This window comes from Henckelia pumila, chromosome 1, assembly GCF_033568475.1.
Source record: "Henckelia pumila isolate YLH828 chromosome 1, ASM3356847v2, whole genome shotgun sequence".
Classification (NCBI taxonomy): Eukaryota; Viridiplantae; Streptophyta; class Magnoliopsida; order Lamiales; family Gesneriaceae; genus Henckelia; species Henckelia pumila.
The window spans coordinates 156,759,031-156,831,119 of NC_133120.1; the positions used below are offsets into that span (position 1 = coordinate 156,759,031).

Genomic DNA, 72,089 nt, shown 5'->3' on the forward strand with positions numbered 1-72,089 from the left:
CTAAGACGAGATTAGCAACCCGAGGTCTCCACAGTTGCAGCAATAGAATTTCAATCTCAATCGAGACGGTTTGTAAGCTCAACGTAGGTTAATATTTTAATAGGTCATGATCCTCTTCGTTAGCAAATTGTAAGCCTCGCTTTCTGATTGAAAGCCTCCTTATTGAGTAATGTATAACATATCTAAAAGTTTTTTTAAAATTTGAAATTTTCTTGTTCATGTTGAAACACTTGGGCTTTGGTGGTGGGGATTTAATAGGCCAAGTTTGTATGCGGTTGGGTCAATTGGGAAATATAATTTTGACTGACTCTAATATAAAAATGACTGAATTTATTGTGTATAGCTTCATAGACTTGTGCAATATTTAACTCACAATCACAATTTTCCCATTCCTACAAATGTGCGCATACATTGTATATGTGGGTCATGCATATGTGTAGGGCTAATCATTATTAAAATTCAATTTTATTAGAGTTCATTAATTATAAGTGCAATTTAAAATTTTTTTTTATAATAATCATGACGTACATGACAACTTATGATCTTTTAATTGATCAAATAGCACGAGTGATGTAGCCAAAAAGTATTTGGATCCGACGAGTTGTTTTCGCAACATCTGTAGTATCAACAATTCTTTGTATGTTCTCTCTAGAGATCTTCAATGGGTTGTTCCTACATCACAAAACAATAAAGTAATCGTTGGCATCAACTCGCCACGTCAACCCGTTGGTTCAACTAGGCAAATCGCAATTGAAATCAACGGCCACGATGATGTGCTCGTTTTGCAACGGTCGATCAGTTTTTTTTTAGAAAACAACCGAGAGGCAAGATGGGGCTTCCCCGTCTCCTTGCGATGGCAGTCATTTTTGGTAAAGCGGCGAGGGAAACAACTAGCTATTTTTGTCAACTACTGGTCGTTGCTCCTAATATTTCTGTCCCCAAGCCGACTGCATATCTGTGAGCCATCTCGGTTCTCTTTCTTCTTTTTTTTGATTTATTGTTTTTATACAACCGAGAGGTAAGATGGGGCATCCCGGTCTCCTTGCAATGGCAGTGGTTTGTCTTCGGTGAAGCGGCAACGTTGACGGTTAGCCCTTTTTTTCAACTGCCGACCGTCTTTCCTAATATTTCTGCCCCCAAGCCGACTGCATATCTATGAGTCAGCTTGGTTCTCATGCTTCTTCTTCTTTTTTGTTTTATTGTTTTTATACAACAGAGCGAAGTGATGAGGCGTCCCCGTCTCATTTTGATGGCAGTGGTTTGTCTTTGGTGAAGCGACGAGGGCGAGAGCCAGCTCTTTTTGTCAACTGGCTTCTGATGGTACTATTCATCAAACCTCTTATACGGATACTCCTGAACAAAATGGTGTAGCTGAAAGGAAACATAGGCATCTTGTTGAAACAGCTCAGTCATTTTTATTGTCTGCTAGTGTTCCTAGTGCCTTTTGGGGGGAAGCAATCCTTACCACTGCTCACGTGATTAATAGAATTCCAACCTCACACAATTTAGGCTTGTCACCTTTTGAAAAATTATATGGGCATGCTCCTGACTATTCATCTTTGCGTGTTTTTGGTTGTACTTGTTTCGTCCTACGTCACATGTCGAGCGTAATAAATTAGCCCCTCGGTCATGTGTAGACAATTAAATTTGTCAACCTTCAAATATGGCAAGTACGAAATAATTAAATATCAATAAATCAATTAGCTATTTTTGGGAAGATTAAATTCCTAAAAAATAAATAGTTAATTAATTGATATTTTAATATATTTTGTGATCAAATCAATATTTTTAAATCAAGATTGCATCTTGCACAAATTGGAAGAGAATACTAATATTTTTAGTATTTGAAATCAAATCTTGAATCAAATGGAAGAAAATACTAATATTTTTAGTTTTTAAAATCAAATCTTGTTATTAATGGAAGATAATCAACAAATAAATCAGGAGGAGCCAATCAAATTGTGACACCTCATCACATCGAAATGGTAAGAATCTGCATCCTTCAGCTATAAATAGGGTGCAGATGACCATGAAGAAAACACAACAAAGAATACTGAAGCAAAGAAGTAGAAGAATTCAAGATTCTTCTCTCAAGTCACATTCAAGAAGTTCAAGGAGCAATTCAAGGCGTTCTTCTTCAAAATCATCAAATTCGAGAAGATCAAGGCGTGATTCAAGGGATTAATTGCGTTCTTCTTCAAATATACTTAAATTCATTAAAATTCAAGAAGATCGTGTTCTTCATCAAATTCAAGAAGTTCGTGTTCTTCAACAAATAAATCAAATTCAAGAAGATTGTGCTCTTCATCAAATTCAAGAAGCTCGCATTCTTCATCAAATAAATCAAATTCAAGAAGATTGTGTTCTTCATCAAATTCAAGAGGTTCATGTTCTTCAACAAATAAATCAAATTCAAGAAGATCGTGTTCTTCATCAAATTCAAGAAGATCGTGTTCTTCATCAAATTCAAGATAACAAATTTCAAGGCGCGATTCAAGGAGTTCATCGCGTTCTTCCCAAATTTTGAAGTTTAATTCGATATCAAGGTGTTAACCCATCGAATTAATTTTATCAAGACATCAAATCAAATCTCAAGACATCAAATCTTCTTCTAGAAGATCAAATACTCAAGAAATTCAAATTCATCAAGAAATTGTCATTGAAGAGGAAAATCAAGGGATTATTTAGAGATTGCATCAACTAATCTTTATTTAATTTCTCAAATTAACTTTGTATCAATTTTTTATTTCTTAATTTTAAGAAATAAAGAATTTTGCGCTACAGTGTGCTCTGTGTGTCTTTTTGGGTTATGGTGTTGGTCAAAAAGGATATCGTTGCTATGATCCCGTTAGTCAAAAATTGTATATTTCTTGTCATGTTATGTTTCTTGAGCATATTTCATTCTTTTCTATTCCTGTTGGTTCGCATAATATGACAAAGTTAGATCTTCTCTGCATTGATCCCTTTGAAACTGATACTGAAGAAGCTTCACAAACAGTCCCTACTGGTAGCTCAACCGAATCTGGTACTGAGACACCTGCAACACCTCCTCCTGCTTCTGTCACTACCCAATCATCTCCTGAGGTTGCGGATGATCCTTCTAGCCGTCGTCAGTCTACTCGTGTTTGTAAGTCTTCTAAGCTACCAGATTTTGCTTAATCTTGCTATTCTCGTTCTTTTGCTTCATTTATTGCATCTATTTGTTGTCTATCTGAGCCTGTATCCTATAAAGAAGCTGTTCGTAACCCTGTTTGGCAGAATGCTATGGCCGAGGAACTGACTGCTCTGCATCAAACTCATACATGGGATTTGGTACCGCAGCCACTAGGAAAACACACAATTGGTTCTTGTTGGGTCTATAAGATCAAAACTAAATCTGATGGGTCTATTGAACGATACAAAGCTCGTCTTGTTGCTAAAGGATATTCTCAGGAGTATGGCATGGATTATGAGGAAACATTTGCCCCTGTTGCAAAAATGACGACTGTTCGTACCCTGATTGTTGTTGCTTCTATTTGTCGATGGAGAATATCTCAGATAGATGTCAAGAATGCATTTCTTAATGGTGATCTGCATGAACAAGTTTATATGACACCTCCTCCTGGTGTTCCTCACCAACCTGGTGAAGTTTGCAGGCTTCGTAAATCACTTTATGGTCTCAAACAAGCACCCCGTGCCTGGTTTGAGAAGTTCTCTATAGTTATCACTTCGCTTGGTTTTCTGCCTAGTAATCATGATTCAGCATTGTTTTTTAAATGTACTAGTGCAGATCGTATTCTCTTATCATTATATGTTGATGACATGATAATTACTGGTGATGATTCTGATGGAATTGCTTCCTTGAAGTCTGAGTTGGCTCGTTGTTTTGCTATGAAAGATTTGGGTATACTACGCTACTTTCTGGGCATTGAGGTTGCTTCTTCGCCAAAGGGTTATCTCTTATCTCAGTCAAATTATATATCTGATCTGTTTGAGCGTGCACGTCTCACTGGTAATAGAGTTGCTGATACTCATCTTGAGACTAATGCTCGGTATTCACCGTGTGATGGCCCACCTTTTCCGGATCCTAGTTTGTACCGAACTATTGTTGGGAGTTTGGTTTATCTCACCGTGACTCGTCCAGATATTGCGCATGTTGTTCATGTGGTTAGTCAGTTTGTCACTGCACCAACTACAGTTCATTGGGCTGCTGTTCTCCGTATTCTCAGGTATCTTCGGGGAACTCAATTTCAAAGTCTTTTATTTCCTTCTACTTCATCTTTGGAGCTGCGTGCATACTCTGATGCTGATTGGGCTGGTGATCCTACGAATCGCAAATCTACCACTGGCTTCTGCATTTTTCTTGGTGATTCCCTAATCTCTTGGAAGAGTAAGAAACAAGATGTTATATCTAGATCTTCCACAGCAGCTGAGTACCGTGCCATGGCCTCTACTACTTGTGAGATAGTTTGGTTGCGTTGGTTGCTTGCGGATATGGGTGTCTCTCTTGCTCGGCCTACTCCGTTATTTTGTGATAATCAGAGTGCTATTCAAATTGCACGTAATTCAGTCTTTCATGAGCGGACGAAACATATTGAAATTGATTGTCACATTACTCGTCACCATCTTCAGCTTGGCACCATCATGTTGTCGTTTGTTCCTTCTTCTCTACAGATTGCTGATATGTTTACCAAGGCACATTCCGCTTCGCGCTTCCGTTTCTTGTCTGACAAACTCTCAATACTTTTAGCTGTAGCATCGTGAGTTTGAGGGGGGATGTTAGATTATATTATTATTATTATTAGACTTTTCTATTTATTAGCTAATAAGGGTATAGTAGTCTTTTTATTGTTTGCTTGTATTTAATCTAACTATATAAACATCTTGTTGTGTAACTTTTATACACAATTTTTCATGATATAGAAAATCTAGTTTTCTCTCCTTTAATTTCTACAATTAAAACCTATCAACCAATGTCCATTAATTAAGGTACTTGATTTAAATAATTTAGTACAGTTTAAGATGCTAATTAATTGCACCGAGGTAAATATAGATCTTAAATTTTGGGGTATTCAGCGTTTTGTTCGGTTTGATATTCCAGTTTGATTTTTGAAATGTGTACTGAATTCGGTTTGATTTTAGTGAATTCCAGTTTGAGTTTTGAAATGTGTGCTGGATTCGAAACCGACCGAAAAATCGTTTAAATCGATATTTATGACCCCGATTAATTTTTTGGTTTAAACTATATACTGAACACCTATATTCCCACTTGACAATTTACCAACAAACAAACGATTCAAATACAACCCAATCTAGCTAACTAGTTGAGATTGTGTTGAAGAATTTCGTAAATTTAGAAAGGATTTAATGATGAACTTCAAGGCACGTTTTAAACGCTATCTTTTAAGAGATATTTTTAAGATCTCTCTCAGGATACAATGGAGATAATAATCTAATTCAAGACATTTGAATCTGATGATGCACCTCTATTTATAGAGAATGAAAAGACGTATCTGAACGAGTGTGACTCTTAGTCAAACAATGTATCTGTTCATGAACCAAAGCATCCACTCGCGAACAGTCGTGCATCCACTCGCCCTAACAAGCATCCCCGTAATTTTCGCAGCGGAAATCTTTATTCGTCATCGGCAACAAAATTTCGGAAAATATTCTGAAAAATATTCTAACAGATTGTTAGGGCGATATTTCGATATTGTCCGAACGAAGATCCAACTATTCGATTTTTTTTTGCAATCGAGATCTTTGCCCGTTCGCTTGCAAAAAAAAAAAAAAACAAGGACATTAGATCTAAAATATGGACAGGTCTCATGCACTAGCATGAATGAAAATTCGGTGGAATTGAATTACCGATTGATTCGGAAATTACGATTTTATTTCCAAATATTTCGATTAAATCGGTTTTGTTATATATTTTTTTTCTTTTAAAATAACGATTAACCGAGTTTATTTTAAATAAAATTAAATTTTTTAAGAGTAAATAATAATAATTTTTATACGCCTCAATTTTGTAAAACATGCATTATAATTACTAGTCAACGAAGCACACACAACGCGTGTGTAATATAATACATTAAATTTATTTGAAAATATTTTGTGTTGTTACGATATTTTAATTTTAATATTATGATTTAAATGATATTTATGCAATAATATGTAACAAAATGATGGATGAGAGATTGAGAAACATGAGAGGAAATGGAGAGAGCGGGAAAGTTTTTCACGTGAAATTATCATCATCTTTTTTGATTAAAAAAAATAGAAAAGAGAATATATTAGTTCATTAATGATCAAAATTAGTTTTTTTTTATGGGATTCATCTATTATTAAATAATAATAATATATAAATATATATTTTTTGAATGAAAATGCATTTTATATTTGTATTGGGTGCAAAATAGTTTCCGTCGGGGGAAAATCCCGGTTCAGTCCTAAATATTTGGATATATTTTCGGTTCAATCCTAAATGTTTGAATGTTCCCGGTTTAGTCCTAAATATTTTTCAAAAATTTCCGGTTCAGTCCTAAATGTTTTTATGTTCTCGGTTTGGTCTCAAATGTTTTAAAAAAATAATTGAACCGTACAATCTTATAGTTAAAAGCATTATCAATCACAAACAAATAAACAAAAGTTTTATCAAATAACTAGTATTACTTATTTCACACAATATTTGAAATTTTCATCAAATTTTTCAAGAGAAGAATACTTATGGTTAACAATTGAGAAAATATAATGAAGTATTTGACCACCGTTGAAGTAGTGATATGAAATTAAGTTTTATTTAATAATAAATTTTTTTCAAATATTATTTTTAAAATTATAAAAAGAGTCTTAAGATATATATCTTTTTCCAACTTTCAAATTTTTTCTTAAATGTGCAAGCATCATGAATGAAAATATAACAAAATTAATAGAAATGTGAAATAACATCATTAAATTTTAATTCCTCAAATTTCGTTTATTTTATTTAAGTTTTTATTTTGTAGCATCATGAATTTAATATTTTTATTTTGAACATTGTGTAAAATTGATTTAAATTTGGATAAAAACTCTAATAAATTTGTGTTTTATTTACAACTTGTTTAATGTTAAATATATAATAAATAATATAAAACTCAATTATAAATGATATAACACTACGCGATGTTAGTTTTAACACACGAGTAGATGAAATGATCAAACCGGGAACTTTTGAGAAATATTTGGCACGAAATAGGCAATGTAAAAATATTTAGAATTAAACCGAAAACTTTTGGGAAACATTTAGGACCAAACCGGGAACGTATAAACATTTAGGACTGAACCGGGAACTTTTGGAAAAGATTTAGGACCAAACCGGTAACATCCAAACATTTAGGACTGAACAAAAAATGTGTCCAAACATTTAGGATTGAACCGGGATTTTGCCCGTTTCCGTCGCATCCAACACTGAACAACCTGAGAAGTGAGAAGTGAGAAGTGAGAAGTGAGTTCATCTCAAAAAAATCGTCTGCTTTCAGGTAAAATCCGATTATCCATAACTATTTTCTCCCTTTGTTGGTCGCTAATCGCTATCTGTAGGTTTTTTATTTTCGGCATTTTGGTTTCCATTGATTAGGTTTGATCTTGAGTCCAAGTGTCTAGAGAGAATGACGAAAGATGAAGCTTCGGGAAGTTGTACGTTATTTTTTTTTGGGTCTTCTGATCCATGTTTTGTGCTTCCCTCTCAAATATATATGCGTTAATGTTGCAATAATTTATTTGCATAAGTTCAGCTTTTTTATGAATTTTGTTCATTTCTGTTTTTTTTTTTGGTGAAATTGAAAGTCTTGCCTGACTGATTACTTCTTGTTAATGTTCATTCTATTTTCAAATTCTCATTGTTATTATTTCCATTAAAATATGAAGGTGTTGCATTGGAAATGCTTTAACGAATTGTTTTTTCTTCTAAACAACAAAGCTTTCTTTGTTATATAATATAGATATAGCTGCTCTTGTAAAATATTGACTTGAAAAGTTGCATTGACATATGAGGAATCTGAAGATGATCCGTTCTGGCCCTGCAAGAGGACAAGGCTCGGTCCAAGGGCTTTTCAGATGAGGACAAGCCGGGAGATGACAAATGAGGATTTTGACGGACGAGGTTCAAAAACCTCAAGGTGATCAAAGAAGAGGTTAAGGATGTTAGCCCACATCAAACTATTACTCACATCAATCTGCAGTCCTTCAAATACCTCGGAGAAATGGATAAGAGGATGTCATATATGATCCAATCCCTCGCCCTTGGTCAGGAGAGGGAACTAAAGCTCAAGGCTGAGCTAAAGCTTTCGAGTCCGAAGAATGATAATTTGCGGGCAGAACATTTTGTTATCAATAACAAGAAGCATGTCTCTGTGTTACTGTTTCTCAACCTTTCCATTACTATATATGCATTGCTTGGTTTTCGAAGCTGGTTTCCATTCCAATTGAAGCTTTTTGAAATATTCTTTAAACTCGTTCGTGTGATGATAATGATGATTCCTTGCCTTATTTGGAAGAAAACTTAATTTGGTGATTATTCATGGTTTGATTCTCTATGTTTTTAATTGGGTTTTAAAAAAAAAATTGATTTAATTTGTTGTCATGTAGATTGTAGACCAATATTTTAACCATGTCAATAATATTATTAAATATTAATATTATCGAGGCTTACCCAAAGAATTATTAAAGAATTCAAATCCCAACGTGAGATATTGTATGCATGATTAGGTAACACAAACACATCAATAAAGTTATCCTTTGGAGACACACTACCGACACATTCCATTCAATATACAAGTATACAACCCTGTCATTCTCTGATCAAATTTCATATTTTATATATAGAAATATAGTTTGCATTTTGGTCCAATCAAATATTACATTGGGCAATTTTTCTTAAAGTTGGATTGAGCATGCAAAAATCACATTACATAACTTTGTTATGATATTTTTTTGGTATTAAAAGTTATTCTAAAAGAGCTAAAATTTTTAAATACAAATCATCTTTAATCTCCCCAAACTTGGCGGTTACTCTCAAGATCTTTGAATCCACTCGTACGGACAACTGTTTGCCAACAAATAAAGGAAAAGAAAGTTCAAAGAGTCGAGCATGTACGAAAAGTACACTTAATATCATTAAATATTCATTAATTAAAAGGTCAAAATTCATTAACTGAACCCTATCTCAATAAAACATTTGCAAATTTAAATCTTACATACTTATAGAGTTGATGTTAACATAAAAATAAGGTAAAATTGATTTTTGGATCTTATAAGTTTGTTTTTTTATAATTTTGATCCTCAATGTTATTAAATTTCGATTTTGGTTATCTATCTTTATTTTTCCTCTTTTTATAATTTTAATGTTTTTTTTCGACTTAACAAGGACACGAAAACAAAACAATATTGATGTGACACTCATGTTTATAAGTGTCACATCAATATTCATTCATAAAGTACTAAAAATTGACAAAAATAAAAAAATTACATAAATAAAATTAAATTTAAAGACAAGAATGACTAAAATCGTAAAATAACAAATTTGATTTTTCTGAGAGTAACATATGATACAAGGAAATGAAATTGCGAAAAATAAGTTAAAGCCAAATTCTATGTAACCATCAATCAACTACATACATAACATACGAAGTATAAAAACTTGTAATTTTCATAAATCAAAACAAAGCAAGATTTGACATCAATATCTCAAAACTAAACAAATAGTGACATGAAACACAGCTGGTTCCACTCCCACGTGCTCCATTAGCTGGTGAAAAGTTCCAAAATTGCATGCAAGTCCCACTCGCAGAAATAAATTCCTTAAATTCAGTATTAAATGGTTTTCGAATAAATGAAACTTTACTATATTGACGAATAATCAATTGGCAATTAAATGGTCAACAAAAGAAAAAGTCTCATAAATTTCCCAATTCCTTTATCCAATTCGAGGCTCTTCAATCTTCATGTTATATTTTTTTTTTGTTTTTTTCCCCCTAAAAGGCCATTTTTAAATATATTTTTTTTTCATATTTTCAAGAAAAGTTACCATGTGCTACTTGCTAGCTAGCTTGCAAGTTGAATCTTGAAACCAAGCAAAAAGGAAACAAAATTATTGCAAAATAAAGTCCCACTTTAATAATTTCATCCATTTATCATTGCTTTCAGCGTTATTCACTCTTTAGAAAAGCCAAGATCACACATTCATTCCATCTTCTTGAGATGTCCAAGCTCCAAATTTTTCTGATGATTTCATGATTTTTTTCTTGTTGGATTTTCCATCTTCCCACCTAACATATATATCTAGCATTGAGTTTGGTTTTCTTCGAAAATGGAACATCAATGGATGTTGCCAACCATAATTTTCCTGGTATCTTTCCCATTTTCAATGGCACAATTATCTTCAACTGAAACCAGAATCCTATTCCAAATTCAACAGTTTCTTGAACATCCACCAGCCCTTGAACAATGGAACAAATGGACAAACTTTTGTGCATTGCCACCAAATCCTTCTCTTACACTTGTCTGTTCAAGTAATCACATCACTGAACTGATCATCGTAGGATACAAAAGCTCTGCTTCCCGGAATCCGAAAATCTCAGCTTCGGATTTCAAAGTTTCTGAGCAGACTCTTTCTGATAAGTTCTCACTTGAATCATTCTTCACTGTCTTAACCAAGCTTTCGAGTTTGCAGAAGCTGTCATTGGTTTCTTTAGGATTATGGGGTCGTTTACCAGCAAAAATCAACCGGTTTCGATCCCTTGAAGTGCTGAATGTTAGCTCAAACTTCATATATGGTGACATCCCTCCATCAGTATCAACTTATCAGAGTTTAAAAAGTCTTGTATTGAGTAATAATTTGCTAAATGGGAGCGTTCCAGATCTAAGTGCTCTATCGGTGCTTGAAGAGCTGGATTTGAGTAGCAATTTTCTGGGGCCTAAGTTTCCATCTTTAGGCAACCATCTTGTATCTGTTCTCATTGGTAACAATTCTTTGAAATCTGAAATTCCACAAGATTTCAAAAAAATGAATAGGCTTCAAGTTCTTGATTTGTCATCCAATAACCTCATTGGACTAATCCCTTCATTCCTGTTTTCCATGCCATCAATTCAGTACATCAGTCTGGCTAAAAATCAGTTAAGTGGGGCACTTGCAGCAGATGTTTCATGCAATATCAATCTTAGTTATGTTGACATTTCAAGTAACCTTTTAACTGGGAGATTACCTTCTTGTCTAGCATCAAATGTCGGAAACAGGACATCCATTACTCTATGGAATTGTCTGTCAAACACAACCTCGGGGTATCAGAGACCTACTTCTTTCTGCCAAAAAGATGATGCATTAGCTGTTAATCCTTCAGCAACAATCCAGAAGGAGCAACCAACGATGAAACTTGGTGTTGTACTCGCTATCATCGGGGCCATTGTCGTGGTTTTAGGCTTCCTGGGATTCTTGATTTTGGCAATCCTGAAAAGGGCACAAAGAAAAAGAGGTAGTGAGTACAAATATGACGACGTTGTGATCCAGAAGACTTCTGTTCCCGGAAGTAAGTTCTCAATCCCTTTGTTGTCTTTAGCACTTACCCCTTTGTTCTCTTTAGCACCTAGAAATGATCAGAAAATACTCATGTCAAAATCGTCAATATTGAGACGACATATTGTTTATATTTTAACATCTCCTCGTGCATCAAAGAGAGATTCAAACATATGTCCAAAATCAAACATCCAAAGTTACATATATTTTCGTCACGTTTCATCAGGACATATACAGCCGACAGGTCAAATGGCATCGCCAGGACTGCCACCATATAATGTGTTCGCGCTAGAGGAAATTAAAGATGCAACCAACAATTTTGATAAGATTAATCTTGTGGGAGAAGGATCACATGATCAGGTGAAGAAGCTGGTTTCTCGTGTGTGTGTGTGTGTTTAATTAATGTAAGTGAATATGTGAGCTTGTGCCAGAATTCGACTCGTTTATTTATTTATTTTCAACAGATATACAAAGGTAGACTTACAGATGGATCGCCAATCTTAGTGAAGTGTATTAAGCTAAAACAGAAGCATTCACCACAAGCTCTGCAGCACCACATGGAAGTTGTATCCAAGCTGAGGCACAGGCATTTAGTCAGTGTTCTCGGGCACAGCATTGCCACGTACCAAGACCATCCGAACACAACCAGCACAGTCTATATCGTGCTTGAAAATATAGCCAACGGGTCGTTGAGGGATCACCTAACTGGTACACAACTTTTTAAAACCGGTAGTTTGAAATGCAGATTCTTGAAATACAGGGAACACTTAATTCACATTTGGCAGATTGGAGAAAAAGGGAAGTTCTGAAATGGCCACAGAGAATGGCAATCACTATGGGTATTGCCAGGGGGATTCAATACCTGCATACAGGAGGAGTTCAAGGGAATGACCTGAAAATCGAAAACATACTCTTAGATGGGAGTCTCACTCCTAAAATAAGCAGCTATAAATTAACACTTCCATCCAAGGTAATTAATTTATGTGGTTAAAATGGTCATTTCTCTGTAGATAACACATCTATATCTATAAACAAGTAAAAGTAAATAAACAATTCTTGCTGGCTCATTCAACGTATGAAACTGCAGGTTGGTGTAGAAAACTCACTTGATAGCCAGGACACCTTAAATCAGTTGAGCTTTCTAAACTTTTCTTAGTCTCAATTTCCTGAATATTTCCTGTGTTTTTCGACATGAATTGACTTGAAGGTTCAAACGATTGAACGTTAGTCCATACTTTTTGCTTCCATTCTTCAGAAAATAGTGCTAGTCGTTAATGATTTTACTGTCGCATCTTGCGACAATAGAAGAGTTGAAACAAAGCAAGCATAATTTCATAACCTCACGCGATGCTCCATATTTAGCAGTGAAGATCCAGAAAAGGAAGACATTTATCGACTTGGAATTATCCTAACTGAAGTTATCATTGGTAGGCCAATACAATCTCAGAGTGAATCCGATGACCTTAAGTATCAGGTAGTGCAACTACCCTACCCAACTAGCCTGAATTTTCAAATTTCCCACAAAAGATTATTGAACTTTGGCTTGTTTCATATACAGCTAGAGAGGAGCTTGGCAGAATCACCATCGAAACTACGAGACATGGTCGATCCCTCTATGCGTGGAACTTTTGCATACGAATCCTTGAAAACTGTAGCCCAGATCACCGTAAACTGCCTATGCAAAGATCCAACAGGGCGACCTACGGTCGAGGACGTGCTTTGGCATCTGCAGTATTCAGTTCAAGTTCAAGAAGGTTGGACAAACAGCGGAAACCTCAGTGGGAATATTAGTGGAAACCTTGACACAAAGTTGTAAAGCTCCATGCCAATAAAATTCTGTTGTCATAATAATTCTTTCATTTTTCCTGAGTACACAATGGATGGCGGCGCACAACAAAGTTCTTGATCTCTTAAGAGCAACGTAATTAATCGTGCAACAACATTCTTTGCCATTTCAATTCAAAATCATCCTTGTTAAAATATGTCAAGTATCAATCTGGACAAATATTGATTCTCCAAATCTTCACTGTAATTATTCTTGATTTGATTAGCATGTAATTAGGCCAATCTTTCCTTTCTTTGTCTACTGTAACGTTAGAGCTAGTTCTTTATATATATGTAAGAGGTCCTGTTCGAAACTATCAATGAGAAAACATTATTTTCATCATTCTTTGGCCTCTTTAGTTTTACAATCCTGGACTTCATATGCTGCTTCATTTGATGCTCTAGTATGCGACTTGTATTGAAAATTTTAAATTAAGATCTCTTGGGTGACCATAAAGGAAAAAGATGAAGGAATTCTAGTGAAAGAGAAGATACCACTTTGATATATTAAATACATAAAAGAAAAAGAGTAATTCCCCAAATTTTTAGTTTCTGGTCTCATTGTATTCATAAAGCAGAGAAACATTACTAAAGAACGGAGGGAGGGACAAAACAAATTTACACCAGTAGAAACAAAGATAAGAATGACGGAAAAGAGAAGAGGTCATCCTTTTGTTAACTAAGCAACCTCGGTCCTATCTGCTCCATTCATAGTCCACGGTAGAATTCGCGTTGTTTAGACGACTTGCATCTTCAGGCCTTGTTGAGTTTGCAAATGTATGCCAGCCTAAAAGGTATGGCAAAATGAACTGCGACAACACAAAATGAGCAGTCGTCGTTATAAAATTAGTATGCATTTGTTCAACAGAGATTTATAATGATAAACTAAATGAAAAAATTCAACACAAAATGCTCCCATGTGACAAACGATCAAAGCTGAAATGGTAACAGTTGATTGGATAAAGACCAAATTGATCCCAAAACTAAAAATAAAAGTCTACAGGAAATTCATATAGCTCCTATCAGATTGTCAATCAAAAGGACAATTATATAAATTCAGCAAAGACGAGATGTCAAGGGAATTGAATGGTGGACAAAGCTGCGACTTACATTGAATGATGACACTAGTACAGCAAACTCTGCCTTGGTGATGGGGATATAAATATTCTCGTCCACGTTTATAAGCTTGTTTTGAACACCTGAAATCATCAAGCAGTCTCATAATCAAAAGGCATAATATTAAGCGAATAATATATATTACTCCCAAAAAGTTTATGGCGTGATTTAAGAGATATTTCATTACTGAGATTGAAAAAGTGGCCAGAACCATCAGGCAGGGGCTCCACCTTCAACACTTTCCTCACTTTGCCTTCATCACTGCACAAGTTCATTCACAAATGGCATTAACGAAGATATAAATTAATTAGTCCTATAACAAGTCTTTAACAATGGCTTGCAAGGTGCAACAAGTGAAAGACTGATTAAGGCGGTGTTCGGGAAAGCTTCTAGAAAGTACTTCTCGGCTTTTCCAAATTTTGTGAAGGAAAAGCTGAGACGTGCTTCCTAGAAGCTCTTTCAAACACTACTTAAATTAAATTGCTAGATCATATTATTTCAGTAGTGTTATGTGGATGTGCAATCCATGAGCAACTCTTTGTTGCTGCTACGCATGAGGTGTTGACCAAAGTAAGAGAGTTAGTGAACAAAAAGTAACAAAAGCTTCTGAGTTTTCATTGACAAAAATCAGACAGCATGTATAGAAGGACGTATACTCTGACCTTCTTCCTTTATTCGGATCGTGAAAAAATTCACAAGAATCTCGAGTCCCAAGGCTGATAATGTTTCCTATTTCAGCCACGGACAATGAGAATAACTGGAAATAAGCAAAATCAAACACTATTAAAGAAATTCCAGGCCAAGGTCGATACATATTATTAATACATCCACCTTTCAAAAAAATCCATATGGTAAAAATTGTGGTTTTATTTAGTTTTTGTTTGTCTCAAAGCAATCAGAACAGATATTCCATGAGGAAAAGTTCCAAATACCACCTTTTGATGGTAATTATTCTCAAGAAATTCATGTGTTAGCAATTGGGTTCAAAGTGCACACTTAATCTGACACAGTTATGTGAAACTTGTTTGTTTGTTGAATAAAACTTGCAGTTAGGCATTCACATAATGAATGCATATAAATGCATAAACATTTCATGTTATAGATTATAATGGAATGAAGTTTTTCTTTTCTACCCTCTGGTTATTTCGCCCTCCTCTCTGTTTACTTCTGCAAGCTCTCAAGTTCAATCTCCCCTTAACGTACTTAGGTGCAAATTACTCACTCAATGAACAAAATCTCAACGCAAAGTTGGATCCTATAATACCCACGCGTGAGTTACCTCATATACAAAAGTCACATAACAAAGTAAAAGTACATTTACCTGCTTTCTACTCCAATCATATTGGCGCACGCCAGCTGCAGGAGCAAACTGGAGCAAAACAAAACCCTCCTTTGATAGTTTGAACGCTCCAGACTGAACCATAAACCAACTATTACGAACAAATCCATATAATCTGACGACAAAAGAAATGGCATAGAACCAGAAGTCGGAACTCAAAACCACTAGAAGGCTCAAGAAACATACGTCTAAAGGAGAGAACTCTGGAGGGCGTGGCTCCACCGCAAGAGCAGCTTTCCCTTTGTATATAGTGTACCCTACATAAACCCTTGGTGGCAATTGCCCTGCCACATACATTTCAACGTTAAAGATTCTATTTTATTTTCTATCAAACAACAACAAGTCAAGTTTCTCAGTTTCTGTTATATTACTAAAAAATGTGCATACACCTTATTCTTTGAACAATTTATGCACCCAGTTCATGTCACCTCTTCCTCATAAGGCAATAACTTAATGATAAACAAAAGGTGAACATGTTATATTTCTAATAATTTGTTTGGTAAAAAGAATGCTGCAAAACTAAGAAAATGTACGCACATGATCTTCCAAAGGTAACTCTTTGACGGATGATTACAAAAACCATACTTCTTTTAACTTCTCGAAACACAGAGGAACGAATCAAAGTAGACAAGCTTCGTATTGATTAAATAAAGCAAAACAACTAGTAACAACCAAAGAGAACATAAATCCAAACATAAAGAAATCCTTTCTGGGCACTCAAATAAAAAAGCCTCCTATATGAGACTGGGAAAATGGGAACAAACCTATGAAAAATAGTAAAACTTCACCAGAAGAAAGTAAAAATGTTCTATAACAGTAAACTAAAAATGTGTATACCAACGAATAAATGCAAAGAAAATACCAGCGAAAACAACTCAAATAAGCATAGCATTAGCATCTACACCCATTGTACACCAAAAAGGGAAGAAAACAAGAAACATAGCGCAAATTAATGTTCGCAGGTTCTCAGTCAGTTTTAGATTATGCAAAAAAAAAAAAAAAATTCTTAAAATAACAATGCTTGCTTGAAGTCTGAAATAGCCCAAAAAGATGGTGCCCCAGCAAAACCCACAAAGCAAAATCAAATCTTGAAACCATTGCCAACAGAATAACAAACGGTCAAACAAAAGTACTCCACATTTACCCGGCTGAGAGGGAGTAGGAGACTCGTGTGAAGAAAACCTCTGCTGCTGTTGCCGTTGTTCTTGGGGTGTCAGGTATTGAGATTTAACACTAAAAGATAAATTTTTAGAGCATTTCCCATGTGGGGCGGAGAGGAAAGCGTCATCCTTACTTCTGGTGACAAGAATAGAGGTGGGTATTGTGGAATTACAAGAAGAGAGTTTTGGGGGGTTTTGGATTGAGAGTCTTCCTCTTCCTCCTGGCGCAGTTATATTGAGGCTTAGCATTTTAGGCTTTTGTTCGAATCTCAAAACGTTATCTTGAGGAGGGTTTTGGAGAGGTTTCTGAGGAAGACGTATGGAACTTGACGGTACTGTGGGGGAGGAGACATCGAAATGGCACGTATGAGTTTGTTCAAGAGGAACCAGCTTCAATTTCACAAGTCGTTACCGTAGATTAATTTTACGAGACGAAGTAAAACAAAATTAATGAGAAAATATTTTTTTTTACTAGAAGAGGTGCGTTGTACGTAAGAAATTATTGATTAAAAATATGTATTTGCAATTTTGATAATATTTAAAAAAATCTGAATAACATCATTTTAATATTAATTAAGTTAATCTAAAAATGTATGGATTTTTTCGATTTTATATTATTTTATTTTATGATTAAAAACATGTATTTGCAATTTTGATAATATTTAAAAAAATCTGAATAACATCATTTTAATATTAATTAAGTTAATCTAAAAATGTATGGATTTTTTCGATTTTATATTATTTTATTTTATTTTCCTAAAATCATTCGATTAAACATTTTAAAACAATTTTTTTCCAAATTTTTTAACTTCCATGGGCCCCGTATTCATCAAAAGTTATACGAAGATCAAGCAAGCATACATATAGACATACATGTAGACTTTGATCAATAAAAATTCGAGCTTATAAAGAAAATGAATTCACCAAGATAACTTGAAACACAAGGGCAAAATACTACCATTAAATAATATATATCTTGAGATACGATTACACTTATTTATCTATATTATCATTTTATCTAATATGACATATATATATATATATATATATATATATATATATATATATATATATAATTCAAAATAAATGTTAATTAATTACTTGTTTGCCTTATTGTTTTTCAACATAAAAATTCTATGTTATTCACTTACACTATTCAAAAGAATATCGTTGCTTTAAAATAAATACATATCTAAATAACGCGGAAATGGAGAAATATGGATTAGAAATTTTCTAAATAATTTCGTTTAACCTTTAAGATATGTATTTTTTTCAAAGTCCACCACAAAAAATCAGCAATAAATTTTCTGCAACACTTAGTTCATATTAATTAATTGAATGGATTCCATCAATTTAGAAAATGTTAATGTTATGACATAAAATATTGAACTAAATTACATGATATCCAATTAACTGTAATTATTTCTTATTGAACTCTATCTAACATGCACGATAATATATTGTCTGCGTATATATTTGTTTAGTTACGGGTGATTGCAAAATCTAAAATTTTAGCCACGTAAAATTTCATTGCTTGCAGAATATCTTTAACTTGCTGACTTATGTGTATCTTTCTTCTATGTGTTACTTCTCAAGTTCAAGTTTTAGATCCAATCTTAGTTTTTTTTTTTTTAAGCGGAATCATTTTTTATAAGTTCAAGTTCTATCATTAATCTTGATCTACCATCGGCTCTCAATAATTAATTTTCATTCGAGTTCGATGCCTCAACAGTAATCCATTTCAAATCGTGTTTAACATATTTTTGGAATGTGATTCATGATCATGATTTTAATAAATTATAATGTCACTCAATATTCATGTCATTGAAAACATCGATTATGAAGACATATACGTAAGTCCATCATTAATGACCAATTTCTTCACCATGTATGATTATTTTTGCCTAGTTTCATTTCATCGAGTTTTAAGCTACAATTTTGATAAACTCTTTTTCCTTATTTTCCACTTAGATTAGACCTAAGCATGCTAACGTGTTTTCATTATATGAGAGACCTAAAAATTACTGTTCCAAAAGTTAGTCCCCATATTATCTTTGGTGACATGCATTCATTGTTCCTAAATCTTAAGTTGGTGTAATAGCTGTTTTATAGCGCCGTTTCAGGTTGTCAACCTCCATTTCTTAACCAAGGATTTCCTAAATATGTGTAATAATAATTCTACGAACATCCTTTAACAAAAAAATAAAAGCAAACCAATTATTCTTAGCTTGCTTCAATCCTCACCTAGGATTTTGTTGAATTTGCAGTTTTCATGGTATTCATTTGTTTGTCGATTTTGCTACTATGATGCTCTTCTTCTTTTGATTTCACTGCCACAACTCGACCCTAATTATACAGCTCAGAGATTTTGATTTGACTAAATAACGGATTGGATTCGAATATATTGATTGTTAAATCCGAAACACGTATACCCTGCAACTCCTATATACATATGTGTAATGCACATTTATGACGTATATAGGTTTATATACATCGGTGTAATGCACATTTAATATATGCTGGTGTAATGCCTTGCCAATTCAATTTTCTCCTGACATAAGGTATTAGTTAAAATTGATTTTCTAATCAAACTGAATTGAAATTCCAGTTTCATTTGGTTATATATGAAGAGTGAAATTTTTTAGGGCACACGGCACCACAAAAGGTAGAAAAAACCTATGAAAAAACCTGTGAACCATACGTTGACATCACAAAATAGCACAATAGAACTAAGTCCAACTGACCTAAGAATGGACCCATCTGCCATCCAAAAAAAAAAAAAGATATATAATAGATGTGCAAACAGTAACAACAGAATACAACGAAATTGACAAATATTGGCAAAAAACCAAACCACAAAAACAAAGAAAGATAGATGCACATACCACACTTGAAACCACAAAACAACATATATTAAGATGAGATAAGAGAAAGTAAAAAATCAAAACACCAAAACAATCAAGATTAATCATCATAACAGTAACTTAACACATGAAAAAAGACAATAAATACACGAACAAACAATAATAGCGACCAAGTAAAATGAAGTGACCCAATTCCTAAAAAAGATAAATAACTTGCATACCAAACCATTAACACCAATTGTCCTTGTACGACACATTATATTATAACGAACAGACCAATAAGAACACACGAAGAAGATAACCAAAAGAAAATACAGAAGGTTCGACCTCTGAAGGCCGTAGGAAATCATTTTTTCAGTCATGGCCGTAATATGAGAAGTCGTTGAATTAAGGATAGAGAATTACATGAATATATACATGCATCCAGGAGTATTATTTAATTTAATCTAATTTAAAATAATAGTTAATTAAATTAATTATGTATTGAACGGTCAGGGTGTCATTTAAAGCAGTCAATGCATTGAGGAGAATAATGACTATAAGAAATGCAAATGCGTGCATTCAACTATTTATCTACGGGTTTTTATTAAATTTAATGTAAAATAAAAATCTAATTTCAAAAATAATGTGTTTAAAATTATATATCATAAATACAGCAAAACTCTGTCAGAGACAGCGGACGCTGGAATATTATATTCTACCGTCCGCTATCTCACAATGCCACATAGGCAGCATCCACTGTCTCTGACAGTGGATGCTGCCTATGTGGCAATTTATTATTATTATAATTTTTATTTTATTTTATTTTTTAATTAATTATATAATTAATAAATATTTTTAAAAACTTATAATTTATTTATTATTAACTTATAATTTTGTTTCTCAAATTTTTTAAATTTTAATAAAATTTCGAATTTTTTGTCCTAAAAAATTATTAAAGAGACTGAAATAAAAAATTAAATTTATTAAATGATTTTTTATCAGTTATATTTATAAAAATATTTTTAACCTAAATAAAAATATTTTATAAAAATTCTACATTTACCATATTAATATTATTTTTTAAAATTTAAACACATAATAAAAGTCTCGTTTATATATAATTAAAATTCGAAAAAGATATTTTTATTTATGTTAACCAATATTTTTATAAATATAACTGATCAAAAAAATTTTATTTAATGACTATACTTTTTTATTTTCGTCTCTTTAATAAATTTTTAAATGGATATCAAAATCAAAATTTAAAATTAAAATTAATCAATTTTGAGAAACAAAATTCCACAATTAAAATAAATAAATTATAAGTTTATAAAAATATTTTTGTGGAATTTTTTTTATCTCAAAAGTGATTAATTTTAATTTTAAATTTCGATTTTGATGTTCATTTAAAAAATTATTAAAGAGACAAAAATAAAAAAATTAAAGTCAGTAAATGAAATTTTTTTATCAGTTATACTTATAAAAATATTGGTTAACATAAATAAAAATATATTTTTATTATTTTTATATTTATTATAAATTTTATTTTTTAATTACAAAGTTGTTATATCAGTTGTTGTTGACTTATTTTAATTTGTTTGGATTTATGATAGTATTTAAATTATATTAACAAACCTAGATGAATTCATTCGGAAAATATTTTATGTTTGAAAAAATTGTATATTTAAAACATATTGTCATCATTAATATTTATTTTGTAAAATTTTGATTTTTGTTAACAAATATTTATTTATTTATACTAAGTATACTTTAAATTTTTACAATTAAACTTTCAAATTTTAATTATATATAAACGAGACTTTTTATTGTGTGTTTAAATTTTAAAAAATAATATTAATATGGTAAGTGTAGAATTTTTATAAAATATTTTTATTTAGGTTAACAATATTTTTATAAATATAACTGATAAAAAATCATTTAATCAATTTACTTATTTATTTTCGTCTCCTTAATAATTTTTTAGATGGACAATAAAATCAAAATTTTAAATTAAAATTTAAAAATTTGATAAACAAAATTACAAGTTAATAATAAATAAATTATAAGTTTATAAAAATATTAATTAATTATATAATTAATTAAAAAATAAAATAAAAAAATTATAATAAATTGCCACATAGGCAGCGTCCTCTGTCAGAGATAGCGGACGCCATCTACCATTACTAATATAATATAATTACTATAATAATTAATAATTAATTAATGCACCATATGTATTCAAAGAATCATAGTCAAACTGATGCACCGGAAAGGACAAACAAAGCCTTGAAGAACAACAATTTTAGGAGCAGATTATGAGGACGTATTTGTAAAATCACAAATCAAACTGGTATATTTATAAGAAAAAAATATAGAATCGTTGATAAAATCACATAGATAGTTTGACAAAATTGAGGATTTTTAGACAAATCCAAAATGACACCATGACTTTAGCCTACACAAGAGCTCTTGTATTATATATATATATATATATATATATATATATAGTAATATATATATATATATATATAGTAATAAAAGATATCGAAAATTGATGTGTTGATGTGTCGTCGTAAAATGCTAATATGACATCGAAAATGATGACATGATATCAAAAACAGCTGACGCAATATCGAAAATTTTTACTTGTTCGATCATTTTGATTAAAATTAATATGCAAAAAAATAAAAATTAATATATCAAAACCAAACTTTTAAAAAGAAAAACTGCAATTTTGGTCTTTTATGTTTGTAATTTTGTGATTTCGGTCCTCTATGTTTTTGTATTTCAGTTTTAGTCCTGCATATTTCAATTTTTGCAATTTTGGTCTTTTTTATTCGAAAATGCTTGTGTGGTACTGTACACGTCAGCTCCACATCAGCATTGAATTAGTGCCACATCAGAAAAAGTACTAAAATTGCCAAAAAAAAAAAAAATAAAGATAGCGGACTAAAACTGAAATCTGAAAATATATAGAATCGAAATCACAAAATGACAAAGATACATGACCAAAAAAAAAAAAATTTTCCTTAAAAACGTACAAGTCAAAACCCAAAAATAGATAAGTTTGAGAGACAAAAGTTATTTTTCACATATATATATATATATATATATATATATATTATTTATTCATTAAAATCATCAGGTCATATCCAACTACAAATTTATTTTGGTGCAATTTCTGCACTAAATAATGTAATTTTTGCACCAAATACAACATACATTTTCTACTCATCTACTTCAAATTTTATACCAAAAAGAATATTCTCAGAATATTTTTTTATTTTACATGCATTATTTCTTATTTATTTAATATTTATTTATAAATTTAATAAAATAAATATGATTAATTTTTATAATAAATATAATATTATCAATACATGTAATTATAATAATATTTAAATTATTAATGTAATTATTATATGTTAATAAAATTATATTATACAAATTAAAACACACATATTATTAAATTGATAAATTATTAAACACAAAAAATAAAATAAAGAATTAGACATCTGATTATAATTAAATTGTGTGTTTGAATATTTAATGATTCAAATTAAATAAAGAAATAGACATTATTATATACTAAAATAAAATTACCTAGAAATTAATTATTATATATAATAACTAAAAACAAAATAAAAGAATTAAAAAAAAATTAAAAGGGGAAGTTTGCACCAAATTTGGTGCAAAACACCAAAATAGCGCACCCATTGGACATGAAATTCAAAACCCTGTCTTAGTACATTGAAATAGAAGAGATTTGGATCTCATTAGTACACATCGATCCATATTCTCAATATGGAAATTAATTTAGAACAATTGCCAATTGAGAATATTTATTTATTTATTTTACAAATTTAAATTTAAATTATCTCTTACCAGTTACCACACCCAGAGATAAGAAAAAAAGTAATGATAATAATTTTCTTTTTTATAATAAATTACTAGCTGATTCCAACTTAATCATACTTTGACTTTCAAGAATTACAAGCACATATTATAAATTATGACTTACTCATGACGGAATTAATATTGACTTTAATTTTCTGATTTAAGATATATAGCTTCAAAACAAAGAACATACAATATCTAGTTTTTTTTTTTTTTTTTTTTTAACCTGTGGCTGAATTAGTAAAGTAAAACATGTTTGTTTATTCACCAAGATCCTAAAGGGAAATGAAATGAAATAGTTTAGATTAACATGGCCTGCCTGGGATGCACTTGAGGGCACCAGCAAAACGAGTTAGCCTCCCTACAAATGAACCAGGCCTGAAATTGATGGTGTTTCTCTGTGTCAATGGATTTCTTGTGTACTTAATCGGTGGCCCTGATTCTGTAAAGAAGGCTCCGTTGGTGAACAGATCGCCCTCCGACCGCCATTGCCATTTCATCCATTCGCTCTTGGGAGCATAGTCTCTCTTGGTCACCTGCATTGCATGCATATATATATGTCTCATACATATATAAATGTTCCATGTATTTTTATTTATTAGTATTAGTACTAGTACGTACCTCTTTGACATAAAGGCCATCTGAGGCTCTGAATCGGTTTCCTTGGCTGAGAATGGTGGGATGCGCGCTACCGCCGATGGCGTACAGTTCCCAATGGGAGTAATCGTTGTTGACGACGTGGAAGAAACCCCACCGGCACCGCGGCATTCGCTGGATCAAACCCTGTCCGAACAGGTTGAATGCCACCGTCACTTGCATGATTGCATCTTTAGAATCACTATCATGTGCTCCCAAGAGCATCACCTGCATGCATGCACAAGCCCGATCGAGTCATGCATGTGTATATATATATATAGTTTTAATTACAATATTTTAAAAGAGGACAATATATATGCAACAAACAACTGTGACATGCTAACGTCCGATCCGACTTACATCGTTATGGTGGTTGAATTTGCAGTTGGAGATGGTTATAGCAGTGGAAGCCTCGATCACATCGATGAGACCATCCGTGCTTCTAGACAAAGAGACATGATCTATCCATATGTTGCTTGAACCGAAGACGGATATGGCATCTCCGTCGCTCCGAGTACGGAAACCCAAGTGGTTGACGGCGTCCCGGATCAGCCCACCGGAGGCCGGAATGATGTCGTGGATCCACACATTGTGGATGATCACATTTTGCACGAATTGGAGGGTTAAGCCTGCACCAAAGGCAATGTGCACTTGTGCTCCTCTCCCATCTATGGTCTTGTGGCTGGTGAAAATGAGCTCTTGCCTCAGCCTGATGACCATGTGATGAGCGAAGATGATCCATAGCGGCTCCGGTTGGATCACGGCGTGGCGCAGGGTTCCAGGCTTCGGTCGGTCCATGTTGTCGTCAGATGGATCCGTCACGACGTAGATTCGCCCCATTTTGCCTCCTGTGGTGCGGTAGCCGAACCCTCTGGCACAGTCCGCTAGCTTCTTCCGGTTCTTGGCCCAGTTTCGGTCACAACGCCAGCACTGATCGATGGGGTTCGTGGCCCGGCAGCCACGGCCTTCTCGGAGGTTTCGCCTCGTAACGTTTTCGCTTACCAACTCCCTGCATGCATGCATGCATTCAGTCTATGTACAGATACTAGCAATAGTTGCACATGCGTGAAATCAATTTGAAAAAACAAATTTTTATATGAATAAATTAAAACGACTTACTCGCCAACTAGTTGGTTGAAATCTTCTGTTACCTCCTCGGGGTTGGGATTGAATGCTTTCAAAGATGCCTCGAAGGATTCCTCGGCTCTCTTCTGCAAATACTCATCGTAGTTTGGGATTTTAGCGCTGGATCTTGGTATCGTTTCGAGAACTAACAAGAATCCTAGCAGCACGATTAGCATCGATGATTTGGTATTATTAGTTAGCGCCATTGAAGCGCTAACTATGATTTTATTTCGAATCTTATGATTATTATTCAACACAGAACCCGATCGATCGAATCACTGGAAAAACAAGTCTTTTTTTACCAGTGATTCGCTGTCTCTTTCGAAAAGATCAAATGCTGGGAAGAAATTGGTTTATATATAATGTAAAAAATGATGGGAAAGTTCTGAGGAGAAAAATAAGGATGAAACAGACACATACGGCACAAGGCTAGGAGTCGAAGTTGAGAAGCGTGAGGCTTGAAAAATGGAGAACCAATTACCAATTGATGGTGGTGATTAATAATAGTAAGTTAACTAACTTTTATTTTTCTATTTTTAGAAATATTGATTTTGATTTGTTTCAATGAATGATGAATTTCACTCCTAAGTGGTAAAGCAATTATATTGAAAATAATACTCGATAAAATTATAGGTTTGTCTACGGAAAATTAACATATATATATATATATATATATATATATATGCTAAAAAAATGTACGTGCGTTGTACGTAATAACAATTTTATTTGATTGAGATCGGAGTTATCAAATTTTGAATGTTTAGTTTTATTAAAATCAAGTGTTGTATTTTTTATGGGTGCCAGTTTAAACTTCAATAACTATAATTCAATATCTAATTAGTTACTGAGGTGGTCATATGACCTATTAAAATTTTTTTTTTGTTATATTTGTCGGTTTCTGATAGACCTTTTTTTAGTGATATTATATGTTTATTCAGCAAGTTTTATTTTTTTAAGCTAACAACTTTAAAGCAATAACATATGTTATATATTTATTGAAAAACGTAAAATATTTATATTGTTACAAACTGTAGATCATGAGATTTGTGTTTTACTAAAAGCTATAGTTGGTGGTAATTATGTAACGCAAATCTTTTAGATCGTATCGTAGTTCAAACAAATACATGTTTCAATTGTTCAACCCAAGAGGATAATTATTGCACTCAAACAATCACCTTATAAACAATTGTGTTTTTCAATCAATGTGAATCGAAACTATGGTCTTGACTCTGATATTAATTGTATGACCGAATACGTATCTTTTTACCAAAATTTATAGTACGTTGATGGTAACAATACGACTCAAATATCTTAAATATTACAAAATCTCAAGCATCATGTTTCGATTGCTCTTAGAGACTATTATTACATTCCAACTTAAATAATTTATGTTAAATGATAATTTTACTTATATTGATTTTTAAGGGAAAAACAATAATTTCTTTCAGAGAAATAATTTTTTGATTCATTAACTTGTCCAAATTTGAGTTTTAGTCCATCGAGTTGTCAAATTTGGTTATGGTGCTGTAGTGACCCTTACCGAGATCACCTACTAACCAAAACTTAGGCATGCAATTAACTTAATAAAACATTAATCAGAATTAAACTGCAGAAATCATAAACAATGTACAATTCCAAGCAAAAAAATCTGTAAATACCCAAATAGTTATTACAACCAAATCGAACAGTTGTATCAACCCAATACAAAAGAATAAACCCTAGGCGAAGCTCCAACTGGTCAACCACTGCCTAGCCCCTCTTGGATCCACCCGCCTCATCCAATCGCAAACCTGACCCATGGAATAGGATGTCCAAAAACACAGAGTACGAGACGTGAGCATAAAACGCTCAGCACTAGAGTATGAGTATACATGAATGCAAGTGAACCGCCTACTGACTAGAGGTCAAGAATCAGATAACAAAGACAGACCGGGCCCTGGTATGTAGCACGCTGTGCCGTCGCTTCAGGAGGTGGCTCACATACCAAAATATTAGTGGATACGCCGGACTCAAATCGATGGAAGTTCATCCACTAATAGGATATGGTAGAACCCTAGCTACTAACAGACATCTCAAAGGAGATAGTACAAGATGCAAATGTATGCAGCATATAATCATGGCATATAAATCATGCAGTCACATAATACATGCATACTCAGTCAGGATATCTCGAACAGTACTTTCGTACCTCAAATGCTAGGCAAAGCACTACCAGCTATAAGTCCGCGCCTATCTCCGCACTACATTGCGAAATGATACTAACATCATTAAAGTACTCTAAAAGCCTTAACTAAGCTATTGCATACTCCTAAATATTTTTAGGAAACAAAAGTTATACCTTCGTCCGTCGTTAGCCCTTTGCTGTCGATTGCCTCAAAACTAGGCCACAGCTCCGCTACGACGCCTGGATCGCTACGCCACTTCCGGATTCCCAATGGGACGCCAAGAATTCCCTAAATCTGAGCTAGAAGACTAAGGAATCGAGAGAGAAGAGGTGAATGGTGCGACTGAAAGTGAAACTCGGCCCTCCTATTTATAGACGGAGTTCGGGCCGTCTGAACCATGCTTCGGAGCGTCCGAACACGATCGGACCGTCCGATCTTGACTTCGGGTCGTCCGAACCCAATAATGCGTCATTGCTTACGTCAGCACAATGACGTCATCCATGACGTCTGTCGGCAGAACGATCGGAGCGTCCGAATTTGCCTTCAGATATTCCGATCCAGTTCGGAGCCTCCGATCCTCCACTTCGGATCGTCCGAACTCAAGTTTAGCAAATGCGATTAGTTCCTTAATCTCTTTAATTGGTTCCAGGTTACTACAGGTGCACTCACATTTAATTTTTAATTATTGTTTGTTCAATAGTGACCTGATATTTGATAATTCAACAATGTTTGATCTTATTTCAGCATTTTTACGCCATGTCAGTATTTTTTTTTATTATAAGTCTTTATTTTTCAATAGGCCTCTGACCCAATTAGACCTAAAATGACTGAATTAAAATTTAGCGTATCAAAAATAAACTTTGTAAACTTAGTGGACCAAATCATAATATTAAATAAGTTAGTGAACAAAAAAAAACTATTTTTCATTTATTTAAAAGCTTTTATTTAGATATGAAAGTTAATCTTCAATTGAAAAAGCAAATAAAAATCACGTATTATTTTCTCTCTGGTAAACCATGTTAATCATAAGACAATTGTTGTAGCTTAACTTGGTACAGTAATATTTTTCAGATAAGTGGTTTTTTGATTCATTAACTTATCTAAATTTGAGTTTTAGTCCATTGAGTTGTCAAATTTTGTTTTGGTGCACTAACATTTAATTTTTGACTATTATTAGTTCAATTACTGACGTGATATTTGACAATTCAACAATGTTCGATCTCAATTTTTGACTCGAATATGCTTTTATTCTTAATTTTCTTCAATAATAATCCAATTGAGTTGTTTTAAATTTGATATACATTCAAAGCAGATGTTGTTGTACATGCCATAAAAAGCATTTATATATGAGTGTGATATTTAATTTATAATTTTTAAGAATAGTATGTTAAATATATTATTTGCAATAAAAATTTAAGTAGACTAAAAAATGTGAAGAAAAATATTTTCTTAGAGGATGAACAATCATATTTTAAACAAGCTTAAAACCTTTTATAATAAATCATTCAAGTATTTAAGTAATTTAGATTAGATAAAAGAATAACTTGTCTAACTTAAAATCGATTTGAATTTAATGTGATTTTCTAAGTTTTGTCATGCAATATTTTACGATTTCATAAGTATTGACATTAATTAATTCTATTAGCCAAGTATTATATTGTAATACAAATATCCACATGAAATTTAGTCATAATCATACTCGATCTCTATGTCTCAGTTATTTAAAGGAATAATAAGTTTTTTGGTCCATTAACTTGTTCATGTTTTAATTTTGGTCCATTAACTTTTTCGATGTGGGTTTTGGTACACTAACTTTTCATTTTCAGTGATTTTTGGTCCAACTGCATAGGTGTCAACTCTTGAATGGTCCAAAATGATGACGTGAACCAATCAAAAGCTGACACGTATGCAGTTGGACCAAAAATCATTGAAAATGAAAGTTAGTGTACCAAAACCCACATCGAAAAAGTTAATGGACCAAAATCCAAAAGGGGTAAAGTTACTGGACCAAAAAAAATATTTTCCCTTATTTAAAATACAATCTCTATGTCTCACTTATTTAAAATACATTTATTTTTTATTTGTCTCAATTATATATAAAAAATATTGACTCCGAAGGGGACCCCATTCCACATGAGTCAGAGGCTCATTGGCTCGTGCGGAGGTTAAATCAAGGGATGTGCACGAGCGGTACGGACCTGAAGGAGGGAGCAACATGGCCAACCCCCATAGCATACCCCCACAATATTTCAGCATGAAATATGCTTCACACGAGGATCGAACCCGCAACGCTGAGGAATATCTTCTCACGTCACCTCAGGTCTTACCAACTCGCCTATACCCTTGTGGACATGTCTCAATTATATAGTCTAGTTATCATATTGAATATCATATGTCCTGCTCTTTTAACAATTTATCCCTATTAACTTAATATTATTAGCTACTTGTATAATTATTTTATTTTATTAGTATTAATTGATTCTATTACCAATTATTATACTGTAGTACAAATATAAACTTAAAACTTAATTATAATCATACTCTCTATGTTTCACTTATTTAAACTACATCTATTTTTTACGGGGAGTGTTATTTACACTCCAAAAAATGTTAATAACACTCCACCTTATCATATAATTTTTTATGGACAAGATTACCCTCTAATTAATTACTTTCCTATACAATAAAATTTATAGTTACCTTAGAAAACCCAAATCCAATCCTTATATTTTTTACAACTAAAATTTTAATATCTCAAAAAAATGGTAAAGTTTTTTTTCATATGAAAATAAATTATAAAACAACAAAAAAATATTTTATTATTCTTAAAAAGTTAATATTATTCATATTATATCTCAATATTTTGTACATTATACAAAATGTTATTAGATATTTTTTATATAATACATAAACCTAACGGGTTACAAAACTTTTATTTATCTAAAAGTTAAAGTGTTTGAGATAATATTTAAATTTAAATATATATATTTTAAAAAAATACATTTTTATTGGTAGCCATATATATATCTTTCATTAGATATTGTGATTAAATTAAAAGTTTGATTTTTAAAGTTAAAATAAAAATTAGCATAAATAATGAAAAAATAAAAATGAAATATTATCGATTTATTTTTAAAAAATTTGAAATACGTACAACATAATATGAACGTTATTTTGATCAATAATTTTTAAAATTTGTTTTTATTCTAAATTTAAAAATATTGACAAATATAACTATAATATTTTGAGTTGTTAAAGTTTAGAAAACTTATTTTAGGAATTTATGAGAGTATATTGAGGAATTTAATAAAATTATTAAAGGGTAATATAGTCAATTTGTAGTACAAAAATAATGAATGGAGTGTGTTTAACAAAAATTGGAGTGTAAATAACACTCCCTATTTTTTATATATATCTAAATTATATATTCTAATTTTCATATTAAATATCATATGTCATACTCGTTTAACAATTTATCCCTATTAAATTCATATTATAAACTACTTGTATAATTATTTTATTTTCTTAAATTTCAATTAATAACTTTTTTTAATTTAAGGCAAGAATTAAATATTAACAATTAATATACTTAATAAATAAATATACAAAAATTAATTACTCTTGAATAATCTATAAAATGAAAAAAAAAACCAAAAAATACATTGAAAATGAAAAAAAATATTTAATTAATAGTATGTAAGATAAGAAGGGCAAATTATAAAATTGACAATTGGAACTAATCTAGAAATGAGTATATTTTTTAACTTGCACAAGAAAATATTGATTTTGTTGATTATATTTGTAGTCTCTAAAATTTTTAAAAAATATTACACATAAGTATTAATTATGAAATGAAAATTGATAATAACTAAAGTGTCACTTTTATATATATATATATATATATATATATATATATATATATATTATAACAAATAAATTAAGACATATTTCAATTAATATAATAATTTTTTAGTTTAGGAAATGAATTAAATTTAACAATTAATTTACTTTGAATAAGTAAATAGACACAAAACTTTTTTTAATTTAAGATATGAATTAAATATTAACAATTAATATATTTTGAATAAATAAATGGAAAAAAATTAATTACTCTAGACTAATCTAGAAAATTAAAAGAAAAACCAAAAAATACATTGGAAATGACAAAAATATTTAATTAATAGTATGTAAAATAAAGAAGGACAAATTAGAAAAATCACAATTGGAACTCATATATCTATTAAACAATTAATTTCCTTTGAATAAGTAAATAGACTCAAAATTTAAGATAAATTTCAATTAATAACTTTTTTTAATTTAAGACATGAATTAAATATTAACAATTAATATATTTTGAATAAATAAATGAAAAAAATTAATTACTCTAGACTAATCTAAAAAATGAAAGGAAAAACCAAAAAATACATTGGAAATAACAAAAATATTTAATTAATAGTATGTAAAATAAAAAAGAACAAATTAGAAAAATCACAATTGAAACTCATATATTTAGAATAGTAATAAAAATAGAGTAATATATATATATATATATATATATATATATATATATATATATATATATATATATATATATATTGTTCATATAAGTACGTGTGTTTAATGTATAATGTAATATGAATATCCTATCACCAAATTAATTTATGAAACAGTCTCTTGCGAGTTTGTGTGAATGTCCAAAATAATTATTTAACAAAACATAATACTTTTATTTTTAACAGCTTGATGAATCCTCAAAGTATGTATATCATATGTAACCTCCAAGCTGTAAACGTCTTTTAAAAAAAAAAAAAAAGGCTCCAATTAAGCTGTAATTAATTTGAGTTTACTCTAATTAAATTGAATGAGTTAATTCTCAATGATACATTATCTAACTGTTCACGTTTATTTTTATATATATTAGCTATCAATACACACGTTCTGCACTAGGCCGGAACTATGATTTTAATTGGTTGAATGTAGGCAACAATATATATATTATAATTATAACGCAAAAAAAAACACATGTTAATCGAGAACCAGAAATAATATGTTTTAGGTTCAAGCACAAACTACACACGGTCAGAAGCACATTTTACTTGATGTAAAAATGCCAGAAAAAATGACAAAGAACATTGCGTACAAAATCCGCAATCAAAAGTAAATTTGGTTGAAAATGTGAACTCTACGTTCGAATTCGAAAAATAAGCATGAATTATATTCACTCCTAATTGTAAAAAGGACATAAAATCTAAAAATATTTTAATAATTGATGAACATCGAAGGAAAAAAGTAAACCTAAAATTTGAAGAAATTGTGGGTTTTGTAAAGAATTTGAAATATGAAACAAGTAATATGAATTGTAATATAGTTGTTAATCAAAATTCAAAATGCACGACACTCGTGACTTGATAGTTATGTTTTTATTGCATTTGTTAGTGTCATTTTGTTGTTGTTTTGCATTTGTTTACGTGTTTTATTTATGCATTTTTGTTAGTATTTTATTTTTCGTGTTTGCATGATTGGTTTCCCGATTTTGTGGTTAGGTTGTACATTTTGGCGACGGAACTTTGGAGTCATGGAATTACTGAAAAATTTCTGAAGAATTTTGGCCGCTCGATCTGCAGCTTCTTACCGATCGAGCGGGCGCCTATTTGATGAAGACAGTAGCCTTTGGATTTTTGGCCTCTCGATCTGCAACTTCTTACCGATCGAGCGGCGCACGTATTTTGAAAACAGAAGGTTGGGAATTTTGGCTCGCTCGATCGGCCAATGTTTACCGATCGAGCGAGCATCGCTATTCGGGAAGGATTTTTGTAATTATGGAAACTCTTTTATTTTGAACTCTAGACTTTATTAGGCTTTTAATTCCATTTTGGGGGATTATTATCAGACTTTGGAGATCTCTAAGGAGGCTAGGTTTTATTCTTTTGAATTTTCTCTAAAGTTTTCTTCTCTTCTTTGAATTTTTCTTGAGTTTTTTATGAATCGTTGTAGCTAAAACCTTTTACTTGGTTGAGGGAGACGAAGCCTTGATATAGTTTATTCATGAGATTCGATTTGCAGTGTTTAATTCTTATCAAGTATCAATATTTGATCTGGATTAATTCACTTATTACCTTTCTTTCATGGTCTTGCAGGTGAGAACCCAAATAAACACCTGATGGAATTCCAGGTGGTTTGCACGAGTATGAAGCCCCATGGAGTAACAGAGGAACAGATTCAACTGAGGGCCTTTCCTTTCTCTCTAAAGAGTGCTGCTAAGGATTGGCTGTATTACTTACCCTCTGGTTCCATCACGACGTGGACGGAGATGAAAATAATCTTTCTGAAGAAATATTTCCCAGCATCTAGAGCTGCGAACATTCGGAAGGAAATCTATGGAATCAAGCAATACTCCGGAGAGTCACTGCATGAGTATTGGGAGCGGTTCAAGAAGCTTTGTGCTAGCTGTCCGCAACACCAGATAAGTGAAAATCAATTGATACAATTTTGATATGAAGGTTTTTTGCATCATGACAGGAGTATGCTAGACGCAGCCAGTGGAGGAGTTTTTGTGGACAAGACACCGGCACAAGCAAGGAACTTGATAGAGAGTACGGCCGCCAATTCACAACAATTTGGTTCCATCAGGAACGAGCATATACTGAAAAAGAACAACGAGGTAAATGTCTCTTCCCTTGAACAACAATTAATTGAATTGACGACTCTTGTGCGTCAGATGGCTGTAGGGAATGGACAGACTGCAAAGGCATGTGGGATTTGTGCTGCAGTGGGACACGCTACCGATACGTGTCCCACACTTCAAAAAGAGTCAGTTGAACAGGTCGATGCTACTGGAGGATTTCCTGGACCACCACAGAGGAAATATGATCCCTATTCCAACACATACAATCATGGTTGGAATGATCATCCAAATCTGAGATATGGGAACCCTCAGGCAAATCAATCGGGGCCTCCAGCACCACCACACAATCAAGCTTATAGGCCACCATACCCTCAACAGCAGCAGCGTCCTCAATTTCCAAATCCAGGTGAATTTCTCGAAAATATTGTTAAGGATCTTGCCACTAACACTGTAGCTTTTCAACAGAAAACAAGATCAAGTATCCAAAACTTGAATACTCAGATGGGACAACTCGCCACCACCATCAATAAGTTGGAAGCACAGCATTCTCATGCTTTACCATCTCAAACAATTCCGAACCCAAGAGAAAATGCAAGTGCAATCACTTTAAGGAATGGTGAGGAGTTGAAGATCAAGGAGAAAGAAGTGGAGGCTTCAACCAAGGAGAAGCCACAAGAAGAACCGAAGGCGACTGATGGAGAAGCATCTATGGGAGAAGCGCCAAGAGGTAAGTTTCCTCCACTTTCTGAATATAAGCCTATTGCCCCTTTTCCCTTAGCACTTAAGGAGTCTAGAAAAGATGAAGGGATAAAGGATCTTTATGAAACTTTTCGTAGATGTGAGGTGAATATTCCGTTGTTAGATGCTATTAAGCAGGTACCTCGATACGCAAAGTTTTTGAAGGAATTGTGCACATCAAAGAGGAAGCAAACACTGAAGGGTTGTCAAAAAGTGGAACTTGGTGAAAACGTATCTGCTGTGATTCAACAAAAATTGCCCGCAAAATGCAAGGATCCAGGTATGTTTTTTATCCCATGCACTATAGGGAACGTTAGACTTGAGAAGGCCATGTTAGATCTAGGAGCATCAATTAATGTTATGCCATATTCTATTTATGCATCCTTGAAACTTGGTCCATTGAACAAAACTGGAATTATTATTCAGTTAGCGGATAGGTCTAATGCATATCCTAGGGAAATAGTAGAAGATGTGTTGGTGCAAGTGAATGAATTGGTATTTCCTGTAGATTTTTATGTGCTAGAATGGAAAACGGTGATCATAATAGTCCTATTTTGTTAGGAAGACCATTTTTGAAAACCTCCATGACCAAAATTGATGTTCACAGTGGCTGTTGTGAAAATTCCTCGCAAGCGTACGAGTGTCAAGTTTTAATATAGTGATTAAATCAGATATCGATCCCACAGGGAGTAAAATGAAAATATTCAGTGCTTGTAATTAAAATAGTCTAAACTTTATCTAGAAAATCAATATTCAAGAATTTTGCAATAAAAATAAATAATCAGTGAAGCTTTGATAGCACGCACACAACTTTCAGGAAAAATCAATCAGAGAAAAAAAATGGTCTAGAGGTATAGATTTCACCTGGTTTCAACAACAGTCAATCCTAAATGATTAATCTTCATGAATTCCAATCAATTAATAGCCAAGAACACTTACGTATATTATTTCCCTCTCCCGAGCAACAAATAATGTTTATCAACTACAATTAAATTCCAATATCCCTATTAAGAATTTATTGCAGTAATCTATCACAAAACAATGTTTTTTTTAAAAGCTCTTGTTAAAATCATACACTCTCCCGAGCTGTATAAATAATTAACAGTGTAGTTCTAATGTCCTATTCAAAATCCCCTCTCCCGAGCAATGATTTCAAATAAATATAACAAATCAATTATTGATCAGATAATTGAAAAGACAATCAATTCTAGAAAAAAACAATTAATCTAGAAGAAAATCAATCCAATAAAATCAAGAATTCATGAAAGCATCTACACCAGGTTCCATCCGACCTCTAGACTCTAAAAATTTAGTTCATAATAAAATTATGAATAAACCAATAATTCATAAATCCAAACATATTCAGAATAAAATAAATAAATATAAGAAACAAATCCGTCGTCGACGCCGTGTCCGGTCGATCAAACTCCGTCTTTGTTCTTCAATTAAAGCCCCAGATTTCTTCCCAAAAATCTTCACAATCTCGATCAATCCCTGTTCTCTGATATGTGTGGCGGCTCTTCCTCCTTTTCTTTTAGAAATTAATTCCTTTTATATCGCTTGCACAAAAGCCCAATAAAAGCCCATAAAAATAATTGCCTAAAATATTTGAACGCTGAAATCTTGATCAGGGCGGGCGCTCCGTTGATGGAGCGGACGCGCTTCAAGTTCGACTTCAATTCTCTAGCCTTTCCAAATCTTGCGCGATAGCACTTGTGAAGGCGCTAAAAAGAAGCGCTAATCTTCGGCCCAATAAAAAGCCCAACAATGTTCCTTCTTCTCTTATCTCACTGATCGTTTCTTTTCTTCTTTTCTTTCTCAATTCTTTTCTTTTAATTTTCTCTTCTTTTTTTTATTTTTCTTCACTTTTATAAATAAAATTAATAATTCTCTGTAAGCACAAAAACAACAAAACACCCACATAAATCTGCTCGAAACAAATATTTAACAATTTAAATCATATATAAATTAAGTGTATAAAATACACTTATCAAATACCCCCAAACTTAGACTTTTGCTAGTCCCGAGCAAAACAATTCAAAACCAAATTACTTCAAAAACTACTACTCATCATAAACTCACAAGAATAGTCAAGAAATATTATGGAGCAATGGCATCGACAATGATTTCAAAGAATTTTCAAATCCAATCATGTCACACCTAATAACACTTGAAAGTTTTAGCCAATCACAAAATAATAATCGCATAAACTCACAATCTCCGCAACTCATGTTCAAAACACCATTCTCCAAGTTCAATTCAAACATTCATAGATCATGAGGACTTTTCAAGGATAGCATAGGATCAAATATAGGATATAAATCAAAAATACTCACAATTAGGTAAATGCAAAGAATAATAGTGTGTGCGTGTTTCGATCAAAATTCATAATCATTAAAAGCATCAATCAACAGTCCATAAGCTAAATTCTCGCAACTCTTCTCCACTAGTATATTGGGCAACTGAGACTCGGTCAATAGGACTTATTCAGCTTATAATGTAAGGCCTGGCTCATGGCTACAAACGAAGGATAAGAATTCAAAAATAAGGAGTAATTTATAATTTTATCAAACTCTAATTACGACTCCTTTTTCATTCACAATTTCACACTTTTTCTCTTCAATTCACTTCATTAATTTTTTCTCAACTTCATCTTCTTTCACAACTTTTTCAACTTTCATCATTTTTTTTCTACTACCTTTTTCATTTTTTTCTTTTCAATTCATCCACCACACCATTCCATTTTTCACAAATAAAACTAGGAGCATACAACATTTTAGCATTCAAATTACTCCCTTACAGGTAGGAATTAGTGTTTAGACTAATTAGGTAGTCAATGTAGGACCTTGAAATAATGACGAATGGGGGTTTATTCACACGTTTACACGCATGTCATTCGATTTTCAATCAAGCTCAAATAAGGTACTAGAGATACATATTAATCAGAGGGTAGCTTGAAAGGCTTAAACTCATTCAGAAAAATTGCCTAAATCATTCCTAATCTCAGTTTTGCCCGTATTTTGCCTTGAAGAGTGTTCGAACTAGTTCTAGACAAGTCTCAATCCACAATTAATTCATACAAATATCAATCAGTGCAGAAAAAATAATCATCAGCAGTAAACGATATTTTTCAACAAAATTTCAGATTTTCTCGTACCTCAATGTACTAATATATGTGTAAGCTCAAATAGGCAACTAAGGATAAAATTTCAATGAAAATCAGGCCCAAAAAATTCAAACAATGCCTCAATCATATCTATGTCTGTATGTCTCAAAAATCAGATTCAAGTATTCATCACAGAGTATATAGGAAATTATTCATCTAATTGGTTCCATTTTTCTCAAAAATATTTGTCAGATAGGTAGACAATCATGGATTTCAGTTATAGCACAAAACACAAATTTTTCAGCCATGCATCCACATATTTCTCAACTTCTTTTAAATTCAACTCAATAAAACTCAACAAAAATTTAATCTATGAAGCACACAATAAAATTCAACTACTCAACTAACCAACTAAATCAAACATTGATTTACCCCCCCCCCCCCCCCCAAACTTAATGTAATCATTGTCCCTAATGATTAAAACAATAAAAAAAACAAGGGACACGGGACGCGTACCTTCGACACCGAGCATCAGTACTCGGCGTCATCAATTTCATGAAAAATAATTGGCAACCGCAAGACCATTGAAGAGATTATAAGCGCAACATGGACATCCAATTTAACCTGAAAATAATACATGCACACAATTAAAACACAGAAATAACGCCTAAAGCACTATACGGCCCTTAAAGCATAAGAAAAAAAAAATGATCGCACGTAGGAGATATGGCTGTAGATTGCGCGATGCGGAATGGAAGTGAGCCTTGGAGATGCATGGATCGCAAGGCTGTGCTATGGAATTTCTTGATGCGCTTAATGATCCGAAGCTCATGGTTCAGTAGGTAGAAGGATCGATTGGGCATATGGTGTCATCTAGCCTACGCGAATTCCCTTATTTCTACTCGGAGGATGATCATACGCGAAAAGTATAGGAGCGTGATGTGAAAGTGCAAAGGAAAGCTGGTTGGCACATGAATTGGAGCTGCTGGTGAGGGCTCGATGGCGCTTGAAGAAGTGCTGATGGAGATTTTGTTACAGCACGATGTAGGCAGATGGTGCTACGCTATGATGGAAGTTGGACGCGCGATAGCACAGAAGGAATCGCAGACGGGAAAAGAAGAGGCGCAATTGCTCTTGATTTAGCGTTGTTGAGTCTGGTTAGCGCATGGAAGAAGGTGCTGAATTAAGCTAGATTTCATAAGCTTAAGCACAGATAAGAAGCTGGACTGCTCGAGCATGGTGTGCTGTTGGGAAGAGCAGACTGCATGGAGGATGTGCACATGGAGAGTGCGGCAGCGCGATTGCGCCTTAGGTAGCGCAGATTATCAGGACTTGTTAGCGCAAGGAAAGAGGCGCGATTGCGCTCGATGGAGGGCAGATGATGAGTTGTTGGCGCTTGCTGTTGCGCAAATAAGGAAGTTGGTAGAGCGATTGTGCTAGGGGTTGCGCTAATCTTCAATCAGTGTGGCGCAGAGGAAGCGCGGGTGCTCAAGAGGAGTGGCGCGGGCGCGCCTTTAGTTCGCAAATCAATACCATTTTCTTCCAGGTTATGGCGCGGGCGCTCAGATTAATGGGGCGGGCGTGCCTCTTGCTCGAATTTGAGATGCTGGAGCCTGAAAATTTTTGAAAATTAACCAAAATTAAACTTCAAAAATTGAAAATAAAATAAAAAAAAAACTTAAAAACAATTAAATAAAAAAAATTAAATAAACTAAAAAATAAAAGCAACTAAAATAAAATAAAAAAATTTGCTTGGGTTGCCTCCCAAGTAGCGCTTGGTTTAAAGTCGCCAGCCCGACTTTCACCGGTATTAAGTCTTCCCTTTCTCTTTTACTCGTCAAATTAATTTCACGATCCGCCTTTTAAATTTTTACTTTCTTGTTCTTCGTGGCATAAACTGCAATTAAAAATAAGAAAAAATCAATTAATAATTTAATATAAAAAAAACTCTAAATTAAAAACTAGACTAATTGATAACAAGACTAAAAAATAATCAAAATTTACTCCCCCGCAACGGCGCCAAAAACTTGTTGTGAAAATTTCTCGCAAGCGTACGAGTGTCAAGTTTTAATATAGTGATTAAATCAGATATCGATCCCACAGGGAGTAAAATGAAAATATTCAGTGCTTGTAATTAAAATAGTCTAAACTTTATCTAGAAAATCAATATTCAAGAATTTTGCAATAAAAATAAATAATCAGTGAAGCTTTGATAGCTCACACACAACTTTCAGGAAAAAATCAATCAGAGAAAAAAAATGGTCTAGAGGTATAGATTTTACCTGGTTTCAACAACAGTCAATCCTAAATGATTAATCTTCTCCGGTCGATCAAACTCCGTCTTCGTTCTTCAGATAAGCTCCAGAAAATCCCAGCAATCTCACGTTCTCTGATATTTCGTGTAATAGGTTGTGCGGCTCTCCTCCTTTTCTTTCAGAAATTAATTCCTTTTATATCGCTTGCACAAAAGCCCAATAAAAGCCCATAAAAATAATTGCCTAAAATATTTGAACGCTGAAATCTTGATCAGGGAGGGCGCTCCGTTGATGGAGCGAACGCGCTTCAAGTTCGACTTCAATTCTCTAGCCTTTCCAAATCTTGCGCGATAGCACTTGTGAAGGCGCTAAAAAGAAGCGCTAATCTTCGGCCCAATGAAAAGCCCAATACTGTTCCTTCTTCTCTTATCTCACTGATCGTTTCTTTTCTTCTTTTCTTTCTCAATTCTTTTCTTTTAATTTTCTCATGTTTTCTTATTTTTCTTCACTTTTCCAAATAAAATCAATAATTCTCTGTAAGCACAAAAACAACAAAACACCCACATAAATCTGCTCGAAACAAATATTTAACAATTTAAATCATATATAAATTAAGTGTATAAAATACACTTATCAGTGGCACACTCACTATGGAATTTGATGGAGAAGTTGTGAAATTTAATATCTATAATGCCATGAAATTTCCCGATAGTGATGATTATGTATTTTTTGTTGATATTGTGGATTACTTGGCACAAGATTATTGTGAGCATGCAGGAAAAGATGATCTAGAGGTGGCTATTGTTGCACCCATTCAGCATGAGGACGAAATTGGATTAAGCAAAGAAGTGATGGAGATGGAAGGAATTCTGAACAGTGCTCCTGAGCTACCCCAGTCAGGTAATGTCTCTTACATCTCTTTACCAATCTCTGATACTCGGCGCCTTCCATCTGTTTTGCAGGCACCAGTGGTCGAACTAAAGACACTTCCAAAACATCTCAAATATGTTTTCTTTGGAGAAGGAGACACATTACCATTCATCATCTCTAATAGTTTGGAAGTCAACCAAGAAGAACAGCTAGTCAAAGTACTGCAAGAGCACAAGACTGCTATTGGGTGGACTATAGCAGACATTAAGGGAATTAGCCCTTCCACATGCATGCACCGAATTTTGATGGAGGAAGGAGCGAATCCCTCACGTCAGCCGCAAAGAAAGCTGAATCCACCGATGATGGAGGTAGTCAAGGCTAAAATTTTGAAACTACTTGAAGTTGGGGTCATCTACCCAATCTCATGACAATCAGTGGGTCAGTCCGGTCCAAGTGGTACCCAAGAAAACCAGGATTATTGTGGTGAAGAATAAGGATGACGAGATGGTTCCCACCCGTATTCAAAATGGGTGGAGGGTTTGCATTGGTTATAGGAAGCTGAACGTCGGAACCCGAAAGGACCACTTTCCTTTACCCTTTATTGATCAAATGATTGAAAGGTTAGCGTGTCACCCTTACTATTGTTTTCTTGATGGATATTCTGGTTATTTTCAGATTGCTATCGCACCGGAGGATCAGGAAAAAACGACATTCACTTGCCCGTTTGGCACCTTTGCATATCGACGGATGCCCTTTGGACTTTGCAATGCACCGACCACTTTCCAACGGTGTATGGTTAGTATCTTTTCAGACTTCATTGAGCATATCTTAGAAGTTTTTATGGATTATTTTACTGTATATGGTGATTCATTCGAAAACTGTTTGTTTAACCTTGCACTTGTCCTTAAAAGGTGTGTCGAAACCAACTTGGTCTTAAATTCTGAAAAATGTCATTTTATGGTTGGGCAAGGTGTTGTATTGGGTCATGTCATTTCCTCTAAGGGAATAGAGGTAGATAAAGCTAAAATTGATATTATTCAGTCTCTCCCTTATCCCACATGTGTGCGGGAAGGTTCTTTTCTTGGCCATGCAGGTTTCTACAGGAGATACATTCAAGACTTCGCCAAAATCGCATCTCCCATGTGCAAACTGTTGCAAAAGGATGTCCCGTTTGAGTTTGATGATTAATTCAAAACATCTTTTGATAAACTCAAAGACTCCTTGACATCTGCACCAATAATCCAGCCACCAGATTGGAGCGAACCTTTCGAGATTATGTGTGATGCCAGTGACTATGCAGTTTGCGCTGTTTTAGGTCAAAAAGTTGGGAAAACATCGCATGCTATATACTACGCTTCGCGTATCCTTAACGATGCCCAACGGAACTACTCCACCACAGAAAAAGAGCTTTTAGTTGTTGTTTTTGCATTAGAAAAATTTTGCTCTTATCTACTTGATGCTAAAGTCATTGTTTATTCTGATCATGCAGCTCTTCGTTTTCTGATGGCGAAGAAGGAGGCAAAACCAAGGTTAATAAGGTGGATATTACTTTTGAGCGAATTCGATGTGGAAATCAAAGACAAAAGAGGGACGAAAAATCGAGTTGCTGACCATTTGAGTCGTCTAGTTCATGTTGATGAGGAGCTGAAGTTGCGAGAAGAATTTCCGGATGAGCAGTTATTTTCAGCAAGCGCCGAATTACCATGGTACGCGAATATTGTTAATTATTTAGTGACTAAAGGGTTTCCTTCTGAATTTTCTAAGGCGCAAAGGGGCAAAGTACGGAGCGATGCGAAGTATTATGCATGGGATGATCCATACTTGTGGAAACACTGCGCTGATCAAGTTATACGTCGATGTATACCCGCGAGCGAGGTAATCCTTATCCTCACGTTTTGTCATTCTTATGCATGTGGGGGCCATTTTGGAGCGAAAAGGATAGCAAGGAAGGTGTTGGACAGCGGTTTTTTCTGGCCTTTCTTATTTCGAGACGTCTACCTTTTCTGTAAGTCGTGCGCTCAATGCCAAAAGACAGGTAATATCTCCCAACGAAAGGAGATGCCCCAACCACCTATTCTAGTTTGTGAGATCTTTGATGTATGGGGCATCGAATTCATGGGACCTTTTCCAAGTTCATATGGATTTATTTACATATTACTTGCTGTGGACTATGTTTCGAAATAGGTGGAAGCAAAGGCCACCCGTACTGATGATTCTAAAGTTGTTGCAGAGTTCATCAAGCATAACCTTTTCTCTAGGTTTGGAATTCCGAGAGCCCTCATCAGTGATAGAGGTACACACTTCTGCAACCGAACTGTGGCTAGTTTGCTTAAAAAATATCATGTGACGCACAGGATCTCCACTGCATATCATCCACAATCCAATGGTCAAGCTGAGGTATCGAACAGAGAGATCAAGTCTATCCTAGAAAAAACCGTGAATCCTACAAGAAAGGATTGGAGTTTGCGTTTGGATGATGCTTTGTGGGCATATAGAACTGCGTTCAAGACGCCAATTGGAATGTCTCCGTATCGGCTGATTTTTGGAAAACCATGTCATCTGCCTGTGGAATTGGAGCATCGAGCCTATTGGGCTATAAAAAACTTCAACATGCATATGGATGAGAGTGGAGAGCACCGAAAGCTGTAGTTGCAAGAATTGGAAGAGATCCGAAATGATTCTTATGCCAGCTCCAAGATTTACAAGGACAAAACAAAGGCCTTCCACGACAAGATGATCTCTAGACGGGAATTCGAAGTCGATCAGAAAGTTTTGCTCTATCATTCACGACTTTGGTTATTTCCAGATAAGTTACGTTCACGTTGGAATGGTCCGTTTGTTGTTACTAATGTCTTTCCCCATGGTGCAGTCGAAATTCAAAGTTTGGACACATCCAAGTCATTCAAGGTGAATGGTCACCGACTCAAACACTACTATGAAGGAGTCCAAGCGAACATCGGAGGGGACGAGCATGATATCACTCTAGATGCTCCGTCAAATGTCGACTAAATCACGGCATGCAGTCGAGCTATAGACTGACTGCAAATTTAGCGCTGACTGGGAGGCAACCCAGTGTTTTTTTTTTCTTCCCTTTTGTTTTATTTGATTTTATTTCTTTTTATTGTTTTGGCTTATTTTTGTTTTAATGTGTTTTTCGGAAATTTTTGAAAATTCAGAAATAATTAAAAAAAAAAAATTCGGGGCTCTCTCGATCGGTCACATTCTACCGATCGAGCGAGCGTTTTTTTTTTCGGAGGCAGTAAGTTGGTTTTTCCTTGTCGCTCGATCGGTCACATCTTACCGATCGAGCGACGCGTTTTTTTTTTACGCAGATTCCCCTTCTCTCCTCTCTTATTCTATCTCATCCTCTCTTATTTTCTCACATCCATCATCCCCCAAAACCCTTTCTCTCAATTTACCTCGTATGATTCTTTGATCTTTCTCTTAATCCGCAGGGAATTCATCGGAGGCAACACTACGACTCTCCAGGCACCATCATCTCCGATCATCTTCTCCGGTCTTCTCTCACGCCGGAATATTGCTCACGCCGCCGGTTTGGATATATTGCTGTTTTTTTTTCAGTCTCCATTCATCCTCCTCGGGCTATCCATCTTATCAGTCACATCTTCCGGACTTCGTCTTCGGTCATTGATCTCACGTTTCTTCAAGGAGTCACCGGATTTTGTTTGCACACCAAGTGTTCGACGTATTGTCTCTTCTACTCTCGGTGTCATCTTCATACTGTACATGGGCCCTAAACGCACACGAATTCATGGCGAGTCTTCTTCCCAGGCAGCAGATTGCTCTTACGCCGAATTCACCGGGCTCTTTGTCAATGACGCGGCTCGTGATCGCTACATCATCGCTAAGGTAACTCGTTCTCCCATTCCCGAGCGTGGATTCGAATTAGCATATGGCGATAGTGAAATTTTTGGAATAATTCAAGAGCGTGGTTGGACAAAATTTAGCGAGCCAACTCCTCCCACTATAGTTTCGATTGTCCGGGAATTTTATGCCAATGCAGCGGAACGAACGGATAGCAAGGTGGTTGTTAGGGGGAAACTGATTTCCTTTTCACCCCATGAGTTGAATGCTTTGTTTGAAATCCCGGAGGTTGATGATTCTTTTTATCAAAGCATTAAAATTGACCCGGACTTAGATGAGTTGCTTGTCCAGCTGGCATATCCTGGAGCTACATGGGTTGACCCCGTGTTGTCATTGAATTTCAAAGAGCATTTTCTGCATGTGCTTCCTGCTACATGGTGTGCTTTTGTGAATCGGCGTCTGATGCCGATTTTACATTCTAGCGAGGTCAGTCTGGAGCGTGCAATCCTCCTTTATGCGCTTGATATGGGGTGGCCGATTAACGTGGGGCGCGTCATTCATAGCGAGATTCACCGTTCGATCACTTCTCCTACCGTGGGTCTCTACTTTCCCATGATCATCTCTTTTTTTTGCATCCGCGCCGGTGTTCCCATTCGCAACGATGAAGAGTGGTTGCAGCCTATGCGACCAATTGACGCAGCCTTTATAAAAGAAAAGAGGGCTTATCGCCTTAAGCATTTTGTGCGCAATGGCCAGTTTCATCTTCCTCCGGTACCCCAGCGACCACCTCAGCCCCCTCGTCGCTCTCAAGCCGACGTTATACGTGAGCTAACCGCTTTCGTTCATCACCAAGATGCCTACAACATTGTGCCGGCTCACAATGCTCAAGCTATTGACTCTCTGATCCGCGGTATTTCTACGCACTTGGGCATTGACACTTCTGTCGTTCCTGCTGCGCTGCCCGATCCGCCACGCTTCCCATTTCAGTATGATGCTCCTGTTCCTCCGCCCGAGCTCGAAGAGGAGGACGCCGCCGACCACTAGACCAGGGGAGTTCTGTTTTTCTTTTGTTTGCATAGCATTATGTTTAGTTGTTTGGTTGTGTTTTGGATTGTGCTGCATTGGGGACAATGCTTTGTTTAAGTGTGGGGGGGAGTTGCATGCATATTGTTTCATTTTGTTTCATTTCGTTGTATTGCATTATCTAGTTATGATATTGTGTTGTTGTTGTCGTTTGTTGTTATTCAAATGCATGAGTTGAGGATGACATTGTTAGCCTATGATGAGATAGTTGAAAAATTATGAATTTTTGAAAAATTTTTACTCTTGATTGGATATGAGAAACCATAGGCTGATTGTTGAATATTCTTAAACACGCATGTTTAACCAGTGAAGTGTAGCGAGGTATTAGATATTGTGGATGTCTGTTGGACCATTGCACGACATTAGGTGTTTGTGGAACTTGACGGTTCTTAAGTCTTGATAATCTTATTGATGGAGCATTCACTCTCTTGTTTTTTTTTTTGGAACAAACTTGTATAACATGCTTTTGAGAAATCGACTCTATCCGGGTTGCGAGCAAGATGTTTGAAATCCTATTCATCTTGTTTGTGGCTAAGTTTGCGGATAAAATGGGGTTAAGCCTTGAAAAAAAAATCTAGTAAGACATCAGTTCCATCCGGGCTATAGACGATGAGATTGAAATTCGAATCCTATCTAGTTATAGCTAAGTTTGCGGGTAATTATTGGGACTGTCAAAAGATCTAGATTGTAATATCCAGAAAATTCATATATCTATTCATGATTTATTAAAAGAATTTTAAATGAATTTTAAGTTATTGTATTTTATTATTCATGATTTAAAATTTATTATCAATTAAATATATTTTATGTGTTGTGTAAATAATTTTAAAGTTGATATTTTATGTGTTTAAATATATGTTTATTTATTGTGTTAAATGATTTTAATAGTTTGTGCACTTTAATTATGAAGTGTAGAGTTATGATTTAAATTATTTGATGTTAGGTATATACCTAATACATATTTATGTCTTACAAGATATTTAAATGTTTTCACGTTTGAATTAATTTTAGACAGAAGGAACGAGACTAACCTATGCACGAGATCATAAGAAATATTCTTACGAGTATTTTGAGTATAATATTGCCATAATTTTATTTTTAACCTCGAGTAGAGAATATCTCAATAATCCGATTTTAGGCGTGTTGAACTGACTACGTTTTATGTATCCAACACCACACATGTCGTATTAATTCCTATCATTTCCATATATCTACCCTCTACCCCACCCCATTACTCTCTTGTCTCACACACACTCTCTACCTCACGTAATTCCCCCCCTTCCTCTATCATTTTCCTCATCTTCTTCTTTGGAGTCTTTTTCTCCTGCGGTTCTTCATCTTCCAAGGTAATCCAAGCTTCCAAGTCCACTCGTGCCAAGGCTAGCTCGTTGCCAAGAATCCGGATAAACTCCATATACGGTTAAGGCAAGTTTTTCAACAAGTATTTTAAGGTTTTGAAACCCATTCAAGATTATAATTATTTTAATATGAAAATGTATGTTTATGTCATGTTTTAATGGTTTATGATTTTGAAAAAGCATGAAATTACGAGTATCAAGTTATGAAGTTTTGAAATTGTGAAGCGTGGTCGTTCTTGACAAGTTTTTGATAGATGTGTAGAAAATAATGATTCTTTTGAAGATTATGATGTTATTGGAAGTTTTAAAGGTGAGAAAATGATGTTTAATTGAAAGAAAATGAATTTTTGAGATTTTGAAGAAGTTAAGCAATATTTTTTATGGTAGTTACGGTTTAAAAGTTTTGAAGCAAAATCATTTAATATTTTAGTGTTTTGAAGTTAGTTAATCCATTTTCAATTACAAGAAAATGAGTTTTGATGATTTATGAAGTTAGGATTTTGGGTAAAAGAAGTATATGTTTGAAGTTAAAGTGTTGAAGTTGTGTCCGGTGACACCGGAATACCGATACTTGTTATGATTTTGAGGATAAAAATTAGTGTATTGATCCAAATGATATGAGGCTAATTGTATTTGGAAAATAACTTATTTATCTACAACTTTTGTGTTTTCAGTTTAATCAAAATCAGTTTGGAAGAATGGCCAAAATCGCTCCGAAGTATGTCAAATGTTTTGAATTTCCAGTAGTGACACATCTCGGGATAATCAGCATAACTTTTTACTGAAATATCTATTTTAGGTGATGTTTTCGGCATTCGAAAGCCAAGATCAAGATCTACAACATTAATGTTTACCACCTTTTCATATTCTGAATTACGAATAGAGTTTTGGAGCGAGCAAGATGAACCAGTTGCGCAGGTCAGGCGCGCCCGCGCCTAGAAGTTGAGCGGGCGCCCCTTTCATTCGAAATTTATGATTTTTATATTTTATTTTAGGGTCCTAAATTCATGATTATGATCTTTTAAGGTTTCTAAAATATATTTAAGAGTTTCTATGCAAAAAGTTTCAAGTTTTAAGTCAAGAACGACAAGAACGACTTACGTGGACCGATTACGTTATGTGATGTATGTACATGTCTAAGTTTCTTTAATGAAACCTATGTTCAATATGAAAGTATGATTTTTATCATTTATTACATGCACGAAGTTATCGAGTAAAGTTTTATGTTCATGAAACAAAAGTTAAGATGGAAATTATGATGTTTCAATGATGCTTCAGGATGGATGAAATGATATGTTGATGAAATAAAAATGATGAAGCATGAATGAATAATGCTATGTTGAATTATGAAGATATAATATGTTGATGCATGAAAATATTTTGATGTCTTATGTGTCTTTGTGGTGGCAATACGGGAACGGTGCTCCGGTTTGGGCTTCGGAGTAGCCCTCCCAAATACGGCTCAATGTACGGGTTAGGTCTTCCGGGATGAGCTCCAGAGGAGCCTCCGAAAAGGAATGAACGAATGTTATGAGGCTTAGTGTCATATGCTTGTTGATCAACAGGAAAGAAAGATGAATGTGCCCATTATGATGGTTGCCACAATTTCACATAATTCATCACCCCAAAATGATAAGTTTTTATGTCATGTTCATGGTTAATGTTCACGGTTTGATGTTGTCCAAGTTGCATGATTTTATTTATTAGATGTTAAGTGCAAATGTTTATTTAAGAAAGAAATGGTAAAGTTTTGAGAATATGCATGAAGCCTATTTTCAAGATTTAAAGTTAAGTATGTTAATGTATATGTTCAAGTTCCTTGGATCTTTTAAGAGTTTTAAAGTTCATGTTCAAGATTTTAAGTTTAAAGTTCTATGATGTTTACGTTAAAATTCTTCAAGTTCAAGGTTATTATGTTATGTATGCTCAAGTCATTTTAAGTTTAAATTATTTTGAAGCTATAATGAAATCGATATGTATATTTTAATCTTGCTGAGTCCTTTAGACTCACTATAATTGAATGGTGCAGATGGTTTAGCAATTTTGATTTAAAAAGCTTTGGCAGCATGACTGAAGAGTCCAAGAGGCGAAGACATTGCATGGCACAATAGTTCAAAAGCTCTGATGTATTTAAAAAGAAAATATTTACCTATGTTTATTTATGTTATGTTGTTACAATATTTTATTTACGATGTTCAAAAGTAATGGTTTAATTATTTTCATTGTCAGTCTTCTAAAGATGAGTTTTGAGGATCTCAAATGTTTCATCTTTCAAATGTATTTTATATACATAGTTAATTAATTGAACTCACTTTCTCCTATCCTCTTAAAATGTTAGTAGCAGGTTTTGACGTGCCGTAATTTAGATGGACTTAAGTGTAGGATTGCATCCGTGTTTCATGTAATGAATTTGTTGATTTACTAGAGCGATTCACTCCCATCATAGTTTAAAAAGTTTTGAAAAATTTCCTCACTTTTTTTCCGCAACTCTTTTAAATAAATGTTTTAAAATACGGGACGTCACAGTTGGTATCAAAGCAACTGGCTCTGGGAGATAGTTCGTGCATGCAATCTTGTCAAGGACTCGAATGCTCCTGCCTCCATGACTGTAAGTTATATGTTTAATAATTTCAATTGTGTTTTCTCTTACAGTTATGATCACCTGTGATTTTCAACAGAAAATTTTCCTATGTTGGATGGATTTTTTGATTTGAGTTGTGATGAATCTGACTTGATTAAGAGTATCTTAGAAAAATAATGATTTGTTGTTCCAAAATATCAATTGAGATTTGTATTACTTTTTCATTTGGGTTAATAGAAAGATTTTATTATACTAAACTAAGTGATCATTTTTAGATTTAAGTCGGTATACTTGGGATACTATTGTTTGGATTAAAAGATTTTGTAAGGGCACATGATTTGTTGATGAAAATTTCTTCTTTGGACATTAAAGTTAAGATTATTTTCTGTTGGATATTATACTTTTACTATTAGGAATGTAAGATGATAATTGATTTTTGTTGGTATACTCTTGTTGTATGGAATAGGTTCGTTGACAAATAATGTTCTCGGTGATTGTTTCTTTGGACTATAAGAAGAATAATTTAGAATTAAGCTGTGACACGAAAATTTGCCAACATGTGAAATTACTTTTGGATTTTGCAAGGTTAAGTTTGTTGGACAAGCTTATTTTCAAAATTAATATTTTGAATGCTAAGCTTTAATGGAAGAATTTTAGAAATTGATTGAGTTTAAGAAAGCTCTATCATTATGACCATACAATATAAGGGAAGAACAATGAGTACAAGCAAATTCAAGAATAGAGAGAAAACATGGGGTGGATATTCATCGGTAAATACAAGGTACATGAGAAGGATAATCATAATAGTTACAAAGAGTAATATTGCAAATCTCATCTTGTTCTTCGAGATCTTGAGGAAATAACTTGTGATAAGGAGAATAAGTTGAGTGTGATTAAAAATAAGTTTGAGTGATCGTATTTATACGGTGAAAGAGAAGAAAACAAGTCGTTTTGTTACCGTTTTCTTTTACCTTTAGTTAGCGTTGGGAGTAGGAATCACGTGTCTGAAGATTTTGAGGATTTTGGTGATCTGAATTAAGTCTTCAAGCGGATTCGTGGCAGATTCAAACAGATATGTTTTGATTTGATAAGATTAGAATTGTAAATAAGAATGATAAATTTTTATCAGAGTGCGCAGCAGATTGTTGATTTATAAGACAATAATATTGGAAACTAGACATGTAAGTGTGGGATTGTATGGATTAGTTGAGGAAAATTTTATAATTTTGGAGATTGATCAGTCAAATTTCGAGGACGAAATTACTTTAAAGAAGGTAGATTGTAATATCCAGAAAATTCATAAATCTATTCATGATTTATTAAAAGAATTTTAAATGAATTTTAAGTTATTGTATTTTATTATTCATGATTTAAAATTTATTATCAATTAAATATATTTTATGTGTTGTGTAAATAATTTTAAAGTTGATATTTTATGTGTTTAAATATATGTTTATTTATTGTGTTAAATGATTTTAATAGTTTGTGCACTTTAATTATGAAGTGTAGAGTTATGATTTAAATTATTTGATGTTAGGTATATACCTAATACATATTTATGCCTTACAAGATATTTAAATGTTTTCACGTTTGAATTAATTTTGGACAGAAGGAACGAGACTAACCTATGCACGAGATCATAAGAAATATTCTTACGAGTATTTTGAGTATAATATTGCCATAATTTTATTTTTAACCTCGAGTAGAGAATATCTCAATAATCCGATTTTAGGCGTGTTGAACTGACTACGTTTTATGTATCCAACACCACACATGTCGTATTAATTCCTATCATTTCCATCTATCTACCCTCTACCCCACCCCATTACTCTCTTGTCTCACACACACTCTCTACCTCACGTAATTCCCCCTTCCTCTATCATCTTTCTCATCTTCTTCTTTGGAGTCTTTTTCTCCTGCGGTTCTTCATCTTCCAAGGTAATTGAAGCTTCCAAGTCCACTCGTGCCAAGGCTAGCTCATTGCCAAGAATCCGGATAAACTCCATATACGGTTAAGGCAAGTTTTTCAACAAGTATTTTAAGGTTTTGAAACCCATTCAAGATTATAATTATTTTAATATAAAAATATATGTTTATGTGCATGTTTTAATGGTTTATGATTTTGAAAAAGTATGAAATTACGAGTATCAAGTTATGAAGTTTTGAAATTGTGAAGCGTGGTCGTTCTTGACAAGTTTTTGATAGATGTGTAGAAAATAATAATTCTTTTGAAGATTATGATGTTATTGGAAGTTTTAAAGGTGAGAAAATTATGTTTAATTGAAAGAAAATGAATTTTTGAGATTTTGAAGAAGTTAAGCAATATTTTTTATGGTAGTTACGGTTTAAAAGTTTTGAAGCAAAATCATTTAATACTTTAGTGTTTTGAAGTTAGTTAATCCATTTTCAATTACAAGAAAATGAGTTTTGATGATTTATGAAGATAGGATTTTGGGTAAAAGAAGTATATGTTTGAAGTTAAAGTGTTGAAGTTGTGTCCGGTGACACCGGAATACCGATACTTGTTATGATTTTGAGGATAAAAATTAGTGTAATGATCCAAATGATATGAGGCCAATTCTATTTGGAAAATAACTTATTTATCTACAACTTTTGTGTTTTGAGTTTTATCAAAATCAGTTTGGAAGATTGGCCAAAATTGCTCCGAAGTGTGTCAAATGTTTTGAATTTCCGGCAGTGATACATCTCGGGAGAGTCAGCATAACTTTTTACTGAAAATTCTATTTTAGGTGAGGTTTTCGGAATTCGAAAGCAAGATCACGATCTACAACTTTCATGTTTACCACTTTTTCAGATTCTGATTAAGAATAGAGTTTTGGAGCGAGCAAGATGAACCAGTTGCGCAGGTCAAGCGCGCCCGCGCCTAGAAGTTGAGCGGGCGCCCCTTTCATTCGAAATTTATGATTTTTATATTTTATTTTAGGGTCCTAAATTCATGGTTATGATCTTTTAAGGCTTCTAAAATATATTTAAGAGTTTCTATGCAAAAAGTTTCAAGTTTTAAGTCAAGAATGACAAGAACGACTTACGCGGACCGATTATGTTATGTGATGCATGTACATGTCTAAGTTTCTTTCATGAAACCCATGTTCAATATGAAAGTATGATTTTTATCATTTATTACATGCACGAAGTTATCGAGTAAAGTTTTATGTTCATGAAACAAAAGTTAAGATGGAAATTATGATGTTTCAATGATGCTTCAGGATGGATGAAATGATATGTTGATGAAATGAAAATGATGAAGCATGAATGAATAATACTATGTTGAATTATGAAGATATAATATGTTGATGCATGAAAATATTTTGATGTCTTATGTGTCTTTGTGGTGGCAATACGGGAACGGTGCTCCGGTTTGGGCTCCGGAGTAGCCCTCCCAAATACGGCTCAATGTATGGGTTAGGTCCTCCGGGATGAGCTCCGGAGGAGCCTCCGAAAAGGAATGAACGAATGTTATGAGGCTTAGTGTCATATGCTTGTTGATCAACAGGAAAGAAAGATGAATGTGCCCATTATGACGGTTGCCACAATTTCACATAATTCATCACCCCAAAATGATAAGTTTTTATGTTATGTTCATGGTTAATGTTCACGATTTGATGTTGTCCAAGTTGCATGATTTTATTTATTAGATGTTAAGTGCAAATGTTTATTTAAGAAGGAAATGGTAAAGTTTTGAGAATATGCATGAAGCCTATTTTCAAGATTTAAAGTTAAGTATGTTAATGTATATGTTCAAGTTCCTTGGATCTTTTAAGAGTTTTGAAGTTCATGTTCAAGATTTTAAGTTTAAAGTTCTATGAAGTTTACGTTAAAATTCTTCAAGTTCAAGGTATCATGTTATGTATGCTCAAGTCATTTTAAGTTTAAATTATTTTGAAGCTATAATGAAATCGATATGTATATTTTAATCTTGCTGAGTCCTTTAGACTCACTATACTTGAATGGTGCAGATGGTTTAGCATTAAAAAGCTTTGGCAGCATGGCTGAAGAGTCCAAGAGGCAAAGACATTGCATGGCACAATAGTTCAAAAGCTCTGATGTATTTAAAAAGAAAATATTTACCTATGTTTATTTATGTTATGTTGTTACAATATTTTATTTACGATGTTCAAAAGTAATGGTTTAATTATTTTCATTGTCAGTTTTCTAAAGATGAGTTTTGAGGATCTCAAATGTTTCGTCTTTCAAATGTATTTTATATACATAGTTAATTAATTGAACTCACTTTCCCCTATCCTCTTAAAATGTTAGTAGCAGGTTTTGACGTGCCGTAATTTAGATGGACTTAAGTGTAGGATTGCATCCGTGTTTCATATAATGAATTTGTTGATTTACTAGAGCGATGCACTCCCATCATAGTTTAAAAAGTTTTGAAAAATTTCCTCACTCTTTTTCCGCAACTCTTTTAAATAAATGTTTTAAAATACGGGACGTCACATAGATAATAAGTACGTATTTTGATTGAGAGAGTTTATGTTTTGTTGATGGATTGTTGGGAGAAGAGTTCTTGATTGTGAGGCTTACACTGAATTGTTATAGGTCGGCGAACAGTCTTGAAACTTTGTCTTTTGAAGTTGCATGTAGCTGGGGTAACATGACACACACACGCGTTAGCATTCGACTGAAGGTGTATCATTGATGATTGAGAGTAGCTATGAACTTGTTTTAAATAATAGTGGTTTTCTCTGAGGCTATGTTGTGTATGCTCATTCTTGCTTGTGTATTTGTTTTATTTCATTTTGTTTTGCATGACTTACTCGAGGGCGAGTAAGGAGTAAGTGTGGGGGAGTTTGATAGTTATGTTTTTATTGCATTTGTTAGTGTCATTTTGTTGTTGTTTTGCATTTATTTACGTGTTTTATTTATGCATTTTTGTTAGTATTTCATTTTCCGTGTTTGAACGATTGGTTTCCCGGCCGGTTTGTTGGTTAGGTTGTACATTTTGGCGACGGAACTTTGGAGTCATGGAATTGCTGGAAAATTTCTGAAGAATTTTGGCCGCTCGATCTGCAGCTTCTTACCGATCGAGCGGGCGCCTATTTGATGAAGACAGTAGCCTTTGGATTTTTGGCCGCTCGATCTGCAACTTCTTATCGATCGAGCGGCGCACGTATTTTGAAAACAGAAGGTTGGGAATTTTGGCTCGCTTGATCGGCCAATGTTTACCGATCGAGCGAGCATCGCTATTCGGAAAGAATTTTTGTAATTATGGAAACTCTTTTATTTTGGACTCTAGACTTTATTAGGCTTTTAATTCCATTTTTGGGGGATTATTATCAAACTTTGGAGATCTCTAAAGAGGCTAGGTTTTATTCTTTTGAATTTTCTCTCAAGTTTTCTTCTCTTCTTTGAATTTTTCTTGAGTTTTTTATGAATCGTTGTAGCTAAAACCTTTTACTTGGTTGAGGGAGACGAAACCTTTATTCATGAGATTCGATTTGCAGTGTTTAATTCTTGTCAAGTATCAATATTTGATCTGGTTTATTTCATGCTTGTATGTGAGATTTTAGGACTGGTCATCTTAGGATTTTGTTTTGCAAACTATAGATAAATTAGAATTCAAATCCGTAATTATTTGAATCAACTAATTTGCGAAGCGACTACGTTTGATATTTTTTGCTGTTGAATTTATTACTTCGTAGGATCAATTATTGACTAGGCTAAATACAACCGCTGGTGTTTGTGTTGTCTAGATTCGTCAGTTTTACTAGTTTGAATGCTATCGTAAATTTAAATCTAGATCGCTGGAATCCGGGTTAATTTATTGGTAAGGGTTAATCTAGAATGTTGTTTTCTAATTAGCTAAACTTAAGGTGAAACAGGAATTTGGTTTTCAATGATGAATATTTGATAGGATTAATTATTTTTAGGGAGTCAATGATTGCATGACTGAATATCAAGGGTGTAGTCGACCGATACCAAGTCTCGTCTCTTATTGATTTATCTATTTTAATTTTCAATCTTGCATGCTAGTAATCTTGTTAATTTTAATTGTTTAATTTTCAGTAGTTAATCCAAAACTCAAAAATCCCCTTTAAGTTGGTTAGAACACATTAAATTTGTCTTTTCTCGTGGGAACGATCCCTACTCACACTACTACATTTTTTTGTGGTTATCTAATTGAGTTTAATTTGTGCGTGACGCGACTAAGCGCTACCATGACTCGTGAGAAAAATACATATTGTACAAACTGTGTAGATGAGGTAAAAATTTGAATCTAAAATTTGGGTCTAAAAATTTATAAAAAAGAAAAATAATTATTGTTTTTTGGGTTTAGGGTGAACAACTAAACATGTAAATAATAACATATATATATATATATAATAAAAATTGAATCTAAAAATTATACATAATATATACTCACACATGACACATGCTATATATTAATTAGTTAGATTTAGTGGCATACCAAAACATCAAATTATATTAACTTCAAAGATATTTAAACCTCAATCAATTTAACATAAAATTTTAATTTTTGCGCACATTGCATTAAATTTTTTTAGTGTATATATATATATATATAACTTCTTTTTGGGCCCAGTGTAGGCAGAGTCCATGCTGGACCTTAGCTGGCTCCGCCTATGATTCTGCATGAGCATAATATTTATTTATATAAAATAATTTATTTTGAATAAAAAAACATAATAAATTTATAAATATTTCTAGCTACGTTAGTTATTAAATATTTGTATTGTTTCAGTACTAGTGGTCTAAACAGTTAAAGAGATAAATGTAATACAGGGGGAAAATTAAGTTGAGTAAAACGTGAGAGAAGTTAGGGATATTTATGGAATTTTAACTTTCTTGAGAACTAATATCGAACGCGATGCGTGCCTTTTATTTTTTATTTTTTTAATTGAAAATATAAAAAAATTATAATAATAAATATTTAGATTAAAAATGATATTTTCGTAAATAAATATTCATGAAATGAAAAAAATACTGAAAATTGCATATTCGTAATTACATATCTATATAAGGGCAAAAATGAAAATGATGTTCATACCAAGAGACCGTTTGATCTTGCTTAATATATAGTATATAGTATATATAACAAATAATAATCTTTCGCTGAACGCTTTGCGTCCTCACATTGTTGAAATAATTTTCTCAATTTAATAAGAGTCAATTGTGAATAAATCCCTAAACTCAAACCTAACTTTTTTATAAATCTCTACAATAAAAATTCTTTCTTAAAACTCCCTAGGATCACCAAACTTGGTCAAATCCAATGTTTAATTCTTGTACCCAATTTATGCATTTATGTACTTCATTTATGTAATGTTTGTGCTCAATTATGGTACTTGAATCAGTCGCAAAAATGGTATCAAAGCCTTAGGTTAAATATTCAGACTTAATATTATTCGTTAACTCATATTTTTCTTTGTTCAGGAGAAGATTTTTTACAAAAGATGACTTCAAACGAAGGTTTGAATCAAGAGGATTTTATTTATATGAAATCCTATAAACAAGTTAATCTGTTCACATTAGATTACTTACGACAGAAAGATGATTTCTAACTCTCAATTTTTAGAAATTACCCCAGATTCCTCTAAACTCTCCGGAGATCTTAGAGAAATTCAAAAGACGGTACAATATTACAGCAATCAGCTGTATGAAATACCTCGGCAGATTGAAGGAATCCTTAAGAAACAAGAAGAAATTTTTGTAACCCTAAAGGATCTTCAAACTAAAATCACAAATCTAGAACAAACTTCAGGTTCTAGAAAAGGAAATACAGGAGGAAGGTTACCACTCTCGTTTGGTACCGAACCGTTGTTACATCAGAAAGGTAAAACCAAAATGGTTCAAAAACCTTTAACTGATGATGAAAGGATGATTAATCTTATAAAAGCAGTATCAGAGAAAAACACTATCTGATGACTACTTTAGAGAGATTAAATCTCGAGGATCTACAAGATCTCGTGGATTCTTTTGCGAATCTCAAAGTAGTAGATCTAAAAATGAACTCTCCTGAAGGTGAACAACCCATAGGGAATCCCCCAAGATATGCGGTTAAAACAGAAGAACCACATAGTGAGTTTCAGGTTGGAGAAAATTCACATCCAGCAGGAACCAGATCAAGAAGGAGTAAAATCCCACTCCATCAAACTCCTTACGGAAAAACTGTTTTAGATCCAATACATCCTTACGGGGTTATGTTAAACCTTGATGTTTTGGACTTCAAAAACAGAGAAGATCTTATAGATGATTGGACGTCAGCTATGAGAATTGCAGCAGGGACATTAGATCTCAATAAAGAAGGATTCATTAAACTTCTAGAAATGAGTCTAATGGGATCTGTCAAGATTGCTTGGGAGATGACTATGCCAGATACGAAGGAATCAATCTTAGCAGGAGAATCCCTCAGCGAAATTGGAGAAAGAATGGCCACCCTATTTAAAGCACAATTCATAGGGGTAGACTATTTCAACAATCAAGATACAGAGAAAAAGAGAAGATATACTCAAGCTCTGTATAGCCTCGAGTTACATGATACTGTTTAGTTGATGAATACATTATGTTATTCACTAAATACAGATGGAATTCAGGAGTCGAGGAAAATGTAGCTATTCAGCTATTTTTCGCAAAAATGCCAAGTCCCTGGAGAGAAATGCTGATTAAAGAATACGTTTCAGGTCATCTTGACACTTTGGCAAGACGTGCGTCCTTTTTGAAAGGAAAATTGGCAGAATGGTGCCATATGGCAGCATTACAGAAGAACTTTCAAAAGAACTCATACAAGAGCAAGTGAAAGTTTCAAGGATTGCAACTGCTGGACATGTGGAGCAAGAGGACATATATCTACAAATTGTCCAGAAAACGAGAAAAAAGGAGTTAAACTCTTTGAAGCAACACCAGATATGGATGATGCGGTCTTCTTTCAAGATCTAGTCCAAGTATAACAATTTGAGGATATCCCCTCAGATGAAAGCATATACGAAGAAGAGATATTGTTTAGTCAGGAAGATTCTGAGGATGGATCAAAATCAGAATCAGAATAAAGAAGAAGTGTTTCGGCATGAAACACATGAAATTTTGGCTGGATTCTTTAGCCAAACCACGATATCTCATAATATGGTCCAAAGGATTATGAGAAAAAATCCAACGTTACAAAAGTACCAGGGATTTTCGGCAGGACAAGTAGAAAGAGTCTTAGGCAACCTAGGACTTAGACAAAGAAGACATAATTTGATTTACAAAGTATCCAGAAGGGAAATGGCAATCCCCATGGAGTTAACAAGTAATCAAATAGAGATGCAGTTAATTCCTTTTGAAGAAATAAGAGAGAAATTGCAAAAGTTGAAAAGTGAGGTAGCAAGGACGATGTCTTGGATTCATATTGGAGCAATCCAAATAATGATCAAGGCGACTTTTAAAGAAGGAATAGATTCACCCATAGATATCGTAGTATGCGATAAAAGAATGGGGAATATTCAAGATGCTGTCCTGGGTACTATCTCAGGAAATCTTTGTGCAGGAAAAATTGTAGGAGTTATCTATCCAAGAATAGCCTACAATTTAGCTGACAGGGACTTTAGTCGAGCCTTGACGTTGCATTAAACTTCAAGGAAAAGAGACTAATGAAGGAAGGTAATAGACCATATTCTATTACATATCAAATTTCATATGCTCTTTCTAATACTCATCATTCTGAATTATTTATTAGAAATGAGTTCATTAAAATTCCAGAGATCTTTGGAAAAGTTGCTCATGCAATATACCCAGAAAGAATCGAGTTTCCTTTAATTCAGGAAATAGACATTCAAATTCAAGACAGACCGATTCTATACAGAGACTTTAAAATAGAACCTCAAAGGTTATCTTTTCAAGGAAATCGAATGACAAGTAGGAGATGGGACAAATCTCCTATTCAAGAAATTCCACCAGAAAAAAAAGAGTTTTCTATAATAGGAAAACTTAGATCTCCAGAAGGATGGAAAGAAGTGAAAATAGTATTCGATATTACAAGTCATCGGAACCAGTTCCCTTGTAACTCGATTTACTATTTGGAACAACATGAAAAAGGAACTTACCAAGGATTGATAAATATTGGAGAATTGGAAGTTCAAATATGTGGAATTCTAGGAAAAGAAGTGGATCAGCTCATTCTTGGCCTAGAGTTTCTGGAGGACCATAAACCATGGAAACGCCTTGAAAAAGGAATAGAGTTCATGGCAAAAGAAAAGACTTGGAGGATTCAATAAGAATTCTACGAAATGGAAAACCAAGAGAATTGGATAAGGGACAATCCCTTAATCAGATTCGAGAACTCTGTTTACAAACAGAGAAAGAAGCAGCTGTTGAAATTAGTAAGTCATGAATATGATTTACTAGATCGCATTGAAGAGGTAGAAAGGAGTAACCATACTCTACCTTCTGAAGCCTTAGGAAGACTAAAGGTGAATAGTCTTAATCGGATTACTGAGTTACAACACAGTCTGTTAAAAATGGCAGGGCCATTTAGTAATCCCTTTAAAAAATGACAACAAGTCCTTTCTCCTTATACATTCCGATAGGAATGTTGTATGAACAATATAAGGCTGAATACTTTGCAGCTTATATTGATTCGGGAGCAGGAATTTGTACAGCAAAAAGAGGAGTCTTCCCTGAAAAATGTGAAGAAGATTTGCCAAAAATTGCTGGACGAGATTTTTCTCGAAGAATTTTAATTCTTTGCAAAGGAATAAAACAAGCAGAGATCCTTATAGGAGGAGCAGGTCAGACACCTTGGTACAAGGTAAAGACACCACCAATCTATTTTCATGATACAGGAGCTGATATCCTGTTAGGAAATAACTTCTTAAAAATGTTTAAGAAGTACACACAAGACAATAAGTCAAGAAGACTTATGTTCACTACAATTTGTGATCATAAAATTATCGTTCAAAGAATCAAAGTTTCTTTTTATCGACAATTGCCGATAATATTTCGCAGCCAGCGTGGTGATAAGGAACAACTTTTTCACCCAAAAATGAAAAATCCAAGAAGGTTTTGAGAAACCATGTTGAAAATAACAACAGAACAAGAACTCCAAACAGAGGATATGGAGCTTCTCAAGGTAACTCTAAATCATATAGATATAGAGTTAGAAAATAAGGTATCCCTTGAAGATGTCAAAAAGAGGCTCAAAGAAAGTTATAATGAGCATCCTTTGGCATGGTGGGATAGAAATCAACTCAAAGTCAGTCTTACTTTAAAGGAAGGCAAAGAGTATGAATTCGTCAGATATAAGCCTATCTCGATGAACATAACAGATCAAAGGGATATGAGAATGATTATCAAGGAACATTTGGACCTTGGTCTAATCAAAGAAGGAGTTTCACCATATAGTAGCCCAGGTTTTCTGGTCAGAAATCATGGTGAAATAAAAATAGGGAAACCCAGGTTAGTTATTAACTACCAAGGTATTAATAAAATCCTGGAGTTTGACGGGTACTTCATACCTAGTAGAGAACATATAATTAGCTGTGTACGAAATGCTAGAGTGTTCTCAAAATTTGATTGTAAGTCTGGATTCTACCATATAAGAATGGAAGAAGGCAGTAAGAAATTTACAGCTTTCTCTACTCCACAAGGACACTATATTTGGGAAGTTATGCCTATGGGATTGGCCAATGCACCCCAAATATTTCAAAGAAAGATGGATAATCTTTTTAAAGATTACTTCAACTTTATGTTTGTTTATATTGATGATATTCTTATAGCATCAAAAAACATAGACGAACATGTTAAACACTTAGAGATTTTCTCTAAGATTTGTAAACAAGAAGGACTGGTTTTATCTGAAAAAAAAGCAGTCATAGCAACAAGGAAAATTGAATTCCTTGGTATTGAGATTGATGAAACTGGAATAATTCTACAACCCCATATTGTGGAAAAGGTAAAGAATTTTCCAGATAAACTCAAAGATGTAAAACAACTCCAGAGTTTTCTAGGAGTAGTTAATTTTGCAGGGATGTTCATAAACAACCTAGCAATGTACAGAAAGGTGTTCAGTCCTTTGTTAAAAAAGGATGCCAGATTTATATAGACCGATGACCATACTAAAGGGGTAAACCAATTAAAGGAGATATGTAAGAATCTCCCAAAAATGGCTATACCCGTAGATGAAGATGATCTGGTATTATTCACGGATGCCAGTGACGAATGGTGGGCTGTAGTCCTTACCAAGATTACCCCGGATGGAGAAATACCATGCAGATACTGTAGCGGTCTTTTTTCAGAATCTGAGGCCATCAGATGGCATATCAACGAGAAGGAATTCTATGCAGTTAAAAGGGCTTTTGAAAAATGGCCATTATTTTTACTTGCAAAAAATTCACGCTGAAGGTTGATAACACCCAGGTAAAAGCTTTCTTAAGAAATAAGATTGAATCCAAACCTGAGAAAGCTAGGTTATTAAGATGGCAAGCATTATGTCAAAATTATATTTTTGATATTGTTACTATTAAATCTCATGAAAATATTCTTGCAGATTTCTTAACAAGAGATGGAAGGCAGTGACGTGGATTCCATCATGAAAATGCAGAGGCATCTCAGGGAACACCTTGGGTTGCTTCAAACCGAGTTCAACCAGTTAGTCATTAATGCTGAAATGGCTGGCAGGTTACAACAAGCCGATCGGATCAAAGTATCTAATCGTATTACTGGATGTATGCAAGCTCAAACTCAACTATGGGCTGCTATTCAAGGGCCAATTGTTAAGGCTATAGAGAAACCATTGGTTTCTCCATTGGTTTTACAAGAAGAAAAATTACACCCACTGGTTGTAGAACAAAAGGTTGAGGATTCCAAAACCCAAGAAACAAGTGCTAATCTATCATCAGCTTTTGATGAATTGGATGAAGCAACAATTGATGAGAAAAACTCATCAAGTCAACCCTCCACCTCTGGGGTAAAAGAGGAAGAGATCAATCTTAGGCCCAACACTGACAAGGGTAAATCTAAGATTGATACTAATCCAGCTATTATTTCTCCATTCCAGGTTTATCAACAAAGGTGGGAGAAATTAAAGAAAAGGAGTGAAATCAATCCGAACACTTGCAGGGTTGATGTTGCAGGAATATATTCAAGGGTTTGGCTAAAAAATAATGTCAATCCTAAGGATGTAAAGCTCTGGTATGAATTTGGGGCTTTGGCCTCAGTTTATACAACGTCGCCAAGCTTCCCGAAGATATCACAGTTACCAAAATGGATCCAGGAAGCAGTTCAAGAAACATGGGCAAATAATGATCATTTGTCCAGAGGAGATGTGCTAGAATTATATTTCTTCAGTGCGGCTCCAGAACCAACAGGGAAAGGATCACACGAACCCTTTTATTTCATCAAGCTAAGGAGACCTGATTTGACGAGCCATAAATTTATCAAGGATCCTAAACCTGAAGAAATACCCTTGGTGTCCACTTTTGGAGAAAATGAAATCTCAACCAGAAGGGCATGGGGTATTTGGGTCTGTCTCACCGAGATGGACAAAGTCAAATTTCCGTTCAAATTCAACCAAAATTCTGTGAATGGATCGTTCCTGTTAAACACAATGACAGGAAAAACTACGGCTTTCGCAGAAGAACTCTTCGAAAAGAAGAGAAACTTTTTGTGGAACAACATGCTGCCGGGGAGTAAAGAAACTCGTCAAAAATTTTGTAACATGGCTCACATAGGAAGATGGTCAGAGGTTATCTGCCCAGAATGTCCTGATCAGAAGGAGCCAGAGTTCGAAAAAACATTCAGACCCCGAACGGATCGAAAATATTTTTCCGAGACAAGCAAAGGTGGACAGGGACCACCAAAGATGCATTTTTTCAGGGGACCACTGCAAAAGCAGAAGATGCCCCGACAAGAATAAAGAAGACATGTGAGGAGTATAGAGCCAAAAGAAAAAGGACGACATGTGACTCCTCCACCAACAAACGATGCCATCAATAATGGCATAACAGGACAAGATGGATAACAGGTGATTCATCCACTAGCTAAAGATGCCATTAATAATGGCATAGAAGGACAAGACAAACAGCTGTAAGATTCTCTGAAGTTTCTCGGTGAAACGAGTGGAACCTCAGCTATAAATACAAGCGTTCAAGGAAGCTGAAGACATCGATCATTCCCTTCAGTTTTCTTACAAATAAATTGTTGTAAAATTTCTCTTTCTATTGTATAAATTTTCTTTTATGTATTTCAAGAACAAGGCTACTATGAGTAGCTAAACAAGTTGTCTTCTCCTCTTCAAAGGAGTTTATTTATGTAATAATATTATGTCTGAATAAATTTTCTAAAGTCTCTTGTTCTTTCATGCTCATATTTTATACTTAAATTCATATACCATACGCCTTAAGGTAGAAAACAAATTAAGGCTGTGCTGGGTGTCGTTGAAGGAGCTTGTGCAGAAACCATCTGTTGCGACTGCGTGGTTGGAGTGTGAGGAGCACTTCGTAAAACTCGGCAGGTATGACCCGACGACACTATGGTCAAAGAAGTTTTTGAATTTAATTCATCTTACGGAAGCATGTTGGACCCTAATCCAGAGTATATCGGCTGGAAACCTTGCGTAACCGATAGTTTGGCTTAGCCTGAACTGGTTCGATAGGTAAAACAATGTCACGTACAAAGGATTAAATGCTAAACATTTTATTAAGACAAATTTGGGGACCACTAGGGAGTTGAAACAAAGAAATTGAAGTGTAGGGAGTTAAGAGAAAAAAATGTTTGGGTTTGAGGATTTTAAAATAATTTGCCCATTTAATAACTTTTGTTAAAAATTAATACTATAGGCAAATGCTCGCAAAAAAAAATACTATAGGCAAATAAAGATAGATATGAAGTTTACTAAATTGGAAGTGAATAAGATATATTAAATATTAGAGATGTTACAAATTTACTACAATAAGATTTTATGATGTTTACAAATTTTGAATTTTTATAATTTGATAAAAATATTTATGGTATTTAAAAACTCTCGAAATACCAAAATTAAAAGGTAGTATTAAGAATATTGTGTTTTGTAATAATAATATACATTAAATATAGTATAGATTCATTTGGCCCAAGAGTTTTTTATATTAGAATGTCCATGACGTAATATGTTAACTAGGCTTATGCAATGAGTAATGATAAGCATTAAATAAATTATTTAGACAAATGAAACACGGCATTTTTGGTCCATAGCTATCTGGAAATCCTATATATAGTTTATAATTTATTGATTATTTAATTTATTGTTACGGCTCCCCCATATTATTATATATATGATAAATGTTGGATAGTCAATTTATTGGTAGAAAGTTTTTTTTAAGTGATTACAAAAGCAAAATCATGAGAATTTATGCTCAAAGTGAACTATATCGTACCAATGTGAGATATTCGAATTCTATTGATTAACAATAAAAAATTTAAATAAAGTTATCACATAATTTAATTTTGTTTGATGAATTTTCGATCCTGATTCAATGTATAAAAAAAGATTAAGTTTTAAGTAAAAAAAATATTACTTCTTATTAAAGATGGAATTTCACATACAACTCTGCACAATACAAGGAAAGTAAATTGTTGATAGTAATCACATGGACAATCTGATAAGAAAATTCCTACTTTTTACTAATCTTATCCATAATCGACAAGAAAATAAATTAAAAAAATGCTATTAGGATTTTTCGGGACATAAATATAAGAGTGAATTGTAAATAAATCCCTAAACTCAAACCTAACTTTTTTATAAATCCCTACAATAAAAATTCTTTCTTAAAACTTCCTAGGACCATCAAACTTGGTCAAATCCAAAGTTTAATTCTTGTACCCAATTTATGCATTTATGTACTTCATTTATGCAATGTTTGTGCTCAATTATGGTACTTGAATTATTCGCAAAATGGTATCAGAGCTTTAGGTTAATTATTCAGACTTTATATTATTCGTTAATTCATACTTTTCTTTGTTGAGGAGAAGATTTTTACAAAAGATGACTTCAAACGAAGGTTTGAATCAAGAGGATTTTATTCATATGAAATCATATGAACAAGTTAATCTATTCACAATAGATTACTTACAACAGGTTATGATTAATGCTCTCAATTTTGAAGGGATAAAGAAAGATGATTTCTAATTCTCAATTTTTAGAAATTATCCCAGATTCCTCTAAACTCTCCGAAGATCTTAGAAAAATTCAAAGAACGGTACAATATTACAACAATCAGCTGTATGAAATACCTCTTCAGATTCAAGGAATCCTTAAGAAACAAGAAGAAATTCTTGTAACTCTAAAGGATCTTCAAACTAAAATCATAAATCTAGAACAAACTTCTGGTTCTAGAAAAGAAAATACAGGATGAAGGTTACCACTCTCGTTTGATACCGAACCTTTGTTATATCATAAAGGTAAAACCAAAATGGTTCAAAAACCTTTAACTGATGATGAAATGATGATTAATCTTATAAAAGCAGTATCAGAGAAAAACACTATCTGATGACTACTTTAGAAAGATTAAATCTCGATGATCTATAAGACCTTGCGGATTCTTTTGCGAATCTCAAAGTAGTAGATCTAAAAATGAATTCTCTTGAGGGTGAACAACCCATAGGGAATCCCCCAAGATATGTGGTTAAAACAGAAGAACCACATAGTGAGTTTCATGTTGAAGAAAATTCACATCCAGCAGGAACCAGATCAAGAAGGAGTAAGATACCACTACATCAAACTCCTTATGAAAAGACTGTTTTAGACCCGATACATCCTTATGGGGTTATGTTAAACCTTGATGTTTTGGACTTCAAAAACAGAGAAGATCTTATAGATGATTGGACGTCAGCTATGAGAATAGCAGCAGAGACATTAGATCTCAATAAAGAAGGATTCATTACACTTCTAGAAATGAGTCTAATGGGATCTGTTAAGATCGCATGGGAGATGACTATGCCAAAAACTAAGGAATCAATCTTAGCAGGAGAATCCCTCAGCGAGATTGGAGGAAGAATGACCACCCTATTTAAAGCACAATTTATAGAGGTAGACTATTCCAATAATCAAGATACAGAGAAAAAGAAAAGATATACTCAAGCTCTCTATAGCCTCGAGTTACATGATATTTGTTTAGTTTATGAATACATTATGTTATTCACTAAATACAGATGGAAAACCAAGAGAATCGGATAAGGGACAATCCCTTAATCAAATTCGAGAACTCTGTTCACAAACAGAGAAAGAAGCAAATTTTGAGATTAGTAAATCATGAGCATTATTTACTAGAACCAATGTTTTCATAATCGGACCGGTGATCGAACCGGTTTACCTTGAAAAAACAGTCCAACCGGTCGGACCGTTTTAACCGGACGGTCGAACCGAAAAATCGTTTATATAATATAATAAAATTAATAATATATTTTAAAATTTAAAACCTAAAAGATGTATATAAATAGACAAAAAAATATATTTATCCTAGTTTTAAAAATAAATAACAATATAAATATATTCAAAATATTAATTATAGTTATATATAATTTTAAAATTAAATTAAAAAAACTCTAATAATAGTACAATAATATTTTTAAGAATGTACAAATTCCATTAATAATGTACATATATATAAAAAAATATTAAATTAAAGTTTTAATTTTTTTTAAAAAAAACTAATTTTTTTAAAAAAAATAAAAAAAAATTCAAAATTCCGATCGGACCGGTTCTTGGCCGGCTCTTGAAAATGGTTCTTGGCCGGTTCTTAGCCGATTCGACCGGTTTTTGACCGGTTCTGAACGGTCCGACCGATAAAACGGTTATTTGAGGTATTTCGGACCGGACCAGTGACCGGTTCCCGGTCGAACCGGCCGGTCCGGTCCGGTTTTGAAAACAATGACTAGAACGCATTGAAGAAGTAGAAAAGAGTTACAATACTCTACCTACTGAGGCCTTAGATGTATTAAGGCTAAATAGTCTTAATCGGATTACTGAGTTACAATGCAGTTTACTAAAAATGGCAGGACCATTTAGTAATCCCTTTAAGTAAAATGACAACAAGTCCTTTTATCCATCTATATTCCAATTGGGATGTTATACGAACAATATAAGGCTGAATACTTTGCAGCTTATATTGACTCGGGAGCAGGAATTTGTACAACAAAAAGAGGAGTCTTTCCTGAAGAATGTGTAGAGGACTTGCCAAAAATTGCTGGACGAGATTTCTATCGAAGAATTTTAATTTTTTGCAAAGGAATAAAACAAGCAGAAATCCTTGTGGGAGGAGCAGGTCAAACACCTTGGTACAAGGTAAAGACACCACCAATCTATTTCCATGATACATGAGCTGATATCCTGTTAGGAAATAACTTCTTACAAATGTTTAATAAGTACACACAAGACAATGAGTCAAGAAGACTTATGTCACTACAACTTGTGATCATAAAATTATCGTTCAAAGACTCAAGGTTGCTTTTTATCGACTGCCGATAATATTTCACAGCCAACGTGGTGATAAAGGACAACTTTTTCACCCAAAAATGAAAGATCCAAGAAGGTTTGGAGAAATCATGTTGAAAATAACAACATAACAAAAACTCCAAACAGAGGATATGGAGCTTCTCAAGGTAACTCTAAATCACAGAGATATAGAGTTAGAAAATAAGTTATCCCTTGAAGATGTCAAAAAGAGGCTCAAAGAAAGTTATAATGAGCATCCTTTGGCATGGTGGGATAGAAATCAACTCAAAGCTAGCCTTACTCTAAAGGAAGGCAAAGAGTATGAATTCGTCAGATATAAGCCTATCCCAATGAACATAACAGATCAAAGGGATATGAGAATGATTATCAAGGAACATTTGGACCTTGGTCTAATCAAAGAAGGAGTTTCACCATATAGCAGCCCAGGTTTTCTGGTCAGAAATCATGGTGAAATAAAAAAAGGGAAACCCAAGTTAGTTATTAACTACCAAGGTATTAATAAAATCCTGGAGTTTGATGGGTACTTCATACCTAGTAGAGAACACCTAATTAGCTGTGTACGAAATGCTAGAGTATTCTCAAAATTTGATTGTAAGTTTGGATTTTACCAGATTCGAATGGAAGAAGTCAGTAAGAAATTCACAGCATTCTCTACTCCACAAGGACACTATATTTGGGAAGTTATGCCTATGAGATTGGCCAATGCACCCCAAATATTTCAAAGAAAGATGGATAATATTTTTAAAGATTATTTCAATTTTATTTTTATTATATTGATGATATTCTTATAGCATCAAAAAACATAGACGAACATGTTAAACACTTAGAGATTTTCTCTAAAATTTATAAACAAGAAGGACTGGTTTTATCTGAAAGGAAAGCAGTCATAGCAACAAGGAAAATTGAATTCCTTGGTCTTGAGATTGATGAAACTGGAATAATTCTACAACCCCATATTGTGGAAAAGGTAAAGAATTTTCCAGATAAACTCAAAGATGTAAAACAACTCCAGAGTTTTTTAGAAGTAGTTAATTTTGCAGGGATGTTCATAAACAACCTAGCAATGTACAAAAAGGTGTTCAGTCCTTTGTTAAAAAAGGATGCCAGGTTTATATGGACCGATGACCATACTAAAGGGGTAAACCAATTAAAGGAGATATGTAAGAATCTCCCAAAAATGGCTATACCCGTAGATGAAGATGATCTGGTATTATTCACGGATGCCAGTGACGAATGGTGAGCTGCAGTCCTTACCAAGATCACCCCAGCTGGAGAAATACCATACAGATACTGTAGCGGTCTTTTTTCAGAATCTGAGGCCATCAGATGACATATCAACGAGAAGGAATTTTATGCAGTTAAAAGTGCTTTTGAAAAATGGTCATTATTTTTACTTGCTAAAAAATTCACGCTGAAGGTTGATGACACCCAGGTAAAAGCTTTTTTAAGAAATAAGATTGAATCCAAACCTAAAAAAGCTAGGTTATTAAGATGACAAGCATTATGTCAAAATTATATTTTTGATATTGTTATTATTAAATCTCATGAAAATATTCTTGCAGATTTCTTAACAAGAGATGGAAGGCAGTGAGTGACATGGATTCCATCATGAAAATGCAAAGGCATCTCAGGAAACACCTTGGGTTGCTTCAAACCGAGTTCAACCAGTTAGTCATTAATGCTGAAATGGCTGGAAGGTTACAGCAAGCTGATCGGATCAGAGTATCTAATCGTATTACTGGATGTATGCAAGCTCAAACTCAACTATGGGCTGCTATTCAAGAGCCAATTTTTAAGGCTATAGGGAAACCATTGGTTTCTCATAAACAAGAAATGTTAAAACCATTGGTTTTACAAGAAGAAAAAATACAGCCACTGGTTGTAGAACAAAAGGTTGAGGATTCCAAAACCAAAGAAACAAATGCTAATCTATCATCAGCTTTTGATGAATTGGATGAAGCAACAATTGATGAAAAAAACTCATCAAGTCAACCCTCCGCCTCTGGGGTAAAAGAGGAAGAGATCAATCTTAGGCCCAACACTGACAAGGGTAAATCTAAGATTGATACTAATCCAGCTATTATTTCTTCATTCCAGGTTTAATAACATAAGTGGGAGAAATTAAAGACAAGGAGTGAAATCAATCCGAACACTTGCATGGTTGATGTTGCAGGAATATATCTAAGGTTTTGGCTAAAAAACAATGTCAATCCTAAGGATGTAAAGCTCTGGTATGAATTTGAGGTTTTGGCCTCAGTTTATACAACGTCGCCAAGCTTCCCGGAGATATCACATTTACCAAAATGGATCTAGGAAGCAGTTTAAGAAACATGGGCAAATAATGATCATTTGTCCAGAGGAGATGTGCTAGAATTATATTTCTTCAGTGCAGCTCCAGAACCAACAGGGAAAGGATCACACATACCCTTTCATTTCATCAAGCTAAGGAGACCTGATATGACGAGCCATAAATTTATCAAGGATCCTAAAGCTGAAGAAATACCCTTGGTGTCCACTTTTGGAGAAAATGAAATCTCAATCAGAAGGGCATGGGGTATTTGGGTCTGTCTCACTGAGATGGACAAAGTCAAATTTTTGTTCAAATTCTACCAGAATTCTGTGAATGGATCGTTCCTGTTAAATACAATGATAGGAAAAACTACTGCTTTCGCGGAAGAAGTCTTCGAAAAGAAGAAAAACTTTTTGTGAAACAACAAGCTGCCGGGGAGTAAAGAAACTCGCCGAAAATTTTGTAACATGGCTCACATAGGAAGATGGTCAGAGGTTATGTAGTAACCCAGATTCTATTTTAAGATATTAATATGTTAAACATGATTAAGGGTTAGTACTTAACCGATTCTGGAGTTTATTGGGCTTTTGAGTTTGGGCCGGATCGGAAGCTCCGAACTCAGATCGGAAGCTCCGATCCCAGCCACTTCGGAAGCTCAGCGGAAGCACCGATATCGGAAGCTCCGATCCTGGAACGGAAGTTCCGATCTCCAGCTGCCAGCAATGCTCGATGACTCAGCCGCGAGTTTTGACAAGTGTCGAACGGAGTGCAGATCGGAAGCTCCGATCGTCGGATCGGAAGTTCCTATCCTGGCGTGTCAAGCATGCACGCAGTGAGCTGGATCGGAAGTTCCGATCCTGGCCGGGAATTTTGCCTATAAATAGGGCTTCGCAGATTCATTTTCAATTACGAATTCCCGAGTTTCCTTCTTCAGTTATATAGTGTGAGTTATATACTTGAGGGCCCTATCGGTTATAATAGAGGTTCTGGAATAACCAAGGTGTGGTTATAGTCATCCGGGATTAGCGACTTCAAAGGGCTAACTACGGACGAAGGTATGGTTCGGGAATCTATTTAAGTTCTGGGAGTACTTATTAGCTTAGTTAAGGCTTATAGAATTTATGTAGTGATACAGTGAACTTTTGAATATAGGCTTGGAACCTAGGATCCTATTATACTTGAACTAGCTTAGAGGTACGTACACATTGACTGAGATTGCCAGCGAGTATACATGTTATATGTTGCATTTATTTGGCATTATTATGGCATGAT

General features: G+C 33.8%; 3 protein-coding genes across 6 annotated transcripts; 1 reads left to right on the top strand and 2 right to left on the bottom strand.

Annotated features, from left to right (window-relative positions):
• Positions 1-10,045: 10,045 nt before the first annotated feature.
• LOC140874910 (probable LRR receptor-like serine/threonine-protein kinase At1g14390) lies at positions 10,046-13,554 on the top strand. 3 transcript variants are annotated; one of them, XM_073278391.1, is made up of 7 exons: positions 10,046-11,540; positions 11,754-11,887; positions 11,992-12,235; positions 12,313-12,497; positions 12,615-12,658; positions 12,890-13,001; positions 13,086-13,554. In XM_073278391.1, exons 1-7 carry the CDS (start codon positions 10,325-10,327, stop codon positions 13,341-13,343), a joined length of 2,193 nt encoding a protein of 730 aa, XP_073134492.1. In that variant the 5' UTR covers positions 10,046-10,324; the 3' UTR covers positions 13,344-13,554. The 3 variants fall into 3 exon arrangements, with proteins under 3 accessions (XP_073134492.1, XP_073134493.1, XP_073134494.1); XM_073278392.1 differs by having other exon boundaries at positions 12,893-13,001; positions 13,086-13,553; XM_073278393.1 differs by lacking the exon at positions 13,086-13,554 and having other exon boundaries at positions 12,783-12,917.
• Positions 13,555-13,831: 277 nt separating this feature from the next.
• LOC140874747 (single-stranded DNA-binding protein WHY1, chloroplastic-like) lies at positions 13,832-17,362 on the bottom strand. The gene is made up of 7 exons (XM_073278121.1): positions 16,951-17,362; positions 15,993-16,090; positions 15,789-15,881; positions 15,130-15,224; positions 14,655-14,728; positions 14,462-14,550; positions 13,832-14,160 (listed from the first exon to the last, which is right to left on the bottom strand). The coding sequence occupies exons 1-7, from the start codon at positions 17,213-17,215 to the stop codon at positions 14,047-14,049; spliced, it is 828 nt and encodes a 275-aa protein (XP_073134222.1). The 5' UTR covers positions 17,216-17,362; the 3' UTR covers positions 13,832-14,046.
• Positions 17,363-23,844: 6,482 nt separating this feature from the next.
• Positions 23,845-25,788, bottom strand: LOC140875085 (pectate lyase-like). 2 transcript variants are annotated; one of them, XM_073278655.1, is made up of 4 exons: positions 25,465-25,788; positions 24,706-25,354; positions 24,331-24,573; positions 23,845-24,245 (listed from the first exon to the last, which is right to left on the bottom strand). In XM_073278655.1, exons 1-4 carry the CDS (start codon positions 25,674-25,676, stop codon positions 24,015-24,017), a joined length of 1,335 nt encoding a protein of 444 aa, XP_073134756.1. In that variant the 5' UTR covers positions 25,677-25,788; the 3' UTR covers positions 23,845-24,014. The 2 variants fall into 2 exon arrangements, with proteins under 2 accessions (XP_073134756.1, XP_073134831.1); XM_073278730.1 differs by having other exon boundaries at positions 24,706-25,377; positions 25,465-25,605.
• Between the last annotated feature and the right edge of the window lie 46,301 nt (positions 25,789-72,089).

What these genes read in the sequence shown, in the direction of transcription:
- LOC140874910 (XM_073278391.1), top strand. Translation starts at nt 10,325, where the DNA reads ATGGAACATCAATGGATGTTGCCAACCATAATTTTCCTGGTATCTTTC. An exon ending in GTTGAGGGATCACCTAACTG is followed by an intron (nt 12,236 to 12,312) that starts GTACACAACTTT and finishes CACATTTGGCAG; the next exon opens with ATTGGAGAAAAAGGGAAGTT. An exon ending in AGCCAGGACACCTTAAATCA is followed by an intron (nt 12,659 to 12,889) that starts GTTGAGCTTTCT and finishes CTCCATATTTAG; the next exon opens with CAGTGAAGATCCAGAAAAGG.
- LOC140874747 (XM_073278121.1), bottom strand. Translation starts at nt 17,215, where the DNA reads ATGCTAAGCCTCAATATAACTGCGCCAGGAGGAAGAGGAAGACTCTCA. An exon ending in CAGAGTTCTCTCCTTTAGAC is followed by an intron (nt 15,882 to 15,992) that starts GTATGTTTCTTG and finishes TTTATGGTTCAG; the next exon opens with TCTGGAGCGTTCAAACTATC. An exon ending in GATCCGAATAAAGGAAGAAG is followed by an intron (nt 14,729 to 15,129) that starts GTCAGAGTATAC and finishes GAACTTGTGCAG; the next exon opens with TGATGAAGGCAAAGTGAGGA.
- LOC140875085 (XM_073278655.1), bottom strand. Translation starts at nt 25,676, where the DNA reads ATGGCGCTAACTAATAATACCAAATCATCGATGCTAATCGTGCTGCTA. An exon ending in AATTCAACCACCATAACGAT is followed by an intron (nt 24,574 to 24,705) that starts GTAAGTCGGATC and finishes GCATGCATGCAG; the next exon opens with GTGATGCTCTTGGGAGCACA. An exon ending in ATGGCCTTTATGTCAAAGAG is followed by an intron (nt 24,246 to 24,330) that starts GTACGTACTAGT and finishes CATGCAATGCAG; the next exon opens with GTGACCAAGAGAGACTATGC.